Source organism: Capricornis sumatraensis, chromosome 10, assembly GCF_032405125.1.
Source record: "Capricornis sumatraensis isolate serow.1 chromosome 10, serow.2, whole genome shotgun sequence".
In the NCBI taxonomy this organism is placed as follows: Eukaryota; Metazoa; Chordata; class Mammalia; order Artiodactyla; family Bovidae; genus Capricornis; species Capricornis sumatraensis.
This window is the reverse complement of record NC_091078.1, coordinates 63,448,760-63,516,722: the sequence shown is the minus strand read 5'-3', so window position 1 is coordinate 63,516,722 and position 67,963 is coordinate 63,448,760. Positions and strand designations below refer to the sequence as shown.

At 49.1% G+C, this 67,963-nt stretch overlaps 1 protein-coding gene across 1 annotated transcript; it reads right to left on the bottom strand.

Moving 5' to 3' along the window:
* Positions 1–46,169: 46,169 nt before the first annotated feature.
* SSUH2 (ssu-2 homolog) lies at positions 46,170–67,527 on the bottom strand. The gene is made up of 12 exons (XM_068983179.1): positions 67,503–67,527; positions 60,380–60,478; positions 59,960–60,041; positions 58,318–58,447; positions 57,076–57,136; positions 55,916–56,040; positions 54,807–54,869; positions 53,111–53,196; positions 51,679–51,771; positions 51,190–51,295; positions 49,447–49,554; positions 46,170–46,316 (listed from the first exon to the last, which is right to left on the bottom strand). Exons 1-12 carry the CDS (start codon positions 67,525–67,527, stop codon positions 46,170–46,172), a joined length of 1,125 nt encoding a protein of 374 aa, XP_068839280.1.
* Positions 67,528–67,963: the final 436 nt, after the last annotated feature.

Here is a 67,963-nt window from a genome sequence, read left to right as displayed (position 1 = left end):
TAGACGGACCTTAGTCTTTTCAGGAAAAAAAAACAAAACAAAACAAAAACACATTTCCCTCTCTCCTGGGGATTAAGTGTAAAAAGACCTGAGTCTTAGTAGCTCACAGTCCAGTCAACCCTGGCCTCTCTTTCTTAAACTGCCCATCTGTTGCCCAGTGTCTGTGCCTTCACCACCCAACTTCCACTCACACCCTCTTGGCTGCAATAGTCCCATTCACGGGCTCTGCAAGCGCGATGAAGCTATGGCCACACCCTTCCCAGGTGGTCCTCTGTGTCTAGCTCCTCTCTCCAGCCACCCTGCTTCTCTTCCATGTCCACCTTTTCAAGGAGAAGCTTCCAGATGCATTCTTCCTGCCTCCCAGTTGCCTCTGAAGAACAAAGTCCTCACCCTGACATGTAAGTCCCTCCAACACTTGGCTTAACTGTCTTTCTGGTCGTAAAACCTTTCTTCTTCTAGATTTCAATTTCCTTCTTTCTCTTAAACATTCAGAAACTCCTCTGGATCAAGACCTCCCCATCTCCCCCCATCCCTTTTCTATGCTGGTTCCTTGAAGGCCAACTCCTCCCCACTGAAATTCTGTCCTAGAAGGTGCTTCTGAAACATAACCTTCTTCTCAGCCCTTCCTGTAGCACCAATGGAATATTCACTCATACATTCCCTCATTCATTCATTCACAAATATTCACTGAGCACTATAGAGTTCCAATTCCTCTGCTGAGTACAGGTGGGGATGGTGCTCACAGAAAGAACAACACCCCTGGACTTACAGTCTGTGCAGGAAATGGGCCTTGGGCAAATATGCCCACAAGCAGATTTAAAAGTACTGCTGCTATAGATGCTATAGCTTCCCAAGTGGCTCAGTGGTAAAGAATCTGCCTGCCAATGCAGGAGTCACAGGAGGCGCAGATTCCATCCCTGGGTCAGGAAGATTCCCTGGAAGAGGAAATGGCAACCCACTCCAGTATTCTTGCCTGGAGAATTCCATGGACAGAGCAGCCTGGTAGGCTACAGTTCATGAGATGGCCGAAGAGTCAGACACGACTTAGCAACTGAGCACGCGTGCACGTACACATGGATACTATAAAGGCGGTGGCGGGGAAACGTGTCTCCATAAAGCAAATGAAAGAGATTGGGCCTAATCAGGGATGTCTGGAAAGGTGCTCCTGGGAAAGCAACATGTGAATTGAGATCTGAAGAGGGAAAGGAAGATGCTAAAGCTGGATGCCTGGGTGGTGTGTGCAGAGGCCCTGCAGCTGAAGCAGCACCAGTTTATTCAGCACCTATTTATTGCTGTTGGAGACAGTGGTGACCACAGTCCATGGAAGGTGTGGCAGGTCCAGAGAGGGAGCACGGATGCTGAGGCACAAGGGGGTCATCAGCTTTGTGGGCAGCAGACAAGACCCGTCTCTGTCCTAAGAGCAACAGGAAGACTGCAAAGAGTTTTCAGCAGGGGTTGGTGATGGCTGGACAGAGAGACCACGAGATACATGAAGCCCCAGAGCGATGCCTGCCTGAGTTTGTCCTGGCGCCTCTGTCCACACTATTATGGACAGGAGTGATGCCCCCCACAGACCCTGGTGGACACCACCCAGAGCAAGCTCCTGCCTTCCCAGTGTCCACTAACGACATTGACCTTGTACTTGAAATACCCGAATCCCCTCTGACACCCCTTTCTGATGGGCACTCAGTGCAGCCCTCTCTCCCATCGCCTCTTCCTTCCATCCCCAAGGCTGTACCTCACCTTGTATGTTTTCTGCCCAGATTGACAATGGTTTCCTAGTGAGTCTTCCTGCCACAAACTCACCCTGTCCACACAGCTCAGCTAGACCTTTCAGAAACACAGCCTCGCCGTGCAGTCTCCTCTACAAAACAGGGGCACACACAGGAGAAGGTGGAAAGCTTTGTGGGCTTCCCTGGTGGCTCAGCTGGTAAAGAATCCACCTGCAATGCGGGAGACCTGGGTTCAATCCCTGCATTGGGAAGATCCCCTGGAGAAGGGAACAGCTACCCACTCCAGTGTTCTGGCCTGGAGAATTCCATGGACTGTATAGTCCATGGGGTCACAAAGAGTCGGACATGACTGAGCGAGTTTCACTCCTGGCTTTGTAGTCAAACGTCTTAATGTTCCCGGCCCCAACCCACCCTACTTCCCGCTCTCCTTTTGGAAGCCAGATGCACTCACCCCAGCTTCCCCCATCTCTGCTGGCTGCTCCGGCTGCTCGCTTTGCCCAGAGTTCCCCACACGGTGCCCTATTACTGCCCTGTCCATGGGGCTGCCAGAGCTGAACAGGATTCTGCACCAGAATTGGAAGGACATGTGCCCTAAAGTGTTATAACTCATGCATGGTTTATCCCTATGTCAGCAGGAAGAGCAGCTGTCACGCTCACCACTGCCATTCCGCAGCCTCACCCTCCATACAAGACTGCTGTAGGTGCCCTTTCCCTTCACCTGTGTTCCCCAAAACCCCTAGGCTTACAGCGATCACTGCACTGACTCTATTGTGCTATAAATGATGGTTAGAGAAAGGCTCCCCTATGTGCTTCTTCAGACAATACATACTGTCATCTTTGGTCTACAATCCTTAGAAAAACACTTAGCAACTAAATCAAAGAACAAATTGCAGAGGGCCCTGGAATGATTCATTGTTGCTAATGGCTGCTGCTGCTGCTAAGTCACTTCAGTCATGTCTGACTCTGTGTGACCCCATAGATGGCAGACCACCAGGCTCCCCCGTCCCTGGGATTCTCCAGGCGAGAACACTGGAGTGGGTTGCTGTTGCTAATGGCAGTGGGTTCCAAAAGCGCCTAAATCAAATATGGGAACTTCAGTCTGAGGCAGACATTGCTGGCTCCATTTCCTTCTTCTTGGTGGGGACAACCCATTCCCATGACATACACTCATTCTCCCAGCCTCTTTGGCAGCTGGAGGACAGGCATGTGACTTGAGCCAGGCCAGTGGGGCTTCGCCATAGGGAAGCTACTTAAGAATGCTTTCTTCCTTGAGGAAAAGAGATGCTCTGGAGGAAACAGTCCTACTTTCCTTTTCTTTTGATATAATTTCAAACTTCGAGTCTCAAAAAGAGAACAAAGAATCTGACTTCTTGAACTATGTGAGAGTGTGGCTGACACCATGCCCCATTGCGCCTGAATCTTATAGTGTGTGATTCCTACAAACAAGGACATCCTCCAACCTAGGCGTGAAATAACATCAAAAATAGGTATTAACATTCTACCTTCTCATTCTCAGACCTCGGTCACATTTCACCAGTTGTCCCAATAATGTCTTTTATAACAAAAAGATCCAGTCCAAGATGACATACAGCAGTTACTTAACTTGTCCCTTTTAGCCTTCTTCAGTTGGGAAATAATCCCATTTCTTGCCGTGACAGTTTCCATCTTAACATCTTAAATGATTAAAGGTCACTTAATGAGTAGAATGTCCATCAAATTGGGTTTGAGAATTGATAATTCTCTTATAATTAGATTCAGGTTATGCTTTTTTTTGGTAGGAAGCCCACAGGAGTGATGCTGTTTTCCTTTCGTTGCATCCTATAAGATAATACAAGATTTTTACTTGTTCCATTAGTGTTGATATTAACTTCCAACACTTGATTATACTAGATTCTTCCATTATAAAGTTACTCCTTTTCTCTTTGTACTTAATGACTATTTTGTGGGAAGATACTTCGAGACTATGTTAATATCCTTGTTCCTCATCAAAATTCCACCCACTGCTTGTCAGCATCCATTGAGGTTTCTTGAATGATTTAATTATCACTAAAACAGTTGCCAAATGCTGATTTTTTTTCTAATTCAATCATTCCTCCCATATTTATCAGTTAGCATTCTACTATAAGGAAAAGCTTTATTTTCTCCCTATTTATGTATTCATTCATCGTTCTGTCAGTTTGGAGTTGTAGATGTCTATTTTATTAAATTGCTTATTATCTATGATTCTCATTACTACTTTTGATGCTCAAATGGTCCCAAATATGGCCAACAAAAACTTTTACAAGTGGGCTGTTATACTCTTTCGACAGGTTGCCATCATGCCTCGAACATAATTTTACATTCTGGCACCACAAGGAGCTCTCAGCTCATTTTATGCTTTTCCTGCCCCAGCTTTGGATAGCTTTGGATTCAGCCGTTTCTCAGGAAGCCGTTTCTCATCTTCTTAAGTTGGGTGCTGTCAGGTGGGAGTTCCTGGCACCATCTTAGAACCGTGAGGAGACAAGCGAACGAAGTTAATAAACTGAGGGAGATGGAGCTGAGGCTTAAACAGTACCTAGATCCTTGGTTACATCATCAAGCCGGTGAACTCACATGAGACAATTTCCTTCTACTCTGTGCTGGGCTACACATTCCTTGTCTGATACCTTTCCTCACCATACAGTTTCTCATTAGTGACGTCTTGTTCACTGTAGCCAGAAACCGTGTGGCTAGTACCCAAGATGCCTCACGCTCTAGCTTGACTGACACATTTCTGAAGTCGTTACAGCCCCTGGTTCATCTGGACGTTTAGTCAAGTCTGTCAGGGGGGACACAGGCGATAGTGGCATCAGTGCTTGACTCTCTAGGTTATAGACTTTGGCTCCAAAAGCTTAGCTTCAAATCTGAGACAGTTCCATGGAAGCTGAGAGGGGGCCGATGCATGCAGACCGTTTACACTTCTCTGCCTTTAACCTGAGACCGGAGATGATGCTGCTGAAGGCAGACGTGTGCTTGCTCCTTCTTCTCAAGCACGATGTGTGTCCAGCCAGATTCTACTAGTTTCAAGCAAAATGATCTCTTGGACTGATTCCCTCGGTACTATGATGATAGAATCTGAGGGTATCAGCATAATGAGTTTCTTTGGTCTGAGTCTGGAACAGCTTTGGTTCTTGAACAACAGGAAGGATTTGGACTTGCAGACAGAAGAAATATTATCCAGGCCTCTCTCGCAAGTGAGGGAAGTCCAACGCAAACCAGTTGAAACAACAACAATGAAAAGAAAAAAACTGGAGGGAATCCACATTCTAGAATCTACTTTCTAGCTGAGAATCTGCTTCCTTTTTCCATCTCTCACCTCTGTTTTCCTCAGTGTCGACTTCATGCTCAAGCAGGTTCAGCCAGAAGCAACAAAGCTCATATTCGTCCTTGGAGCCAGTTAAGCCTAATGAAAGGGCTCCCTTTTCTGGGCTTTCTGGGAATGGCCCAACATGGGTCATGTGACTAATCCCTTGACCAATGACTATGCCCAGACAGGCAGGGAACCTTGATTAACCACCCAATCCCTGAGGGGAAAAGAAGGGATCAGCCACCCCTAAATCACATAAGTCAGGCCCTTGTAGAAAAGACAGGTCCCATTAGAACTGGAGGTGACAAAGGAAATCCTTCTGGGCAAAGAGAGGGAGGGTGGATAAAACTACAGGACCAAAGCACAGAGAAGGAGCACTTCAGGAAGTTAGCAGAGAACCAAGCCAAGGAATCTAAGGACGAGGCCATCCCAGGATTGGGGAATGCAGACTCCTGGGAGGCGTACAGCAAAGGGCCAGGGAGGAAGCCAAGTCACAGAGCTCATCTTGAAGCAATTATCGTGCTACTAAAACTCTCATTTGTCCTGGTATTTTTTTTAATTACTGGCAAGAAAAGACAAATGTTTTTAAAGGGCCAAATAAAATGGTATTCCCTAAAGGAAATGTCTGCAGGGTTTTATTGGGACCTTTTTATTTTTCTTTTCTTCCATGAAAGATGATGGAGACTTACTAAGCTGTTTTTATGGGAAAAGTTTAATAAATGTGAAGGATGTACATCCACAAGCTCAAATATGGAAAGTTTTAAAATAGAAGAGTGACACAAGCAGCTAATGATCCCAATATGCTAGACCATGCAGACTGCTGGCACAGGTTCCGGTTTTTAATCAAATATATAAATTATGAAATATTGTTGCAAAGAACCCCAAGTCTTTGCCCTACAAGGGAATAGTTTGTGCATCGTTTGACAGGAGAGCTCCACGAAGTTCATCTTCAGCTGATAAGGGGAGAGGGAACAGGAGGCGACGGGTGGGCGGACATCCTTGGCCAATGCAAGGGGACCACGTGTGCCAAAGTGGGACAGAGGAATATGCTCCCGCCAGAGTCCCAGGCCAAGGAAGACGGTGTTTATTCAATACAGTGCCTGTGTGGTCCCCTCTGCAGGAGAGGTGTCCGTGACATCTGGGCCAGGACTTGCAAACACTAAGCTTTCAGCATTTTTTCCCTCCCCAAATGCCACCCATCTGCCACCTCCACATCAAGGCTCAGCGGAAATGCTCCCTCCTCCAGGAAGCCCTGCTGGCTCCTCCAGATGTCCAGAGCCTCAGATAACTGTGTGACTGACGTGGCCCTTGACCAGACTCCATGTGTCAGACTCCAGGTTTGTCTTCAGAAAAGGCGACTCACTCACTCATTAGTTCATTCTTTGATCCATTCACTCACCACGCCTACTAAGAAACGGGCGCTGTGCTAGGCCTTAGAAATACAATAGTGGATGAAAGAGACATGGCTTCTGCACTAACAGAGTCAAAATCTATCAGAGGAGAGCCAGCAGTAATACCATTATCCACTCAGACCTGCATCCTAGCAGAATTCCAGCTTGGGCTCCTTGCCAAAGTCTCCCCAGCCTCCTAGAAAACAGGCCAGCAGTAGGCCTGACCCTCCTCACTCAGTCACCAAATAGATCCTACATGTCGGGCAGCTCAGCCTGGCTACCGACAGCACAGGGGTGGCAGCTAGGTGCCTCAATGTTAAAACCACCTCCACTGTGTGGCTTAGATAAGTCACTCCACTTTGTTCCCAAGTTTCTCCTTTATAAAATGGGGGTAGTAATAGCATTTCCTTCATAGGGCTGTTCTGAAAATTAAATGGGAGTGTGCACATTAAAAGATGTAGAACAGCTCCTGGTCCACAGTAAGTGCTCAGTAATTACCGAACTAAGTAAGTGTTGCTTGTATTACCCAACAGTGGATCCTGGAAGAAGACGGCTTAACTGAAATCTCCTCTACTCTTAGAAACAGTGTTTTTTCCTTAATTTTGTATTTTTTAAAAAAAAGTTCATCAGCAAACTTCCTTTTCTTATTTCTAATCTCTGAGACCATCTGGTAAATGCCCAAATAAGACCCGCATCCCCACTGAGAGAGCTATTTTAGCATCCCGCTATACCTGCACACACAGAGTTGTGGATGTCGACACCCCCTCCTTGCTAGTGAAGTCTGTCAACCTCTTCAAAGCCAGGCGATGCCGGCCCTGTGCTTGTGTCGTGCGTGTTTTAAGAATGGTGAGTGGCAACCATAAAAAAAATGAATGAAACAACGCCATCTGCAACAACACGGATGGACCTAGAGGTGATCATACTAAGTGAAGTAAGTCAGACAGAGAAAAGCAAATATCACATGACGTCACCTACATGTGGAATCTAAACTACGACACAATGAACTCATTTGTGAACAGAAACAGACTCACAGACACAGAGAACAGACCAGTGGGTGCCAAGGGGCAGAGGCAGGGGAGAGGGGTGGGTTGTGAGTTTGAGATTAGGAGATGCAAACTATTACATACAGAACAGATAAGCAAGGCCCTACTGTAGAGCAGAGTGAACTATACTCAATATCCTAGGATAAGCCATGATGGAACAGGATATTTTAAAAAATGCAAATGTGGGTATAACTGAGTCATTTCACTGTACAGCAGAAATTAACACAACTTTGTAAATCAACTATTTAAACATTAAAGACAAAAACATTTAAACATTAAAATTCAGTTAAACATTAAAAACAAAAACAGGAATAGTGAGTGGCTCTGCTGACCCCCAGACTCACAACGAGTTCCACAAAATCTTAAGGGAATACCTGGGAAAAGGTAGGGGAAACATTCCTCTGAAAATGCCATACATTTTTATGTCTCACCTAACTCAGTCGAGGAGTGAAAACAGCTCAGGAATTGAAGTCCCCAAAGGCCTCTGACTTAAAACATGGAGCCCAGTATTCACTGCTTGGAGAAGGAAATGGCAAGCCACTCCAGTATTTTTGCCTGGAGAATCCCATGGACAGAGGACCCTGGCGGACTATGGTCCGTGGGGTCGCAGAGAGTCGGACACGACTAAAGCAACTAAGCGCGCATTCACTGCTAACACCAGGAAGGTGGCATTCTTGAGGAAGGCCTCTCAGATGTAGTGTTTAGAAAAATTGCCTGGGGAGATTGTTAAATGTGGGTTCTGATTCAGTTCTGATCGGATGGCATCACTGATTCAATGGACATGAGTTTGAGCAAAGTTTCAGAGACAGTGAGGGACAGGGAAGTCTGGCGTGCTCCAGTCCATGGGGTCGCGAAGAATCAGACACGACTTAGCGACCGAACAACCGATTCAGTAGTTTTGGGATGCGGCCTGAGACTCTGCCCCTCTAACAAGCTCCAGGTGGCGATGCAGTTGGTCTAAGGACCACCCCTGGTGTAGCCAGGCTGGAGCATGTTAGAAAGGCTGATCTGCGGCCAGGCAACCTGACCCCATGCCTGAGAAGGGAGGAAATGGAAACCATGGAGTAGAAGCGCTGTATCAGGGTCACGCTGCAAGCTCAAGGCAGGGCCAGGACCACCACCCAGGCCTCCTGGCTTCAAAGCCAACAGCCTTCCCGGAGCTGCTCACCAGGGATGGGATTCCAGTGCCTGCGGGGACCAGGTAATGAGGCACAGCCGTGAAGCAGGCCACGTGCCAACAGCAGGGGCCAAGCTGCTTGTGTGGCTGCCTGTCACTTCCCTTTCTAACACGCCAACAAAACATACCTGTTGCTACAACTGCTCTGAAGGCAGCCAGTTTGCATCGCCCCAACCTAAGGCCAGGATTCAGCAACATGTTTCTGTAAAGGGCCAGACGGCAAGTATCCTAGGCTTTGCGGGCCACATGGCCTCTGTTGCAACGGCTCAACTGCGCCATGGTGTCGGGTGAGTAGCCACAGACAACACGGAAACAAGCAAGCACGCCGGGTGCCAATGAAACTTGACTGGAGGTAGCTGGATTTGGCCAGGGAGCCAGCGTTCACTCAGCTAATTACACAAACAGGGTCAGGGGGCGGGGGGAATGCTCTCTATTTTTACCAACTATCCCTTCTAAAAGAGGATTTTTAAAAATGCAACATGCATCTTTCTAGTGGGTAAAGTGCTGTCCTCTGTGAGTGTGCAGGGACAGAGAGCGGAGGCTAACTATCTCGTTTTCTTGGTTCTAAAGTACACATGAAATGAAAAGATGACATTCCTAGGATGGGGACTTATCTCGGGGTGACAAGTGGTCGAGTTCCGCCCTGCAGCCCCATACAAAGTTGTGAGCTGAGTGAATGGTACGAGCGGTGAACAAAAGCCCCTGGAGGACACAGCAGATCATCGTGGAGGACTCCCTCCGCTGAGGGTCTACTCTAGGCCACGGGGTTCTTCAGCTCTCATCACAGCACAGCAGGGTGTGATGAGCCCGAGTTCTAGGTGAGGGCAACCAGCGCTTTTTCGTCTAGGAGAAATTGTATGGCCAAACTTTGGTAAATGGATGGGATTCATGTGGAACCCGAGACTGAGAATTTTATATGCAATGGAATACAACTCAGCCACGAGAAAGAATGAGATGATACCAATTGTAGCGAGACGGATGCAACTAGAGATGGTCACACTAAGTGAAGGAAGTCACAGAAAGACAAACATCATATGATGGACGTCTCTCACGTGGAATCTCAAACATGGCGCAAATAAACCTATCCACAACATAGAAACAGACTCACAGACACAGAGAACAGACTTGCAGTTGCCCAGGGGGAGGATGGCTGGGAGGGAAGGACTGGGGTTTGGGGTTGGCAGACATAAATTATTATATATAGGATGGGTAAACAACACAGTCCTACTGTATGCTGCAGGGAACTACATTCAATATTCTATGATAAGCCATAATGCAAAAGAATATCTGTATGTGTATAACTAAGTCACTTTGCTGTCCAGCAGAGATCGGCACAACATTGTAAATCAACTACACTCCAATTAAAAACAGAAAATTGTAATTTACTTTCAGAAGTTACATGTCTCCCTGCCACCAACTACCCGAAACCCCCCTACTATCCCCAAAGTGGTTTCCCTACCATATATGACTGGTGTAACTTTTCTAACTGGAGGAGGAAATGACAACCCACTCTAGTATTCTTGCCTGGAGAATCCCATGGACAGAGGAGCCTGACAGGCTATAGTCCATGGGGTCACAAACAGCTGGACATGACTGAGCAAGCATGCAACTTACCTAAAGGGAATCAATTCTGTAAGAGCTGAATTATCACAAATTCCAAATGAGCACATGGGTCTGAGGGAATGAGGCATGACTATACCTATGTATTCAACGTTTTTTAAAGAAAACATTTTTTAAAAATCAAAAGATTATTAAAATAGAGGCCTGGGAGAAAATACCAAGCATTCTAGATGAAACGCCCACAGCCTGAAATGAAAACGCCTCATGCTGGAAGGACAAACAACAGTTTACGTGGCTCCAGAGACACGTCCTCTGAGCTGCCGCGAAGTCAGAACATAGCTGGCAGCCTGCCATGGCCTCAGAGGCCAGTTTTTCCTCTAACTCTGATTTCTTCTTCCATATTCAGAGTCTCAAGTGCCTTCTGATGGGTACACGCGTCTATTTCAGTTTGGTTGTTGTCAGGCTGTCCATCTGTCAGTCAGAGTGAGATCTTCCAGATTCTGCCCAAATTGAGACTGCCTTCTGTTGCCTGGCGAGGGAATCCCACAGGAGAACGCACACGTGGCCCTGAAATCCCGCCATCGGCTTCATACAGAGAGCGACGTGGGGATCCATCTCACGCTGGGGCCGGGGCACTGTCTGCAAGAAACTTCCTTCTGTTCCTAAGGCAAACCCAGTTCCAACCATTAGGACACCATGTGGTATCCTCCATGCCAGGAAACTTGCCAAGAGAAAAGGAATAGTATTTAGAATCGGTGAATCTTGTCTGTTCCATTTATAATGGAGAACCAGAGAAATTTTCTATCATTCTTTAAAATTAGATGACTCTTGTTTAAAAGGCTAAGTCATCTTCAGGCCCCTGGGCAGCGGTCTGAATGACTACATTAGAGGTGCAGGCCCCAGTGGTCTTCCTGTCAGTGGGGAAGAGGAAGAAGGTTTGTCACCCTGTCCCCACCCACGCCAGGTAACTGTGTAATGTGCGAGGGCATGCTCAGTTGCTTAGTCATGTCCAACTCTTTGCAACCCCATGGCTGTAGCTCCTCTGTCCATGGGATTCTCTAGGCAAGAATACTGGAGTAGTTGGCCATTTCCTACTCCAGGGGCTCTTTCCAACCCAGGGATCAAGCCCACATGTCCTCCATCTCCTGCACTGGCAGACATATTCTTTACGACTGTGCTACCTGGGAAGCAACTTTGTAATAGGGAAGAACAAATCTGACTCCATGTTGAATCTGTTTCTTTTAAAGCTTGTATTCTAATACTTTTGCCTCAGTTAAGAATGCTACCTATAGCCTGAAATATACAGGATAACCCATTCTCAAGGGTATAACACTTTTTCGTTCATAAAGAGGTAAAAAGCTGCAGAACAGAGAAAACATTTGTCTTGTTGGAGATTTACAGGAACATCATGACGTGTTCCTAGGTAAACAGCTGCAAGAACAAAGGATTCCAACATCAAGAAACTTGCAGCAACCAACCGTAGCCCTCCCTCGTTCTCCCTTAAAAAGAACTTTGCCGGACTTCCCTGGTGGTACAGTGAATAAGAATCCATCTGTCACTGCAGGGGACACAGGCTGAATCCCTGGTCCAGGAAGATTCCACAGGCCTCCGAGCAACTAAGCCTAGGAGCCACAGCTACTGAGCCCGAGTGCTGAAACCACAGAAGCTCCCATGCATGCAGCCTGCGCCGTGCAACGAGAGAAGCCACCACGATGAGAAGCCTGCGCACTGCAACTCGAGGGTAGTCGCCCCTTGTCGCAACTGTAGAGAAAGCCCACAAGCAGCAACGAAGATGCAGCACAACCGAAAATAGACAGCTGGAGAGATGAAAAGAGCTTTGCTGAAACCCTGCGCAGATTTTGAGACTTGGAGGACACAAGCCTCTCATCTCCTTGCATGGGCCTGCAAAAACCTTTCTCTACCTCAAACTCTTGATGTTTCAGTTTATATGAGCTCACTGTGCATCGGGCACATGAACTTGCATTCAGTTAATAACCTGAGGCCAGGCAATGTTGCAAGAAAAAGTTTAGGAAGGGGAAGCACATGACACTCCAGCACCAAAAGACCCATCAGAGGAGTCAGTCCCAGTTGTTACATAGCAAGAGGAAGTTTCTGAGGTTCCTGATGAAGAGCACACCACTCTGCACCCATCTCTCTGTGACCTGGGATCTGGGCCCCTGCCAGCAGGCTAGTGCAGGGAGGGGAAAATTCTTTTTCATTGGCTGGGGCCCACCAATCAAACTACTGAAAGAAAGATTAACAAAAGGAAAAAATCTTTTAATTGCATACCTGTGCCCAGGAGTTGACAAAGAGACAGCTCAAAGAGACAGCTAGATAAACGAGATTTCTAGTACACATTTCAGGCTCAACAAAGGAAAGGGGGTTTGGGCTTCGAGATGCAGGAGCTGGTCAAGTTACAGGAAGGTAACCAGCAAAAGTACAGTAAACTAGGGTTGTTTAGGAGGGTTTGTTAGGCAGGTTTAAGTCTAAGCTTTCTCTGTGAATGAGAGTGATAAAGAGTCCCCCGCTGATAATATAGAGACAGGGAATCATCTTTACAAATAGAAATTTCTTGTGAATCTAAATTTCCTCCTATGCCCTGTTTTTACAGGTTTTCCTGCATTTCCTGCTTCTCTATGAACTTCAGTTCATTTGGGGGTGGTGTATTCCCACAAATGTCATTAACCTAGGCTTTTTCTAGTCAGGGCCTTCTTTTTTGGGGGGTTGGTGGGGGGGGTTGGTTCTAGATAGGGGATAACAGGAAACTGGCCCAGAAGGCAGAAAGCTGGAGCTCAGTCCTGGGCTCTCCTGCTCCCTGAAGGCTTTTCTCACCTCAGTATCACCTCCAATACAGGCAGGTGATGGCCGAGAGCATCCCTCCCACCCGCCCGCGGCACTGCTGCGGACCGAGTGAGAGATGGGATGCGAATGGTCTGTGTACATTGTAGAGTACTAGTAACGCACTGCCTGCTTCTCTGATATTCTCAGAAGAAAACATTGGCTTTCTGCTAATCCGGTTTGAGAAGAACATTCTCTCGGCAGCCCCTGATGGCCTAACTCAGGCATGTGCAAACACTGTCCAAACGCTCCATGTCAGTAAAATTTATACAGCTTCCTCATACATGAAATAAAGGAAAGCAGGGCCATAAGCATGAGCAGGGGAAAGGCAGCCAGAGGCCCACCCAATCCACGTATGCGCTCAACTGACAGCAACTGACGAGGCCTCCTCACAGACCCCAGGGCTCCCAGGAAACACGGGGGCGGGGCGGGGAGGGGCTCTCGACACTAAGGCTCACCCTCGAGGCATGAGCAGAAGCCAGACCCCCCTCCTTCTGGAAGTTCCTTAAGGAAGGGCATTAGGAGAGAAGAGAAAGCAAAAGAGACCATTTATTTGACTACACCGTTCAGGTCTGAGGGCAGGAAAGGGAGGGTCACTGGGGCAGGGGACTCTGACAAGGCCAATGGTCTGAGACAAGGCTGGCAATCTGGGCCCAGGTTGCGAAGGTCACGTTCATGACTCTCCTTCAATTTCTGTCAAGCTTAGCCTCTCACTACATGCTGCAAGTGGAAACCACCACCCCAACTCTTGTCCAAACAGCCCACATGGTGATGGATGGGAGGCGAACTGAGGGAAGTTTCCACACGTTCGATTTGCTTAACCAGCCAAGCGGTTGGAGCTGCACCGTGGCCCCAGAGCAGCTGGTTTCCAGGCCAGCTTTAGGGCCCTGCAGGTAAAGGTCGGGGGCCCAGCCCACCCGAGATGCTGACATCAGGAAGGCACCCAGCCTTGAGGAGGACCTGGAGCTTCTCTGGGGGTCCCCCCTTCTGTCTGACCTACCACAGCCTCTGTCAGGAGACAACAGATCCTAGACGCAAAACACGGTGTGTCTCTGTCTTAATCACTACAAGGACTAGCTCTTTCCTGCTTTTCCCCTAAACCGACTGACTCTGTGGCTCTTAGGAAAGCAAGCTCAAAACCACTGTGTTTATTTCCTTGACTGTCATTGAAGACTGCCAGATATCCAGTGTGGAGCCGAGGAAGATTATTCTGGGCGAAATGTCAAGACTGTTCAAGTAAGCGGACCTTACTATATTGTATCAATAATACAGCTGAGAAACAGTGTTTCTGGGGACCCTCACACAGCCGGCGTTCTGCCTGCGCTGCAGGTTACTCATCTCCTCTTTGCAGATGATGACACTGGCTCAGGAAGGTTATGGAACAAGCCTCGGGTCACTTGGCAGACAGCCGGCAACCCAGGGGTGATGATAACCTGGGTGGAAGGGATTTTACTTGTGAGGAAACTGAGGCCTCGGGACCACACAGCTGGGAAGTAACAGACCTGGGACTGGCCACTCTTTTCCTGGTTCCTTGTCCTGAGGCCTTTGACCTCCTCCGTAAAAGCAGTGCTAGTAACCAGGGAAGCAAGCAGCAATTACTAAGGCTGTTTTTGCCACTATTTTTGTTGTTTTCCTTGTCAATTTTTGCCTAAGGTCAGAGAAGTTAATTGAGGTTGGCCAGCAAAGGAGGAATTGATCTGGAACAAACACTCCTATTTTTGTTTTATTGTAACTCTGCCCATATATTTTGCCTGCAGGGCAGGCAGTTTAAAGGCAAACAGAATCCCGCCACCCCAATTAGTTTCAACCACAATGGCCTGATTTCCGCAGGCTCAGAGAAACCCTGTGTGAACCAGGGTTTAACTGCAATTCAATGAACTGAGAGGCAAAGATGACCTCCATTCTCACAGAATCCACGTTAAAATATTGGCTGGCCTGGGAGACACTCGAGAAGTATAACTGGAGGTCGGACAGACAGCTCACGGCCCTAGAAGCGCTCCCCGGCTCAAGGCAGGGGCCAGGGTCCTGGCACTCTGTTCACAGACAGGGAAACTCAGGGTCCAAAACAATCTATCATGGGCTCTTCCCCAGCACTCAGGGGGAAGCCTGACTCTGCCACGTCTCAACAAGGCTCCACAAGGGGCCACTTTAGAAGAAGCTTTGCTGGTTTCAGAGCAGAAGAGAAATGTTGAAGGGAAAGTAGAGCAGGTCAGAAACCCCACGAAGAGGGCGGCGTGTTGGGGGTGGGGGGCTCTGTCCCAGGTTTGTGAGGTCTGGTGTCTAGTGCTGTCTGCTCTCTACACAGGGAATCCCTGAGGATCCACCCCAGGGTGCCCTTACTGTCCAGGCTAGCACCTGGCACTTGCCTCCCAACTGGTTTGCACCTCTGTCCCCACATGACCCATTCTTCACAGCTGGTGCTGACATGCTGCTCACAGCCGGGTGGGGCCTCCCATAGCATCCAGTCCCGTCTCTTTTCTGTGGTTGGGATAATTCAGTGCCTGCCAACCTCCCGAATCTCACCCTCCCTCACCCCGACCTTCACTCATTAGGTTCCAGCCACACAGGCCTCCCCGCGTTGCTGAGCTATAACAGTCCCGGGACCTTTGCACTTGCTGGGTACAGGGATGCTGCCTCTTCCCCAGGTCATCACACACCAGCTCCATGTTGCCATCCAGCATTGACTCAGATGCCAGCTCTACAGAGACGCTGCCCCAACCACCTGATCCATAAGGCCCCTCCCCAGTCTCTCTACGTCACATCCCTGCCTGTGACACAAGAACTTCTCTACACCGACTAAGGGAAGACCCTCCTCTGTCCAACTCAGTATGCTCGCTATTCACAGCTCACTTCTGTGACCAGACTCACTCATTCTCTGACACCAGCTGAGTGACCAACCACTGATCCCACAGGCTAAAGCCTCAGCCCCACAACACTGCACCCACCCCAGGCACCAATCGTGTGTCCCCAGTCATCACCTGTACTTCTGACCAATCAGACATAAATCAGGGTTCTCACGACCGCCTCCATGGGTTTGATAATTGGCTAGAGCAGCTCAGAGAACTCAGTAATGCTTACAGGTTTACTATAGGACACGATAAAGGATACGGATGAATAGTCAGAGGGACACAGGGTAAAGTCTGGAAGGGTCCCAAGTACAGAGTTGGAGAACATCACTCCCACCCCGCCCGACACATGGATGTGTTTACCACTCTGCGAGCGCTCCAAACCCCATGATTTAAGGATTTTTATGGAGGCTTCATCACTTGGACCTCATCCCTTATTAACTCAATTTCCAGCCCCTCTCCCTTCTTTCTAGATTGGGGGAGGGAGCTGAAAGCCCCAAGCTACTAATTTGGTCAGGATTTGGGCTTTCTGGTGACCAGCCCTATTCAAGAGCCCAACCAGGGAGGCCTCATTAGAACCAAGATTTCCTCTCACCTAGGAAATTCCAACGGTGTTAGGAATTTTGTGTCAAGAAGCAGGAGCAGAGACCAAGACACATGTATTTCGTATATGACTTAAAAATCTATTATCTTGTGTACAACATATAGGAGTGGGTCGTGTTTATTTTCTTCGTTTCTTCTTATTTTTCCACCAGAATGTAAGCTTCATGAAACAGGGGCCTTGTTCATGCTTGATCCCTCAGACTGTCAACAGTGTCCAGCACATAGTAGGCACTCAATAAATCTGGCTGAATGAATGAGGAAATGCTTGACAGAGGAATGAACAGCCTACATTTGAGTTTGCTCCTGTTCTGTGCTCCCATCCTGGCCTGAAAGCTTCTCCACAGCAGAACCATGTCTGTTTCATGCAGAGACGGTGTCTTTCTATTAACTGCATTTTCTTACTGTCTGTATTCTTGACTGTCTCTCCCAGGGCTGGTCACTCCTTAGAGATCTTAAACAGCAGGCCCTTGATATGGAAACCAATCTTATCCTGCCCCTCATCCATCACCTTTGATCAGACTCCTGCAATTTGAGACACTACTCCCCTGCCCTAAGTCACTGCCAGGCTGCGTACTGGACAAGCAAGAAGGGACCCTCCTGTAAGTCCAGAGCTCACATAAAATTCTCCAAACTACCCAGCCCTAGACAGCTCAGCTTATTCACCCTGCCTCTCCCATGCCTTCCTTTGAAAACAACAATAAAGGCCCCTGCCCACTCTCCCTCCTCTCTCTTCCTGCCTCCTGAGGACCCTGGCATTTCCCTGCATAGCCCCCCATGGCATTATGAGTCCCTCCTCTTGGGAATGAGCAACAGACTCTCTTTTCAAGGGCTGTTCTCTCCTGACCTGTTGGCCTCATGACACATAAATAGTAATAAGACCTACATCTGAATACAGTCTCCTATCCGCAAACACAGAGCCTGTGCTTAGTTGCTCAGTCATGTCTGACTCTTTGCAACCCCATGGACTATAGCCCAACAGGCACCTCTGTCCATGGGATTCTCCAGACAAGAATACTGGAGTGGGTTGCCATGCCCTCCTTCAGGGGATCTTCCCAATCCAGGGATTGGAACCAGGTCTCCCACATTGCAGGCGGATTCTTTACCACAGAGCCTACAAACCCCACACAAAGATCACACGGGGGCAGGAGTCCTGCCTACCCAGCCCACTGCTCTACCTCCAGAGCCTAGCACACTGCCCAGCACACAGCAGGAGCATAAAAAACATCAACTGAATAAATGAATAATTTGGCTGAGGGCCTACAAAGTGTCAGGATCGTCCACATCTCAGAGGATAGCACAGTGGGGGCAAGCACCGAAGCCTGGGGAAACCCTGTTCTGCCACGTCCCAGCTGTGCAGACTTGGAAAAGTTACTTATCTTCTCTGCACCTCAGTTTACCCACATAAAAAGTAGTACAAAATAATGCCCTCAGAGAATCGCTGTGAGTGTTAAATGCACTCATTTAGGCAGAGAACAGAGAGCTGCATGTGGCAGACGGTCATCACCACAGACGTAAGTACCTGCCCTTGTTTTCTCTGCCAACCAGCTCTAAGAAGGATGGATACTGTTTCTATGCTGGAAGGAAGAGACTGAAGTGAAGAAGTGGCAGGACTGTACTTTGACCACTCACCGTGTGTTAGAATCCAGGCTTCCTCCAGTCGGGATGGAGAGCTGGGCCTCCTCCCACCGTGGGGCCCACAGCCCACTCTGGCTCTTGCCCGGCCCCCTTGGGCTGCACACACAATTCATTCAGCGCAATAACCTGGGTTCCAGGAGTTCAAATTAAGCTACAATTACGCCTTTGAAATCAGGACTGTATTATGCTTGGCATAGAGCTGTCCAGTGGGACTTCAGGCCATAGCACCCCCTCCACACCAGCAAGAGTTTAAGTATTTTTATTAGTTGCCAATGATGAAAAATTGTGAGGTTCCACAGAGAATATCTAAACGTCCATATTCTGCAGGAAAAAAAAAAAAAAGAAGGGCTGCACTTATCAGAGTTCAGAGACCCACCTCTCCAACTCCACTGACCCTTTGTTCACGTTCACTCAGACTGTGACGCTCTCAAAGGCTCCTGCTTCCACCCTCTCTAATTCTCCCTTCAGACACCTCCCAAAAAAGAATTTTACCCCACTGCCCGTGGCACAAGACTCTTTAGAAGATATCAGGGTTAGCATGTCATGCCCTTGCTCTAACTTCCTGATTCTTTGTTTCTCTACAACTTCATGTCTACACTCCTCATTGGGACATTCCAGGTCTCTATGGCCCAGCCTCTGGGTACTCTTCCAACCTCATTTCTTTCTATTTCCTTCAGAGCCATCTTAAACTATAATCCTATCCTATCAGGGCAGACAGACAATGAACAAAGAAACAGATGAATGAGACTGTGGAGATATGAAAGAGCTGAACAGAGCAGTGTGATAAGCTATAACTGTGGGTCACCTAGAGGTAGAACAGTCTAGGAAGGCTTCTCAGAGGAGGTGGCCTTTGAACCAAAACTCCCATGAATAGAGTTGGTACCAATGAATCTTAAAGACGGATCTTCATCCAGCCTTCATTATGAAGGATTTCAGTCCTTCATGTATCCCTGTCTCCATATTCCTAGCAAGGCAACTTGGCTTCCCTCCAACCAAGGAGCAAAGTCTATTTCCCTATTCCTTGAATCTGGACTATCCTTGGGACCTACCTACTTTGGCCAACAGAATGCAAAGACCATTCTTTCCTGGTCCAAATGCTTGGGCATCTTTGTTGAAAATCAGTTATCATACATATGTCTATTTCGGACTCTCTTCCATTCCACTAGTCTATGTGTCTACCTTTCACCAACACAACACTGTCTTGATTGTTCTAATTTTACAGTAAGTCTTGAGACCATGAAGACCTAAGTTTCCCACCTTTGTTCTTTTCCAAAATAGTTTTGGTTGATTCTAGGTCATCCTCATTTTCACAAAAACTTTAGAATCAGTTGGTCAATTCCTACAAAAGTGCCTACTGTGATTTTGATTGGGACTATGTTGATCACTTTGGGAAAAACTGTCATCTCAACAAAAATGAGTATCTCAAACCATGATTATGGTATACCACTCTATTGAGGTCTTCTTTCATTCTCTTCTTGCAGATGACCTCCATTGTAAAAGTCTTGGCTATATTGATGAAATGTATTCCTAAATTGTTAGTGGTAATATAATTTCTAAAAACTTCATTTTCTAATTGTTTACTGCCAATACATAAAAACACAATTGACTTTGATTAGCCTTAACCGGAAGCCACATACATCTACCCTGAACATGCATTTTCACTGTTCAGCCAGAGACATGTGGAGAAAATGGAGAACGTAGGGGTTCCGCCTCCAGCTCGCTCTCCTGCCCAGGACTTCACTGTCAGTCTTCAGTAGCCCCCAGAACCAAGCTCTGACTCCCTGGCTAAAGATATGGCAGGATTTCTACTGGAATTTTAGGTATGGTTTATTGCACCATGACTGCACACTACCTTCAAGCTAAAGCCATAAACGCTGTAAACTACTCAATGCTGGGTCACTTCTTCCAAGTTTTGACCCTCTCCAAAATCTACTCACTCTGTGCACTTTACAGAGTCTTCAGGTCCTGATTTTCTATCTTATTCAGAGCTTATAGTTATCCTCTGAAGGAGGATCAGTCTGTTAGGAGCCTAGTCTCCCATCCCATAAGTGCAACTCCTTATTGATTTTAACACCTCTGATAGAACAAAAAAATTAAAAAAAAAAAGAAAAAGAAAATAACAAGTGTTGGCAAGGATGTGGAGAAATTGGAACCCCTGTGCTTTCTGGTAGGAATGTGAAACGGCACAGCCACTGCTGAAAAGTTTGGCAGTTCCCCAAAAAGTTAAGCATAGAACTATCATACCATCTAGCAATTCTCCTCCTGGGCATATAGCCAAGAGAATCAAAAGCTGAGACTCAAGGAGACACTCGTATACCAATATTGAAAGTGACGTTATTCACAACAGCCAATAGATGGAAATAACCCAGTGTCCATCAACAGATAAATGAGTAAACAAAAAGTGGTCTAGATACAATGGAGTAATTTTCAGCCATAAAAAGGAAGGAATTTCTGGTACATGCCGTTTGCTAGAGCTGTCATAACAAAGTACCACAGACTGGGTGACTTAAACAACAAAAATTTATTTTCTTCAGTTCTGGAGGCTTGAAGCCCAAGATCAACGTGTCAGTAGAGCTGATTCTTTCTGAGAGCTGTGAGGAAAGGCTTTCCTTGGCTTTTCGATGGTCTTCCCTCTGTATAAATCTGCGTCCAAATTTCCTTTTTCTGTTAGGGACACTGGTGACACTGGATCAGGTCCCCTCCAGATGACCTGATTTCGGCTGAATTACCTCTGTAAAAGCCCACTCCACAAACACGGTTACTTTCTGAGGCACTGACCGCCAGGACTTCAACATATAAATTTTCACAGATGGAGGGAGGAGGGACACAAAGCTCAGCTCTAACATACAACCACATGGACCAAACTTGAACGTAGTGAATGAGCCAGACACAAAAAGACAAGCATTACGTGATTCCACTCACATGCGGTGCCCCAGACAGTCAGATTCACAGAGACAGAAGTAGCAGAGAGGCTAACAGGGGCTGAGGGGAGGGTGAATGGGGAGTTAGTGTGGAATGGTTACACAGATTGTCTCTGGGATGATGAAAAGTTCTGTAAATGGATAGTTATGATAGTTGTACAATATTTTGAATGTACTTAATGTCACTGGGTTATATGGCTAAAATGGTACCTTTGTTATGCATGTTTTACCATAATAAAAAAAATACTTCTATACAAAATCTATAGGAAGAAATTACTACCCTATGTTTCTTTCACATCTGAAAATGCATGGAGTAGTAGACAGCATTTCTATTTTGCTTGTTTTCTGAGAAGAAATTTTAATTTTCTGTTTTTTCCCCTTTGTACCTCACTACACTGACACCAAGTGACACCATTATTTTAAGACAAGAGTGAAAAGTGAAAGTCACTCAGTTGTATCCAACTCTTTGCAACCCTGCAGACTATACAGTCCATGGCATTCTCCAGGCCAGAATACTGGAGAGGGTAGCTTTTCCCTTCTCCAGGGGACCTGCTAAACCCAGGGATTGAACCCAGGTCTCCTGCATTGCAGGAGGATTCTTTACCAGCTGAGCCATGAAGAAAGCCCAAGAATACTGGAGAGGGTAGTCTATCCCTTCTCCAGCAGATCCTCCCAACCCAGGAATCGAACTAGGGTCTCCTGTATTGCAGGTGGATTCTTTACCAACTGACCTTTCTGGGAAGCCCTTAAGACAAGAGAGAGGTTGTTAAAAGCAAAATTAGAAAGAGCAAACAGTTTCTGAACAAGTCTTTTTAAAATGAAGTTAAAAGTTAGATCTTCCATTGAAACACTGGGTCCATAGCCCAGGGGGAAATAATTTATTTAATTTCAATAGTTACTTGAACTCTCCCAGGGTGATCAGCTGGGTGTCCCTTCACCCCAGTAAGAGTCCATCTTTTGGACTGCAGACTCAGAAGAATGATTTCTCTCTGGGTCAAATGTCATTGTTACCCATTTAGAACACAAAATGTCGTGGTCCCGGGAGTTTGGCACATGAAGACAAACAATCTGTGTTTTGGACAGGATATCTGGTGTGAGGCATTTTCACTTAATATTCAAAACCACCTCGAGAGAATTATAGCAATCCTTACTGAACAGATAGGAAAACAGGCCTTGGTCTTCCTTCAGGAGCCTACACACAGCACTGGAAAATCAATGTATATTATAAACTATTTGCGGAAAAGTTGTAGCCTTTCCTCTGATGGCTCTAAAATAATTGCCTTTTCTTTCCACTGGAGAAATAAGAGGCAAAGGAGATACATATAATATATCTGTATGTATTGTAAATCTTAAATATTTGCTTCATCACCTTATAAACGATGTCACTTTAGGCAAGTTACCTCACTTTCTTACACTTAGTTTTTCTCTACTGTAAAATTAGAGAAAATATTAGAATTTGACTGGAACTTAGGAAGCATTCGATAACTATTAGCTAGTATTATTATTATAAAGGTGGTTATTCTTATGTTCTCAACAGTGTATCAAGGGCCATAAGCATATTATGATGTTTCCTCTCTTTCTACAGAGAGAGATCTATCTATCAGCACCCATCTATCTCATTAACTCAATCATCTCAGCAACTCAGCAGAACTGATTCTCTCAACCCTGTCGTATCACAGGGGAAACTGAGGTTTTGAAACATTAAGTATCTTTCCCAAAGTTTGCACAGCTTATTGGTTTAGACATTCAGGGTCAGGGTTAAGGAAAAACTGTGGCTTTGAAGACCCAGTTTCAACACTGGTTTGTGACTGTCACTGGACCTTCTCCAACCTCTGTTTCCTCACCTGGAAAATGGGAAAGACTGATCCCTCCCTCCTCTACATCCTTGCTGTGGGCACCATCCGAGACTGGCGGCTGCGACACCGGGGGTCACGATGAAAGAGTACTCAGGCCTCCTGGGAGGCCCACGTCTGTTCCATGCCAGGCAACACTCCCAGTTCCTAGTACCTTGAGTGGGACACAGTAGGCACCCAATTCAAAGAAGCCGGAAGAATGGGCAAATTAACTGTTTTGCTCCAAGCAGAAGATTCCTGAATAAATCTCCAAATCCCAGTGATCCTGCGGTCCTCAGAACAAGAGCCTGGGAGGATGATCAATCACCATGTCTGTCCCAGGTCAAGCTGTGATTCCAAAGAGGAAAAACGGATCCCAAGTTCTGGAGGTGGGGCGTCGGGGCAGAGACCCCTTTATGTGAGCAGCAGTTGTGGCAGAGGGAGGAAGGGTTGCTATCTTTGCAAAGACCCTGGGTGCTGGTGCCCTGCGTGCTCACAAGGCCCCCTCCACAGAGAGGGGAAGAGTCTCTGGATACCTCACAAACTGAAGTCCACATTGAAAGTAAGTGCCAGTTTCATTCACGACCTTATTTTGGCAGTTCAGAGCTCAGCCACCCTTTCAAAGTCCACGCTCAGGTCATGTAGAAAAGCATCCTGAGTCACTCACTGGCTGCCCTGTGGCCATCCCTGTGTTCAACTTGGGTTTTTCAACTCCTCTCAGCAGAGATTAAAGTCTCATTTAGTTTCTACTATATCCTGGAGGATGCATGTATCTGACAATGAGTCATGCCTAGAAAAATGAAGAAAACCCTCCAGAGGCAGCCATTTATTTGTTTGCAGATAAAGCTACAAAAGAACCTAATTAAGGCTTTTATTTTTCATTTAGGTTCAATTTTGAAACACTCCATTACCAAGAGCCCAAAGGAATCTGCTTTCAGAGTCCTAAGGACTTGAGCAGCTAGACCGGAAACAAAAGGAGCTGGGAGTCAAAGAAGATGCAGGCTGCCTTGCAGAGATCGGGGCAGAGGTCCTGGAGTTGAAGAAGAGCCCCCTGTCACCAGAAGAATGACTCCTGGTCACAGAGACAGTCACTCACAATATTATGACACCCACACAGCCCACGGTGCAAACTTAACTGCAAGTTATTTTTGAAAACTGTTTCAGCTGCAAGGTGCTTGGTCCATCAGGCCTCGGTCTTCTCATCCATAAATGGGGATCATAATGCTTGCCTACATCAGAGTTGTTCTCAACAGTCCAGTGATATGAGCAACAAGCAACTTTCACAGCCACTGCTGTGACAGAGGTGCTGCTATTAACCCCACTTTACCCATGAAGTAAAGGGGCTTCCCTGGTGCCTCAGATGGTAAGGAGTCTACCTGCAGCGTGGGAGACCCAGGTTCAATCCCTGGGTCAGGAAGATCCCCTGGAGAAAGCAACGGCAACCCCCTCCAGAATTCTTGCCTGGAAAACCCCATGGGCGGAGGAGCCTGGTGGGCTACAGTCCGTGGGGTTGCAAAGAGTTGGACACAACTGAGCCATTTCACTTTTCACCTTACCTGTGAAGTAAGAAGCCTTAAAGAAGGCCTCCAAGCATATGAAAGATTAAATAATTCAAGTCTCAGAAGCATGAATAGAATTCCCAATTATGTAATTTGAAACACACACACACACACATATATGTAAATTCACACACTGAGATGAGTTTAAGTCAACTATAAAGTTAGACGGTACTGTCCTCAAGAGCACCTTCACTTCTGACACTTCTGACACCAACTGCAAACTCAGGGTGGTTCCCAAAACCCTCATGCTTGCTAGAAGAGCCCACAGAACTCATGAAAACTCAGATTCACAGTTATGGTTTATCACAGGGAAAAGATACAGACTGAATTCATCCAAGAGAAGGCGTGCATAAGGCAGAGTCCATGAGAAAGGTCAAAGGTGGAGTTTCCACTGCCCACTTTGCACGGGGTCACCGACAGTTTACTCTCCTGACAGTCACATGGGACACCACGCACAGAGTGTCTCTAGCAAGAGACACTCACCCAAGCCGCAGAGTTCGGCATGTTCACTGCGGTGCCATTACACGGGCACAGCTGGCCGGCTGATCTATCGGTTCACTGATTGACTGCCCCACGGTTGGCTAATCTGCAGGTCAGCTAGTAACTGCACGACGCGAAGCTCGCACTCTGCATCACCCAGTTGGTCTTTCTGGCATAGCCAGCCCCACCCTCAATCACCCTGTTATATCCGGCTGACCCAGGCAAACAAAGATCACCTTCCGGGAGCCAAGGGCAAAGGCCAGATCTCCTTTGGGGCAAGGCTAAACTCTGTACCACATATACACACATATATTTGCTTGTACTTACACAGATAAGTATATAAATGCCTAGAAGAAAGACTAGAAGGAAACACCCACAGGGAATAGTCGGAATAGAATGAAGTGTAACCCAAATGTTTCACTGTTGTTTTTTTTTTTCTATATTTCTCTATTTTTTTTAACTCTTTTCTGGTGAGAATATAGTCACATATTACTTGTGAGAATAATTACCTTTAAAACTTCAGAGAATAAATAAAAAGAGAAAAGAAAACAAAGTCTATTGTGCCCGCCGAGCTGGCAGTCTAAGGCATCAGATCTGAACTGCCTCCTCATCCTATAAATAGGACGAAATCTGCTGACTTGATCTGGTGTGGAATGGCCTGGGCTGACTGTGTCACAGTTTGGAGTTGGGAAATCCTAATGAAATGGTGCACAGCCGGGACCCAGGAGGAAGGGGAGGGAGGAAGGTGAATCCACAAGAGAAATGACCTTCAGACAAAAGCCCACTTAACGTGCAGCAAGGCTGCATGCTAACTGGCAGCCGGGCTGGGCTGAGTCCTGGGAGGAGACAAGGGGAGTACAGTGTTTGGGATGGTGGACATGGAATTTAGATCTTGGCCTTGAAAATGGGTGAGAGAGGTAAAGGTCAGAGAGGCAGGAGCAATCATCCCCAGCTTGATGTCCTCCACCCCAAATCTGACCCAGGAACCCAGGAGGAGTCAATGTGAAAGCCCCAAGCCCCTCCTGTGTGGCACCCCATGGCACCGATCTGTCCTCCTCTCTCAGCCACACCAAAGCTCTTCCAGCTCAACACCCCAGAAGCTCCCTGATTTCACCCAACCTCACAGCACAGGTCAGGACAGGCTCTGGCCCACGTGTCCTGGTCATCTTCAGGATAAGCTCCCAGACCCCTGCTCTGTGGGGCCCAGCTGTCCCAAGCAAAGGCAAGGCCTGCAGTTTTCTTTTGAAAGGCTGTTGCATTTTCCCCTCTGAAAAGACTTCCTAACAAAACCTAGCAACAAAGAAAGGCCAGTTTTCACAGAATTACATGCATGAGAAGCATACACGAAAATCATTTTGAAAACATAATTCAAGCACCCTATGGAATCTATATGGGTCATGTTCTCTAACCTTTTTTTCCCTTTTTAGAAGAGTAGGATTCTTTGAAAGAGTTCATAGTGCTATTAGAGGCATAACAATGAAGTTATAAATACAATGTCTGTTCTATACCGGGTACCACACTAACTCAATTAATCCTCACAATTAAAAATTGCAAAGTGCTACCCCCATTTTACAGATGTGGAAAACTGAAGTTCAGAGAAGTTAAGAGGCTCAACATCACACAGACAGTGGAAGGGAAAGTCATGATACAAACCCAAGGCTGATGTGAGAATCTGTACTCTTCCCAGAAGGTCCTAAGGGTTCCTGGCTCTCTCAGCTCAGAGGCAGTTCTGGTTCCAGTTTATCACAATGAGCTGTAATTTATCAGGCTTTGTTGCCAAATTCAGCAACATCTTGAATCCCAAAATGACCTGGACTGACTTTAAGCTCACCTATTACAGGGACACGTTTTCCAAACCAAAATACAAGCCCAGAGTCTAACAGATGAATTATATTCTCCTTCAAGTGTGAAATCAATGTGGGAAGGTGTCATTGGACACCAAAGTATGATGATTCCAAGGACAGGTCAATGGTTTATGAAGAACATAGGGGAGAAATTCAGGCACTGGGATTACCCAGAAACTCCATGTTCCCATAGCATCCTGTGTGCACCTTGGGCCCACCTCTCACCAGATGCTGGTGATTGACATGCGTCTTGCCCAATGGCTTGCAACCTGGAGGACAGAGGCACCTGGGGCAACGTTGAGTTCAGTGAGGGTACTGAAAGACAGGAGAAAAAGGAAAGGAAGTCAGAGAAAGTGGGAAAAGAAGGAAAGATAAGAAAAGTAAACCAGAGAAATGTAACACCTACAGTCACTCTAGTTATAAAACCACTGAGTCCAGTCCCTGGAAAGGGTTCCAGGGGTAAACAGACTTGTAGGTAGGAGGCTCTCCCTTCCCTGCAGCTGTCACTCCTGAGGCAGCCCTTCCTGGTGACCTCAGCCAGCAGCCTAGAGACTCCAGAACCTGCTGACCAGCCCCCAGGACCACACAGGCAGTGCTGCCTGAGGATTGCCTCCCTCAGGTTCCCAGGGCCACCTGGAGACCCAGTCCTCCACAAAGGTGATGAGGACCACCAGGAGCAGGACGGGTGATCAGGCACAGAACAATCCCCATCCCTGTTTTAACACTGTGACAAGTCACTTGCACAGGGGTCGTGCGAAGACACAGACTATCTGGATCACAATCGAGCTCCCCCAAGCACCCTGTGAGTGGATCAAGAAATAGGAGCCAGATGATGGAGCCTGTAAGGTGTTGAATGGCCACCCCCTAAAAGGGCACTGACTGATGGCTTCACTGAAGCCTGACAGGGACGCACGTGTCCAATCCCACAGGTCATGCTTCTCAGCGACAGGTGAGCACAGTGTGGGGAGCACAGACCTGAGATGGGCTGCCAACTTCTAAGAGAATTAGGACCCAAAAATATCCAGACAGCCTAGAGCAACAGCATGGATCCAACAAGGCGAAACTGTAATGGGACAGATGCTTGAGAGCCCTGCACTTGGGCCCCGAGATGCAGCTGCCCAAATCCCAGAGGGGGCTCAGCACTTGACAGCCGCGGGTGTGAGGAAGTTGTGGGGTTGGCCATGTGTCAGGAGCAGGGGTGTCTGCCAAGCAGGGCTGTGACGGTGGCTGTGCGAGAGTTGGAATAAACACAGTGCCTGGCTCCTCTGCTCTAAGCAGCGCCTCCGAGGTCCCTCCACTCTCAGAAGGACGGCAAAGAGCTAGTACTCATCCAGTGGAAAATGGTGAAGACAGTGGGGCAGACGGAAGCCATGTCATATAAGCAACAGTGGAAAGAGCTACGTTTAGCCTAGAGAAGCAGCTCGGGGGGGACAGGAGAGCGGCTTTCCAATATCTGAGAGGCTTTCCAATACCTAAGGGCTGCCACAAGGGAGAGGGATTTCAGCAGGTTCCATGTGGCTCCACAGGGTGAAACTGGGCGATGGAAGTGGCATCAAGGCAGACTGGGCTGTGCAGAAGTCAGCTGCAGTCCAGCAGTTTGAGGTGTCTCCAAAGAGAATGAGCTCCCCTTCATTGGAAGTCATCAAGTACCAGCAGAATGACCACCTCTTGGGGTACTGGGAAGGGTATCAGCCAGCTAAGATGAACCCTGTGGTCCCTTTCACCTCCAAGTTAAGCCTTTCCTGGGAGACCTTAGGAGGAAAGACCTATCTCTCTAGCAGGGTGTCTCTAAGGGCCTTTTCCTTAGATTCTCTCCTAAAGGCAGGAGCCAAGCACTTTCAACAGCTGCCATCCCACTGATTCCTTTTCCTAAATTAGGCTCCCTGGGGCCTCACACCGGCTGGAGCCCAGAGACAAGGACCCTACGTGCTCCAGAAAGTAACTAAGTCCATGATATCATCAGTGACTTGTCCCAAGAACACCGAAGCCCCAGGGGCAGAGGGCCAAGGTTCCTCAAATTACCATTCTTGTGGCAGATTTTGGCCTTTTGTCCCCATGGGCTCAAGTCTCTGCAAGGCGACGCATGCCAAATGCCGCCCGAAATAGAGCTGAGAGCTGGGACACAGGCTGGCACCCAGGAAGGGGACATCCATCCAAGGACACGAAGGAGGTGGCCTCTAACATCCCTGCCCACTTCTCCCTCCACTGTTATCTGCAGTTTTCTTCGCAATCAGCCAAGCAAAGTCAGGGATGGGAGACACTCCTCCCCACCAATAGGAGGGGGACAGGAGACACCCTGAGCGGGGCAGGGCTGGCGAGTCTTGGGCCTCTGGTCAGCTCCCCCAGCGGATGAGCAAGTGCTCTCAATGTGGTAGGCATCCTGCTACAGCTGTCCATTCTATCGGTGGAAAAGGAAAGGGCTAATAAGTCAACAGATACTCTCTTGAGTCACACTGGAGGCAACTAGAGTCCAGAGAGGTTCAATGACTCGGCCAGGGTCATTCAAGGCCTCAGTTCAATTCTTAAACAGAAACGTCAGCTCCGCAAGGCCCAGAAGCACCAATGAGGCCCTTCTACTATCTAATCCACTGGCTCTCTCATCTCTGGATCCTCTTTTTTCAAGGAAGCAGAATGTGTTGGGAGTCAAAATTCCTAAATACATAGAAAATGTAAAATCACCTAAAGGAGGTGGGTGGGATCTGAAGGGCTGACAATCCCCTGAAGAGATTGGGGCTTCCAAAGACAAATTTAGCTCCTTCTCAAATTTCCATCTCGGGATGACTGTCAATCTCGGGAACATGAGAGAAAAGACGGAGATAGGTAGGGGCAGAAGAACATGAAGTCACTGCCAAACTGGGCACAAAGCCTCAGCCAAACAAACCAACTTTACAGAAATATGTGCATCTAGTAGCAATTGCATATAGTTCCAGCTAATACACTAGGAGGTATCTGTGGATGAAATAACACAATTCTAGGGTTTCCTTCCAAATAACCTAGTGGGATTAACAGAAGCAGAGGAGGTGATAAGAGATGAAATGAGACTGGCCCTGAGTTAGTAATTGCTGAGTCCAGGCACTAGATACCAGGGGCTCGTTATACTTAACATTCTCTCTACTCTTGTACGATTAAAATTTACCCTAAGATTTAAGCAGGAGACGTTGCCAATATTTTGAGCATCCCTGCTAATGTCATGGCCTAGAAAGAGAATCTGTAAAGGATGCAAATATTTTCCCCAAGGTCAATTCTGGTGTCCGTGATTACGTTAGCGCTTGTTAGTCTTTCTGGAAGGCATATGAGCACATTTCTACTGAGCAGGGCAGGGACTGAGAAAAGCATGCTCATTAAAGACACAACAAAAGAGCTATTCATCCTCACTTTTTTTCTTTCCAGGAAGCCAATAAGCTGGTTTCAGCCTCCTTCAGGGGAAGGAATTGTCTCTGCGGAAGCTCCTAGAAGGTGTGGGGGGTTTCTCATCCCTTTAATTGCTTCCTGGTGACCTCAGAGCTGGGCTATTGTGCCCTGCCTCCAGTGATGTCACCAGCGAGCCTGCTTTGGAGATTCCAGCAACCCCTCTGCAGAGCCTGGCCTATCCAAACCCAGTTGCTCAGATGCCTTCTCTAAATAGAAGGCTTGTGTGATGAAGCCTCCCATCTGCCTGCTTGAGGAAGCCACCAGGCCACACCAGTTAATCCTGAGCTAATTTTTACCTGTGTCCACCTGTCAATGTCAATTCCCACAGGTCCTGAGTAATGCAGCCACGTGGTGTGCTGACGGGACAGCCTGACTTGGAGACAGGACTGTCCATGGTCTGGGGTGAGTTCCACTGGAAGTTCAGGGATGGCTCTGGTGGTCCACAGACCCAGCATGAAAAGACCCAGGCCCACACAGCAAGAGATTTACCTCGTGCTACTCTCAATTCTCTCTCTGTCACACGGGTCACTGCAGGAGAGAGTAACCACTGACGTTCACTTCGCTGCCATTAAGTCTTTAACAGCCTTCTATTAGATTGGTGCAAAAGTAATTGCGGTTTTTGCACTGTTGAACTTTGCTGTTTGATATCAGAATACATTCCTAAATAAATGTGGTTATGTTACATATCATTTTAATGCATATTTCTCCCTTCATTTTCTTTTCATAATGACTTATTAGTTGCTATTTATGCTTCTTTTAGACTAGTGAAATGATGTCAGACAAAAAGAAAATTCAAATGGTTTTCTTATTTGAGTTCAACATGGGTCGTAAAGAAGTGGAGAAAACTTGCACCATCAACAATGCATTTGGCCCAGGACCTGCTAACGAACACACAGTGCAGCAGGCATTCAGGAAGGCCTGCACAGGAGGCGAGAGCCTTGACGGTGAGGAGCACAGCGGCTGGCCATCGGAAGTTGACAGTGACCGGCTGAGAGGATCGTCGAAGCTGGTCCTCTTACAGCTACACGAGAAACTGCTGAAGAACTCAGTGCCAACCATTCTACAGTCATTCGGCATTTGAAGCAAATTTGAAAGGTGAAAAACTTCAGTAAGTGGATGCCTCATGAAGCTGACCAAAATTCCAAAAAATTGTCTTTTGAAGTGTCACGTTCTCTTATTCTACACAACAAACTAGATGGTGACATGCAAGAAAAAGTGGATTTCATACAACCACCACGGACAACCAGCTCAGTGGTTGGACCAAGAAGCAGCTCCAAGGCACTTCCCAAAGCCAAGCTTGCACCAAACAAAGGTGATGGTCACTGTTTGGTGGCCAGCTGCCTGTCTGATCCACTACAGCTTTCTGAATCCCGGCAAAACCATTATGCTCAGCAAATTGATGAGATGCACTGAAAACTGCGATGCCTGCAGCCAGCATTGGTCAAGAGAAAGGGCCCAATTCTCCAGGACAACATTCGACTCCACGTCACACAACCAACACTTCAAAAGTTGAAGGAACTGGGCTACGAAGTTCTGCCTCATCCTCCACGTTCACCTAATCTCTTGCCAACTACCACTTCTTCAAGCATCTCGACAACCTTTTACAGGGAATGCACTTCCACAACCAGCAGGAGGCAGAAAATGCTTTCCAAGAGTTTGTCAAATCTTGGAGCACAGATTTTAATGCCACAGGAATAAGCAAACTTATTTCTCATTTGCAGAAATGTGTTGACTATAATGGTCTCTATTTTGATAAATAAAGATATGTCTGCCCAGTTACAATGATCTAAAACTCCTGGTCTGAAATTGCAATTATTTTTTCACCAAGTGAAAGTGAAAGTCTCTCAGTTGTCTCTGACTCTTTGCGACCCCAAGGACTATACAGCTCACGGAATTCTCCAGGCCAGAATACTGGAGTGGATAGCCTTTCCCTTCTCCAGGGGCTCTTCTCAATCCAGGGATCAAACCCAGGTTTCCCACACTGCAGGCAGATTCTTTACCAGCTGAGCCACAAGGGAAGCCCCAAACAAAGAACAAATCTCAGGTTTAGGGTCCTTGCAGGAAACAAGATCTAGCTAAGACTGAATGACTTTGATTTCCATCATGTCTAATTCTGCAGCCACTGCCCATGTATGGACATGACGCTGGCTTCGCATGGACAAGGAAAAGAAATGGTCAGTTCAGTTCAGTCGCTCAGTCGTGTCTGAGTCTTTGCAACCCCATGAATCTCAGCAAGCCAGGCCTCCTTGTCCATCACCAACTCCCGGAGTTCACTCAGACTCACATCCATCAAGTCAGTGATGCCATCCAGCCATCTTATCCTCTCTCGTCCCCTTCTCCTCCTGCCCCCAATCCCTCCCAGCATCAAAGTCTTTTCCAGTGAGTCAACTCTTCGCATGAGATGGCCATAGTACTGGAGTTTCAGCTTTAGCATCATTCCTTCCAAAGAAATCCCAGGGCTGATCTCCTTCAGAATGGACTGGTTGGATCTCCTTGCAGTCCAAGGGACTCTCAAGAGTCTCCTCCAACACCACAGTTCAAATGCATCGATTCTTCGGCGCTCAGCCTTCTTCACAGTCCAACTCTCACATCCATACATGACTACTTGAAAAACCATAGCCTTGACTAGACAGACCTTTGTTGGCAAAATAATGTCTCTGCTTTTCAATATGCTATCTAGGTTGGTCATAACTTTCCTTCCAAGGAGTAAGCGTCTTTTAATTTCATGGCTGCAACACCATCTGCAGTGATTTGGGAGCTCAAAAAAATAAAGTCTGACACTGTTTCCACTGTTTCCCCATCTATTTCCCATGAAGTGATGGAACCAGATGCCATGATCTTCGTTTTCTGAATGCTGAGCTTTAAGCCAACTTTTTCACTCTCCTCTTTCACTTTCATCAAGAGGCTCCTTAGTTCCTCTTCACTTTCTGCCATAAGGGTGGTGTCCTCTGCATATCTGAGGTTATTGATATTTTTCCCAGCAATCTTGATTCCAGTTTGTGCTTCTTCCAGCCCAGTGTTTCTCATGATGTACTCTGCATAGAAGTTAAATAAGCAGGGTGACAATACACAGCCTTGACGTACTCCTTTTCCTATTTGGAACCAGTCTGTTGTTCCATGTCCAGTTCGAACTGTTGCTTCCTGACCTGCATATAGGTTTCTCAAGAGGCAGGTCAGGTGGTCTGGTATTCCCATCTCTTTCAGAATTTTCCACAGTTTATTGTGATCCACCCAGTCAAAGGCTTTGGCATAGTCAATAAAGCAGAAATAGATGTTTTTCTGGAACTCTCTTGATTTTTCCATGATCCAGTGGATGTTGGCAATTTGATCTCTGGTTCCTCTGCCTTTTCTAAAACCAGCTTGAACATCTGGAAGTTCATGGTTCACATATTGCTGAAGTCTGGCTTGGAGAATTTTGAGCATTACTTTACTAGCATGTGAGATGAGTGCAACTGTGTGATAGTTTGAGCATTCTTTGGCATTGCCTTTCTTTGGGACTGGAATGAAAACTGACCTTTTCCAGCAATAGACAAATGACATTTACAGAATGCTTCCTAAGAGCCAGGCGCTCATCAGTGAATCCTCCCAACACTCAACAAGCAGAGATAATCTCACCCAGCCTATCCTGCACATAATGAAACAGACCAGAAAAGGTTAAATGACTTGCTCATATTTACACACCAACTCAGTGGTGGAGTCAGGATTCAAACCCAGGTTTGCCATCAGAGACCAAGCTCTTAATCACTAAATTTTCCTGCCTTTAATGCAATCAACCACTGATCTAGCTTAGACCTTCAGCATGTCTTTCCTCGTTGTCAGTATTATTGATACCTGATCAATCTTCCTGCTTCCTATCAACCACTCGTAGGCCCACAGGAACCAGGTTATCCACTGTTCAGTCACCAGCTTGCTCTATGTAACACTCATTCTGCCCCAGACTCACCCGTCTAAAATCTCCCAAATGGGCTTCACCACTGGATCGTAAAAACTCCCTGCATCTATTAGGGCTCATTGATAGAAAACAAGATAAAGATTCTAGGTACTTCAAGAAAGGAAGAAAGGCAAGGGCAGGGAATATATGGGAAAGACACTAAGTAGCTCACTTGTGCGAAGCATGGAGCCAAAGATATAGTAAGCACTCATGCCAAGTTTGTTGGGTGGAAAATTGAAAGACAGAATAGTGACCAAATAGGGCAAGTTACTTGGTGAACATCATTTGTTTGTAATCCAATTTGGAATTGCTTTAAAAGCCCCTAGCAGATGAGGCTGTGGGCTACACATACCTCTTACCCACTACTGCCATCTGTTTCTGAGTTGGAAGGATTCCCAGAAAACCTTCATAAAATCACAGGTAAAATAAGTAAAGCACCAGCCTAGAACCTAGAGATTTACACATTAGTCCTGGCTCCACCACTCACTGGGTGGCATTCTTAGGCTCAACACGTCTCCTTCTGCCTCAGTTTCCATGTTTGTAAGATGGTCATGCCTAGTAACTCCAAGTTCTCTGTGCTCAGAGGGAAAGCAGTGGAGTGTCATTGTGTAAACCCTGAGTAAGTCCAAACACAAGCTCTGCAAATCAACATTCTCAATCATATTTTGGAACTAATATTAAAATAAACTCTACCCAGCCATGGGAAATAACGGGGCCATGATGGCAGCTATAGGAAGAGGGCTTTGTTCGAGGGAAAGGCAGTCCTGGGCTTCCAAAGCTGCTGCTATTATTATAGCTAAGTACATTTACAGCACCAGGGCAGCAGAAGGAAGTTGACAATTTAAGATGAATGAGCTGGGACCTAGCCACCCTCCAGCTGTAACTGTACAGGAGAACATATATTTTGGATGTGTGTGTGCAGAGACATGAACACATGAGTGTGTGTACACTCAATGGAAAAGGCCCAGCAAACCTTCCAGCAGTGACTCACTCAGAGGAATGTGGAGGAAGCTGAGACTTTGAGGGGTCCTGCTGCTGCTGCTGCTAAGTCGCTTCAGTCGTGTCCGACTCTGTGCGACCCCATAGACAGCAGCCCACCAGGCTCCCCCGTCCCTGGGATTCTCCAGGCAAGAACCCTGGAGTGGGCTGCCATTTCCTTCTCCAATGCATGAAAGTGAAAAGTGAAAGTGAAGTCACTCGGTCGTGTCCGACTCTTCGCGACCCCATGGACTGCAGCCCACCAGGCTCCTCCGTCCACGGGATTTTCCAGGCAAGAGTACTGGAGTGGGGTGCCATTGCCTTCTCCATCGAGGGGTCCAGTATCTGCTTTTCATGTGGTCACTGATTTTTCATCAATGGTCGCTGCAGCCCAGGGGTCCTGCTTCCACAGCCAGGGTGTGCCTGCTCTCCCGTCAAACCCCCACCCACGAATCCTTTCTACCACACATCCTGCTGCTTCTCCTCCACGGGGACCAGCTGCCCCTCCCCGGTCTGCCGGTGGCGGCTGCCCTGAGTCCACAGGAGGCAGGTGCAGACACGCTCCTCCACGTGATCACAACACGCAGTGTTTTTTGTTCTAAGTGGATTGGCACGAACCCACCCTCAACCTGCCAAAAATCTCCTGTGTGCTTTGGGCTCAAGCCCAAGGTCATCATATCACTTTCCAGGGAGCCACGGAACTGGACCCGGAGAGAAGCAACATCTGGAAAGCAGAAAACGGACACATGTTACTCTTGGAACCAAAGCAGCTTTCACCCACCACACAACAGGCGCCAGGCTCACCTTCAAGACCAATACCAACAGACCAACAGACGCAGAACCTGGGGGAGGGGCCAGGACCTGGGGCAGGACCAGGCTAGGAGCAGGGGGGTGGGGAGAACAGGCCCTGAAGAGAGGCCTACCAAACTCCCCACAGGCACAGCTACTTTGAGATCTGCACCCTCCTGGGTGACTGGCAGGACAAACAGGGCTAGTAAAGATTCTCTGCAGGGCCTCAGTATACAGCAAGAGTCTTTTAAAAATGTATATAATGTTGCACACAAACCCTGTACTCACAATTTTGTGTTTCTGCGTTTACATCTGACATCTCCTCTGGTGTCTGATCCTGGATCAGGTGCCCTCTTTTCACTCCAGCTCCTTCGATGCTGCCGTCTCCTTGACGTGTAACCTTGAACCACTTAGAGCCTCAGTTTCCACACCAACGAAATGACTACATCCAGTAAACCTCAATCCCCCACTCTCTGTGTGTCTTATGACTCTGGCTGTTCCCAGTCTCTGTGGAAGGAGGACCATCCCATGAAGGCCAAAGGGGTCTCAGCCCCGATGACATCTCAGAGCCACTCTGGTATTCTGAGATTCCCATGTCCAAGTGACCGTGGCCACAAGGGGCAGCAGGGCTGCCAGGACACCCCTGGAGAGCTCCTGTCTGTGTCTGCTGTAACTGAACCCAGCTCTTCGCTCGTCTGAGTGCACGCGATGCAAAACTCAACCCTTTACAGACTGCCAAGAGAAACGCACTGACCCCGGGTGGGTTGGTCAGAATCTGGCAGGAAACAGCCAGGGTGATCAAAACGAGCATCATTTAGGCAATGTTTAATAGAGGGACATTTTGCAAAGGTATGGGCAGGGTGCAGAGACACCCCAGGAGATCATGTGCCTCCCTGCCATCAGCACAACCCCCCAGCACAAGGTGATGGGGATATAGGAAAACAAATAGCTTCCCCACTACCACTGCTCTCCTCCATCTCCCTGAAGCCCCGCCCAGACATAAATGGGGGCACCCCACTGGCCAAACCCAAAGCTCCCTGTTGCCCAAACCCAAAGAAAGCCAGAGGGCAAGGAGCCCATTGCAGGATGGCCTCACAGGGCGAGGGAAGTAGAGAAGAGACACTGCCCACCGCACACTGGGGGATTTCTTAATAAATTTTACTGGCGACTCATGTGTTCACAGGGAAGGCAGGCCCACATCACCCAGCACCCTGGACTTCCCTTGAGAAGCTCCCCTCCTGACTGCCTGAATCCTCAGGCCCTCTCCTCTCAGCAGTGCTGTTTCTCCCCCTCTCTCCTGCCCTTCCTCTGCCTGAGGGTCAGCTTTCAAAGCCAGTCACTCCCTCCCCAACTTCAAACCCTAACTTCACACCTCTCCCTCCTTCACTATGCAGAGCAATTTACAGAGCATCCTGCCCTCTGGTCCAAGGGGTCATCCACGTCTGACTTCCCAACCATACAGCGCCCTCCCTGAGAGGCCATCTGGCAAATCATCTTCTTGTCTCAATTCACGTTTCTGTCATTCGCACTGTGCAGTTCAAACTCATTATCAGCTGCAAAGCCTTGTTTGGGGAGCGTTGCAAGAAAAATAATTTCCCCTAATTGATCTGGATAAACATGTGTCTGTCAATACAAATCTCATCCCTTCACGGATCATTTGCTGTGTCTCCAGCTATCTGCCCCAGGGCAATGCTAAGGAGGCTGGATCCATCTTTGAGAAAGCTCTCTCTGAGCCAAGCTGGAAGAATGGAAAAAAATAAGCAGATGCTTCAAGCCAGGAGGGTTTTCATGCTGGCATGATCAGTTCTGGTCTGCACCCCTGCAAGAGTCCAGACTCCCTCGTCTCCACCGAGAGTCGCTGCCCTGGAGCCCCAGCCCACACCTGCCCATCACTGCACCACACTGGCCCCGCAGCCTGGCTTGTCTGCATTCACTCTAAGTGCGGAGGCTGCTTTCTGCCGCACCTGAGGACAGTGTGTGTCACTTAGAGGAGACTGGCCCTCTGTCTTCCTAAGCACCTCCCACCTTGGAGGCAGATCGACCATCAGTGGATGCTGCTCATGGCAGGAAAGAAGGAAAGTTGGGAGCCTGATTTTCCTCCCAGTTACTTACTGAGCTGAGGCCAGTGTAGACGGAGCACCTCCAGCCCACGCCTTGCATCCTCAGAGGGCATCTGCACCCGGGTCTTCATCAGGTTCATGGGGGACATTGAACAGGCACAAGCTTACTGTCTCTGGGGAAAGAGGTTAGCTGCGGGATGCCTCATGTCCAAGATGTGCACAAATCCTGCCCTGGTTGTTGGTTGTTTTGGTGTATAGATTCCCCAACCCCTTCTGGGAATGGCACCCAGATTTTCCTAAGGGAACCAGCTGTTCTGAGTTCTGGATCCAGGAGGTTTCCACAGGGCAGGTCCTAAGCCCTGGGTCCAGACCTCTCCAATCAGCTCATTTAATCCGCCAGCTGTCAGCTGCTCTGCTCACTTGCAGGAGGCCGGGGCCTCGCCCCGTCTCGCACACACTGAGAAGCACACCATCCACACCGGCACACCGTCCACACCGGCACACCGCACGCGCACCCAGGACTGAAAGGCAGACAGCGCGATTCTAACTTTCCTGTTATGTGACTGTGGGTGAGTGATTTAAATTCTCTGTGCCTCAACCTGCTCACCCATAAGACGGGGATAGAAAATGTCCCTCCTTATAGAAAAAAGGGAACCTTCCTACACAGTTGGTAGGAATGTAAATTGGTGCCGCCACCATGGAGAACAGTATGGAGCTTCCTCAAAAAACTAAAAATAGAGCTACCATATGATCCAGCAATCCCACTCCTAGGCTTATATCCAGAAGACAAAAATTCTAATTTAAAAAGACACATGCAGCCGATGTTCATAGCAGCACTATTTACAACAGCTAAGACACAGAAGTGTCCACTGACAGATGAATGGATATAGAAGATGTGGTGTGTATATATGTGGAATATTACTGAGCCATAAAAAGAAGGAAATAACTCCACTTGCAGCAACATGGCTGGACCTAGAGATGAGCGTACTAAGCAAAGTAGGTCAGACAGGAGAGACAAATATCACAAGATATCACTCATACTTGGAATCTTAAAAAATGATACAAATGAGCTTACTTTTAAAACAGAAATAGACGCAGACCTGGAAAACAAGCTTAACGTTTACCAAAGGGGAAAAAGCAGGGGAGGGATGAATTACAATGTAAATAACATACACACACTACTGTATACACAGGCCTACTGTATAGCACAGGGACCTCTACTGAATATCTTGTAATAAAACCTATAATGGAAAAGAACGTTAAAAAGGATAGATGTGTAACTAAATCATTTTGCTGTACACCTGAAACTAATATGACAGTGTAAATCATCTATACTCTAAAAAAATAATAATAAAGTTAGAGTTAAGATTTCAAACAAGGAGACTGCTTTTGCTAAACAACACAACACAGTTTAGGAATACCTTAAATAATCAATAATAAGTGTTGGAAGATTAAATTAATAATGTTGAAGAAAAAAAGTCCCTTCTTCCTAAGATTGCTGAGATTTAGGTCTAGCTTCCCTGTAGCTCAGATGGTAAAGAATCTGCCTGCAATGCAGGAGACCTGGGTTCGATCCCTGGGTCAGGAAGATCCTCTGGAGAAGGGACCGGCAATCCACTCCAGTATTCTTGCCTGGAGAATCCCAGGGATAGAGGAGCCTGACGGGCTACAGTTCGTGGGGTTGCAAAGAGTCGGACACGACTAGGTGACTAACCCACCCACATACTAAAGCACATGATAAACTTAGTAAAAGCTTAACAAAGATTTGTCATAATTATTCCCAGTGGCAATCAGTGAAAAGGCAAAATGGGATTGGGCGGAATCACAGCACCTGCCAAGGCCAGATGAGACGAATCCCACTGGGCTCTGTCATATGAGCGCAGTGGGATGAGACAACACTCCTGTTAATGTGACGAAGTTCTGACACTGGGCTGGGTCTCCTGCATGTTTGGCCATGAGCTCCCAAGGTAGATGCTTGGATTTCTACCAGGTCCCTGGGGACATCTGGAAAAAAAAAACAGGCAGGAAGTACAGTATCTCTCCCTCTGATTTCTTCCAGGAACCCAGGGCACCACCAAGGAGGGCAAGGATCACACTAAAGAGGTGTCCAGCATCCAGGGAGGGGCGTGAGGAGGAGCAGTGAGTGGCTGAACTACCTGCCGTCACAAGACGGGAGCCCACTGCCTGGCTCAGAAGGTGTCACCAGCAGGCCTGGGGACAGGAGTAACAAAGGCACGTGTCTCCTGTTGCGTCTACCACTGTCCTGATCACACCTACCTCCCCACCAAACCAGACACAGCATGGGCTCTGGAGCCAGACCGCCCATGCCCATGTATCCAGATACCTGAACGTGGGAACTGGATTTAACTTCTGCGGGCCCCAGTCCCTCCTTTGTCAAGTGGAGTTGGGGTTCATACGTCCCTTGCAGGACTCTCATCAGAGGACACGTCAGGAGTCAAGAACAGCATCTGACACATGGGTGGTACCCCCGAAATGTTCAGCATTATTTTGAAGACAGGGAGTCCTCAAGGCAATATCAGGGCCTGATCCACCTTTGCTTCCCTGGTCCCTTAGATCCAACAGCTAATGTGCTGACCTGCAGCCCTAACTTCCAGTCTGGCATCCCAAGCCTGCTTTCCTAACTGCCCCTACAGATTTCCATGGCCTCTTTTCGGAAGGAGAAAGCAGTTTTAACTGGAGTCAACGAATAATGGAAGATATTCTGCATCTCTGAAGAAAATTTCTGGAGCCACATCGAGTTCCCCCATAGCCTGAGGACTGCTGAGAGACCCTCACAGGGTTCTGGGGCAGGCTCACCGGTGCAGGAGAGACCCTCCGAGGTGTCATGTGTGTGCGCCTGCTGCCCCCTGGTGGACAGAGCCAAAGTGAGCAGGAAGTCTTCGAAATGATCGTGTAGGCCGTCCTTGCTATTCCTAATAGCAGGAATATCTACGCAGTGTTTTAGTTTGCAAAGCGCTTTTCCGTTCAGCATCTTATTGTCGGTTGTTGTGTTTGTGCTGGTCGCTCAGTCATGTTCGACTCTTTGCGACCCCATGGACTGTAGCCCGCCAGGTTCCTCCATCTGAGCCTTCACACAACCCGCAGGGAGGGAGGGCAGGAATTCTCCCCCACTTCACAGACAAAAAGACAGGGTTAGAGAAGGTAAGCCCACGGCAAGCTAAGGAATGAAATTTCAGGCTCAAAAATCTGATCCCAAAGCTATTCTTTTGACTCCAAAAGTCAGTGTCCTGTTCTGACCATTCATAAGAATCATCTTGGGCACTGGTTAAAACTACAGAATCTTAGCCACCAATACGCCAAACACCTAGGGCTGTGAGTGAGAATCTGCATTTTGACAAACTTTCTAGGTGATTATAAGTAGAGTCAGGTCCAGATACTGCAACTGGCTTTTGAAAATCACTGCCTGGTTATCACATAGCCTCGGACTCTGTGCTTAGACACCCTTCTAAGTCTGTGTGGGTTGCTAGAACAAAACATCATAGACGAGGTGGCTGATGAACCCAAGAAATGTACGCCTCACGGCTCTAAAGACCGGAAGTCCAAGATCAAGGTGCCAGCATACCCGTGTGCTGTGCAGGAAGGGTCTCCTTTTTAGTTCACAAACAGTCGCCTTTTGGCTTTAACTTCACACGACAAGGGAGCTCCCTGGGGTCTCTTTTAAAAGGACACTGATCCCATTCACGACAGCTCTGCCCTCACAACCTAAACACCTCCCAAAGGTCCCACTTCCAAACACCATCACATTAGAGGATTAGGATTTCAACATATGAATTCTGAGGAGACATGCAGTTTATAGCACCCTCCCTCTGCTCTGCCCCCAGCGCTAAGGGTCTAATCTCTTCCTCCCAACTTCGGCCTCTCCCTGGATCCTGTCATACTAACACCCAAGTCATCTGAGAACGCATTTGCCATGCACACTATTCCTTGACGCTCCACCCCCATAATCCTAGGGGTCAGTGTTCCCATCTCACAGCTGGAGGCCTCTGGGCCAGTACAGGTGAGCTGTAGAATCTGAACCCTGGACTGTGACCATGGAGACCACACGGTGTGGCTCTGTGCCACGCTACCCTATCTCCCCGACAGAACTCCCATCCTGTGTTCCAGCCCCCTTAAAGCCCTGCCTGATTTTCTGATCATGAGACAAAATCAAACTGTCACTAAAATGACACTGACTCATTTCGGTCTAAAAGATGAGCTGCCCACGTCCAGGTCACATCTTTCTTTGAGGCGGAAATCCCACGGCTAAATCCCATGTACTCCTACAGCATGGGGACCCGGCTAGAGGGAAGGGACCCCAAATCTGGATGTCCTTAGGATGCTCCAAAGTACAGGATTAATACCAACAGCTTAGAGAACCTCTAGACAGAACATCCCACTGTGCTGGTCTCGATGCATGCTTCACTACGAGAAATACACATTCCAAAAAGAAGCTCAGGCCAAAGGTTTAATTCTCCGACGAAAAAAAGAAACAAAAGACATAGAAAGTTCCCAGGACTGTCCCACGGTCTGTCAGAGCGGCAGCCCACCTCCCAGAACAGTAGTCAGGCGCGCCTGGCTCTGTTCTAGTATGTTCCCAGAAGCCGTAGGAAGGAGGTGAGGTGGGGGCACTGTATGGAAGGCCTTTGGGATCTCCAACCACAGCAGTCCCTCTTGACCTGTGAGCCTGGTGTATGTGTCTGGGTCCCAAAGATTTTATTTGAGGGAGAACAGGTGAAATTTTAAGAGGGAAAATAAGAAAAGGAAAAGTGGGATCCAACCTTCTCCTCGGAGTACAAAACTGAAGGCCCAGAGGGAGGTAAATGGCCTCGTCCAGGGCCACACAGCTGGTAGAGGCCAGACTGGAATCAAAACCCCATATTCTGTGTTAAATGAACTTGTGGCACCTCAATCTAGCCCGTGGGTCACGCTCACGTAATGCAATGATGGGCAAGACCCAGGGCCCGGCGGAGGCGGAGACCAGGCATAGCAGGGGCCGGCACTTGGCATGCGCCCTGGGAGACAGCGAAGACGCGATGCCGCGGGACGCAGCCTGACCTCAGGGTGAGGGGAAAATGACCCAAGGAAGCAGTGTGTGAGGGCTGAGCTGAACAGGGGAGCTGGTGGAACAGATGTCACTCACAGTCACTTTGGTGCACGAGCTCCCACTCACTAGCCACCCGGAGAGGCACTGTGACAAGCATTCAAGCACTGACTGCCCCCACAAAGGAAGAGACTTCCCTTCTAGGTACTGAGCACTACCCACACAGAGCTCTGCAGTCTGATCTGTTTCCAGTCTGCCCTCCAAAGCAAGCTGTACCAACCACCCCATCTCACAGAGGAGAAAAATGAGGTTAAAAGAACTGCCTGGTGTCACAATGCTGATAACAGGTGGAACCAGAATTTGAACCAGAATGTATACGTTCTTTCCACAATCCCTGCCTATGAAATGTAAGCAAGCAGAGACTGAACGTCCCAGCCACTGAATCTAGATGGGTCTTTCCTGCTGAGAAACATAATGCCACAGTCCTGACTTAGAAAACACAGTTCTCTCATGGCTGTCTATATCAAGGGCTGCCTGTGAATTTGAAATTGAAGTTGGCTGAAGTACAACAAGCTGATAGGTGTTGAAGGCTGGGGTTAGGGAGCTACAAAGAATGACAGGGACCAGGAGGGAGAGAGGAAAACCAGGTAGGGGAGAAAGTCCCTCCTGCCTTCTAAGGAGTGACCCTCCCAGCCTGGCAAACACAAAACACACACACATCATGCATGCACACACAACATACACCATGCACACACATGTATACACATGAACATACTCATGCACAAATCCAGGCATGCGCATCACATGCACACATCTGTACACACATGCACACATACACACATGCTTGTACCCACCACCACCGCCGCCACCTTGGCCCTTAGGCATCCTCGTCTTGTAAAGCCACCTGACTCTCACACAGATTCATTCATCTTCCTCCACTTGCAGACAGCCTCTCCTTCCATCCTGTAGTCTGAGAGCAGAGACATCAGATGTCTGGGAAACCCTCACCAAGCCCTGCATGGCTCTGGCCGCCTGGCAGAGGCCCAGCATCTGTCAGTGACTGGTAAAGAGCAGGGCTGGTGTTCTCCTTTGGCAGGTTTGTAAAGAGAAACCTAGCCACTTGCATCTGCTGTGCTTCTACAACTGAACTGCATTGGGACCAGAGCCACAGTGTGCAGTGGCCAGGGCAGGGGTTAGGGCTGCCCTCAAATTCTGCACTCTACCCTCCAATGACTTTAACTGGTCTGGGGCGAGCAGTGACAGCCAACTCAGCCCTAGGATAACAGGCAGAAAGAGCAAATTAAGTCACATCCTGGCCACAGCTAAAGTCATGAAGACAGATAACACTGCAGGGGAAAACACACAGCAGTTATCAAACAGCCAGAGGACCCAGTGACCATCTGGGATTTTGCCAGAACCACCAGAAGCAAGGATCCCTGTGGCTGCTGACTCACAGGGGCTCAATTAGAACAGTATCCCCATGACCCAGTTTATTCCAGCTAGATTTTCTCATTGGGTCTGGTTCGCATGCCAACAGCACGTATGACTACATGGCCTCAACTCTAACATATTCAAGGTTTCCTTTTCACCCTACAATGACACTTATACACAACCCACTTACATCCCACTTTTAAAGCAATTTAATGCCCAGACTGAAATATAAAAGAGAAATGAGAAGAAAACAGTGGTTTAATGCATGTATTTTGATCTGTGATGCTCAAGCACGTGGCCCAAGGAACTCCACTGAAGGCAACAGAGTTACAAGTGCGGACTTAAGGGAGAGGATCAGAAGCCATTTCAAACAAGACATACCGTAAAAATCAAATAACAGAGGTGAACACTAGATAAAAATCAGCATTGCATTAATAATTGATAAGACCTTATCGAAGTTCTCTGTGAGTGTCGGCGGGGTATCTGCCAGCCTTGTCACATGTGGCATGATGCTCCACTGTGTGAACATCCCTGAGCACTGCTGGACACCCAGCTCTCCTGGACTCCGTCCACCAATGAGAGCAACAACCAAACACCACCCCTTCATTTGTACAATGCCCCGGGGGAATGGCCCCAGACTGCCCCCTCCACATCAAGCCTGCCGGGAGCAGTCCTCTTCCAGGTGGAGGCAGGCATTGGAAGATTGACAGGGGCATCATAGCCAGGCACACGGTGCCTCACACAGCCCCTGAACCAGCACTCCAAAGGCGACCAACTGGGCATTCGGCAGGCAGGATGTGCCCTCCCCCCCCGCCAGCGTCCCTGCACAGGACAAGGTACCCAAGACATGCAACTCACCTTATTCTCAGTGGGTGGGTTGTAAATTCAGCATGTGATATAGCAACCTGCATGTATCCTCTAAAACCCTCTAAAATGTACCCATGCACAGGCACCAGAGTAGAAATGAGCATACAGACCCTTAGTCTACCCAACAAGCAGACTTGTTCTCCAGTCTTGGAGCAGATCTCTATGTCTTTAATTGGGGTGCACATGAGGGGTGCTTACCCTGAGAGCTGCCACGCTGTGAGGAAGCTCACGCTGCTTGGGGAGGCCATGTGTAGGTGTTCCAGCTGACAGTCGCCATCAACCACTGGATATCTGGGTGAGCCAGCCTTCAGATGATGTCAGCGCCCTTGCCCTTGAGCCACCCCAGCCTTGGAATCTTCCAGGTGAGGTGCCAGACATCATGGGACAGAGACAGGTCATCACGCAATAGCTGCATCTGAATTTCTGACCCACAGAATGAGGAGTAAAATTTTGTATGCATTTGCCTAAGTGGCATCAAATGGCAGCAAATTTACGTGTATCTTTCAACAATTCAAGATCACTCAGCTCCACAAAAGGCCCATGCTAGCAGACACACACCAGAACTGAGACTGACCCAGCAAAAAGCAAAATCAACCCCACCCTCGATCAGCACTTTAGTTCAGAGGCCAGAGGCAAAGCCCCTGGTTTAAGTTCTTCTCCTAAAGAAACGTGAATTCTTGAGGGTTTAATACAAGATGGATTCTGCCAAAGGGGCTCCAGAGGGACTTGTGGCTAGACAGAGGAGATGAATTCTCTGGAAGGATACGCAGGGGTTTGTGACTGTCCAGAGGGGCCAACAGTGAGTGAACTCAGAGACCTCGGCCGTCCTCCTTGGCACATGTGAGTGGCGGGCTCTGGGGGCAGCTGTGCGGCGTCAGATGATGGTGCAGCCACAGCAGTACCTCTCGGGGTAATCCACCACATACACTTGGTGGTCGGTGCCGTAGATGTAGTAGGCGTCAGTCTTTCCTCGGTACCAGTAACGGACTTCTGTGAGGGGGATCAGCTCCAGGGTCTGGCGCTGAGGAAACAATTGGCCAAAAAGAAAACCTCAGTGTTCTGTTCAAGTCACTCACCTCCTCAAGAACCCTCAGTAGCTCCCTACTGCCTGTAGGAGGAAGTTCATGCTCTGGAGTTGTCATTTTGGCCCAGACCTGCCTTCTAGATGTATCTCCTCCTAGGCTCCTTCACTCACCCGAAGCTCTGCCCCAAACTGACTTCTCACCTTTAACCATCACCTGATTCTAAGTTTCATCAAGTGAGGGCACAGGCAACCCCAGGGGAGTCTCAGGATGTAGGGAAAGTCACCAGCCCAAAACAGGGCATTTAACAGGACAATAATTTTTAGATGGTGGTGGGGAGAGAGTGAGGTGGAGAAAATTGGAGGGTAAAGTCACTGTAAACATTTTTATATTAAAACAATCATGGAGATATTAGGAAAGGGGACATTAGGGCCCCACGTATGACAGCTGTCTCCTAACTGGATTCTACTTGCTAATGTCTTAACCCTGAGCAAAATATCACCACGAGTCTTGGTCTATAGATGCCGACCCAAAAGACAATCTGGGGCGAAGATGCACAGAAGTGTTCCCTCATTATATCTCTTGAAAAAAAATGCATGTCTGCCCCTAGTTCACCTCTCCCTGCCCCAGGACCACCACACAAATGGCCTGTGCCACCTGAGATGGGGCTGTGCCATCATAGGAAGCCCAGGAGACCCAGGGTGTAGACAGAGGCCTGCCGCCAACATACTGCGTGGTCTTGGGTAGTCAGTGCCCCTTTGCCAAATGAAGGGTTCAGAAGGACTCCAATTGCCAGCCTCAGTAGTAAAAACATCCCAGGAGAACCATCTGTATCCACAAACTGCTAAAATCATGTCCTGATCCTCTTGCCCAGTCCCAAAACAGACACCTCAATATTTGTAGTGTCTCCAGAATACACCAGGGCTGCAGGAGCAAGGGTCCTAGGTACTAATCTGGGGTCCTTTCTGGATGGGGCTGCAGACCAGGCCTCACCTCCAGGTGAACAGCCACTGAGGTATGGCTGACACTCAGAGTACTGCTTACGCTGCATCGCCCCCTTGCCTGACCATCCTGCTCTGGCTCCCCAACCCCTTCACCCATTTTCCCTGGGAGCCCTTGCTTAACAAGTGATGAGCACACAGATCCTTGCCTCAGAGCTGCTTCTGCAGAGCCCAACCTAATGCAAGGTCCAGCCACACCCACTTACAGATGAGGACATGGAGGCCCATGAACAGAAGAGAGGGTTCAAAAGTCGTGACCACGCGCCAGAACCAGGGAGCAGAGCCTGACCTGGTAAGTGAACTCTCCCTGCAGCTGTTGCCAGGTGAAAAGCACCCTGAATCCCTCAGCAGATAGCCCTGCAAACCTTCCCTGGCTTTCAGAGAGTCACTTGTGTGCCTTGAATGTGGTGGATAATAACATATTTCTTAGAGTTGAAAATTTTGAGTTCTACTCCTGGGCTCTTCCACTAAGAAGCTGTGTGTCGTTACCTAAATTACTTCCACTCTCTGGGCCCCCTTTGATTTATTGGAAAAGTCGTGGTTTGAAGTAGACCAGAGGTAGCTGAGGATGCCCACAGGCTAAAATTAGCCTGGCAGCCCATTCAGTGTTCTTAGCATTTAAAAAAAATTTGTTCTCAATATTGAAAAACTGGAAGGTTTCATATAAAAATGTGGACTTGAGAAGGTCTGAAATCTCTGCCCCACAGGGTTGAGGGGAGGCCCAGCCTTCTGGATAAGGGGCCCTCCCACCCACAGTACCACCCACAGTACCACCCACCCTGCTGGCCTTTGAGTTTGCAGTGCCCCCATATCATGCTGAGGTTCATTCCAGCTCCAAGAGGGTCACTATTAAGTTAAATGCATGCTTTTCCCTCCTGCAAATAGGGTAGATGTGCAGAGAGAAGGGGAATACTCATTGCAAAGGGAATAAAAGGACACTTCCCTGGTGGTCCAGCGGTGAAGAATCCACCTTGCAGTGCAGGGGTGTGTGTGTGTGGGGGGGGGTGCCTGTTTGAGCCCTGTTTGAGGAACTAAGATCCCACATGAGGCAGAGCAACTAAGCCTCTTGCATAGTCCATGTGTGCGCTGTGCGCTCAGTCGTATCCAGCTCTTTGCGATCCCACGGACTGTAGCCCACCAGGCTCCCCTGTCCATGGAATTCTCCAGGCAAGAGTACGGGAGAGGGTTGCCGTTTCCTTCTCCATAGGCCACAACAAAAGGTCCCGCATGATGCAACTAAGATCCGACACAGCCAAATAAAATTATTTTTAATTTTTTTTAAAAGGGAAAGGAAGGAATACTGACATTTTAAGTATCGGGTTCCGGGTGGTTAAAGCAAATGATCTCATTTCTTCAAAACCCTCTGAGGTGACGGTAGCATCTCTTTTTCACAGGTAAGAAACTGAACTGCAAGGAGTTCGCAGCAGGTTTGGGACCACTTTGGTTAATGGGAGAACCAGGATCTGCACCCAAACTGTAAGACACGGACCCCGGAGAGACTCCTCACCAAGTTCAGGCGCTGGGCTTTACGGCTCGACCCCTCATCTTCCCGCCGCATTTCTTTTACACACACACCCGTCCCTTCCCGCACACCACGCTGCTTCTGGAGGCGCGGTGGGCAGCACCGCCACCTAGTGGCCAGGAGGATATAGCCGCGCAACTGCCCCGGCCCAGGCCGCCGGTCCAACACATAGGGGCCGAAGATTTGGCAAGAGCCCTGCCGGGCCGCACGCTGGGTTCCAGCCCTGCCTTCCACCCTAGATCTCGAGCTTTCCATCCCCTCTCTGAATACCAGGGGGTGAGAACCAACATCACACTGAGCCACATTCCTGCATGAAACCCTGCAAGCTTCCTGTCACTGTCTGGATAAATTAAGCCAAACCTCTCCCTGCAGTGTTCGGCTCGCCCGCCCTGTCTCTGCCCTGCGGTCACTGTGGCCCCGAGTCAGTCCCCAGAACCTCCGTGCTCCTCCCACTGGGACTCCATCCGTCCGCCCTGCCACTCGGGGCAAGGAGCCTCCCTGCAGAGGGAAGGGCCCACTCCCTCCTTTATGTCCACAGGGCAGTGCCCTGGAGCCCCAGCCCAGCCAGCACCGCACCTCCCACCAGCCCAGACCCCCTCAGCTCACCTGCTGCAGGACGCGGGCCCGGGAGGCCAGGGCGGCGCTGTGTTCTGAGATGCCGCGCCTGGAGGCCAGAGAGATCTCCCGCAGGGGGAAGTCCACAATGGGATACACCTGGGGGAGACGCAGACCGCCTGACCCGGAGCCTCAGCACCTGGAGCCTTAGAGGGCCGAGGGGAAGCATGGGCCCAGAGAGCGGAGGGCCCAGGCCAGGGGCGAGTGGGATGCGTGGGGCTTTTTAAACCTCCACAGACCCTGGATCCAACCAAAGGGGAGCACTCTGGACAGCACCCAGCAGACCTTTGCTGCTGCCTAACTCAGGTTGAGGGTGGCTGCAGGGCTTCCTAGAGCGGTGAGCCTGAAGTGAGCCTTCAGGAAAGAGAGTGACTGGGGCAAAGAAAGAAGGCTAAGGACTATAGCGCAGTCATAAAGAAGGAAACCCTGCCATTTTCAACAACATGGATGGCAAAGGGCATTATGTCAAGTGAGGTAAGTTAGCGAAAGATAAATATCCTATGATCTCACTTATATGTGGAATTAAACAAAAACAAAAAACCAAACTTCTAGATGTGGAGAACATACTGATGGTTACCAGAGATGGTAATGGGAGTCGGGGGGAGTGGGTGAAGGGGGTCAATTAGTACAAACTTCCAGCTATAAATAAGTCTTGAGGATGTAAATTACAGAGCTGTGACTACAGATAATACTGGATAGTATATTTGAAAGCTGCTGAGAGTAGCTCATAAAAGTTCTCATCACAAGAAAAAAAATTTTTCTGACTGTATGGTGATGGATGTCAAACTAGATATATTTACCAGCCAATATAAGACAGCACATACTGTAAAAAGAGAAAGGAAGGAAGAAAAGAAAAGAGAAATAAGGAAAAACTGACCCTCCCAATAAACCTCTCTGCAGATGTCCTATAAAAGCCACATTCCCTTACCCGGTGGACAGCAGGGGGCAGCAAATCTTTTCTGTAAAGGGTCAGAGTAAACACTCAGGCTTTGAAGGCCATAGGGTCTCTGTCTCAACTGCTCAACTCTGCCCTTGAAGTATAAAGGCAGGCACAGACAGCACACAAACAAATGAGCTGTGCTCCAATAAAACTTTATTTATAAAAAGCAGGGTGAGGGCCAGAGTTTGCAACCGGCAGTGTACAGACGCTCCCTAATCTGGCTGCTGGTACCTGTTGTGTCACAGCCCCTTGCTCTGGCCGGTTCACTGTCCCCAGCCCCCCTGCTCTCTGCTGCTCTTTACCGCCTCTGTCCTGCTGCTTCCTCTGCTGGACTCCTTGACCCCTGTTGTCACACCGTCCACTTGCTCCCAACACCACTCCCCACCCCAACACCTCTGCCCCTTCCTGCCTTTCTACCATACAACACTGTGAAGAAAATGCCAATATCATCTTCTTCCTCAACAACTGTGAGATCTAAGGGCAGAGATTCTGTTTTCCAGGATCCCCAAGGTCTAGCATAGTGCCTGGTATAGGAGGAAGGTCCCAAGATTTGTGCAGGGGAAGAAGGGAGGAAAAGAGGGGGAGAAAAGCAACAGGGGAAGGATGGAAGGTTGACGATGTAAAACTCAAAACAGAAGTAGCCCTGAAGGGTCCCAGCAGCTTGGGTCCTGCCTGGGAAGCTCTGCTCCTGCCCAGTCTCTGGATGAAGGCAATGCCTGCAGAACCGGAAGACCCAGGCTCACAGGGGAAGAGGGACCCAGCTCCCTTTGGGGCAGTCACAAAGCCCTCCTCACCGTTGTGTTTTCATCCTTAAAGAGGGTCTCTCCTCTGGCTTTAGCAAGCAGCTCCCCAGGGAAGTCCAGCTGGTGCTCAGACACAAACTCAAATAGGCTGTTCTTCCTGGAAGTGAGGAGGATGAGAGACGGAGCTGGGGGGTTGGGTTAAGAACATGGCCTTGGCATCAGGCAGCCCAGGGCAGGAGGGCTTGCCATGCTACCCTTGGGACTGTGGGAACACACTTTAGCCTCTCTGGGCCTCAGCAGCCTCACCTGTAAGGGGGGTAACTAGTCAGGTGCTGATCTAGCAAGGTGCCTGACGGGAGAAACCCTGAATGTGTGTGAGCTTTCCTGACGTGGGAACTCAGGACCTGGGACTCCTATCTCCCGGCAGGCGCCTGCACTGTGAGAGCCCCAACCAAGCGGACCTCCTCTGCAGACGCCACTGCAGGCCATGCCCCACCCCAGCCACCCCCACCAGGCCCCGGCACGGAGAGGCCCACGTACCACGCAATGACCAGCTGGACGAAGTGCAGCAGCTTCTTCTCGCCCTTACAGGTGGCACAGGTCTTGTTCCCCCTCCCAGAGCATGTGCTGCATCTGAGGGAGGCCCCGATGGTAACAGACATTCATGGCATCCCAGGGGCTCCAGGGCCCTTGCCCCACTTCCTTCCTCAGAAAGGTGGGCTGTGGCGGGCAAGGCTTGCTTCCATGTGCCCACCATCTAGACCTCCTGCTTCTCATAGCAGTGCTCCAACCTCCTACTAGAGACCACCCTTCTCCCCGCTCCCCAGAGCCTACACGGTTCAAGGGCTTGTGCCCCATCCCTCCTGTGACCAGTCTGAGACCTCAGCCTGGCCAACCAGTTCATTCCATCTCTCTCGCCACAGGGCTGATATAAAGACGGACACATGGGCCAGGTGGGCATATTGAGATCTACCCCAGAACTTTTGTTGGAACTATCAGGAAAGGGTCATCCTTTTCTACTGAGGTCGCCAAGCCTGGAGCTGCTGGTGGCCACCTCTGCCACCACAGGAGATAAGGTGCCTGAGAATGAGGCCAAAACAAAGGCAAGCAGAGAGGGGGACAGAGACAGATTCCTGGTGATATCACTGTAGCACCTGGACCCAGCTATACCTGAAGTCATTCCGGAAATCTGTTCCTAGTCTTTTCCACTGCATGGGCCTGAAAGTTTACTATCTTGCTACAGCCAGTTTGAATTGGAGTTGTTTTACTTTTTAAATGAAAGAAACCTGAGTTTCCTTCCAAATCTAAGAACTTCTTTACCAATCACAGGTGGCAGATCCTCCAAAGCTCACCATCTGGCTTGTTAGAAGGATGGCCTGGGCCTTGGTGAGCCCAAAGTGTCATTAACCAGTGCACCCGTTGAGAGTTTCACTCCTCGGGGTTTCTCGTTCCCTTTTAAAATTTTATAAATACATGAAAGGCCATCATTTCCAAAATGAGCAACAGCCCATTGACTGCAAAGTCCTGCGAACGGGCACTTTGTTGATCTAGCCAATCAGCTGGCCTTCCTTGACTCCTCCTCCATTTAGTCCCTGCAGTGGGTTATAAATAGGGTGTGCCCAGGCCTGGATCCTCCGAGTTAAGAGTCTCACCTTGGGTGCTTTTCTATATTCACTTCCCTTCCACATGAGCAGGAAGAGGTCTCCTCTCTTCACCTACTGCCTCCCTTCCTCCCGGAAGTGCCTCATCCCTCCCCCCACCCACCCACCCACAGGTTGCCTGACGGGCTCCATCTGGTCTGGAGAAATACTCTCTGAGGTGACAGGCACCTACAATGCCCAGAGCTCTGGGGACATGGGTGACAAGACGGATCGCGCACCCACTTGCCTTCCTGAGGGCAGGCAGTGACAAGCAAGAACACCCGTGAGAGGACACTCAGCTCCTCAGTTCTGGCTGGGGAGCCCGGTCTTACCTCCGCCTGCCAGACCCCGAGCACATCTGACACCGCCGGGCGGACTTGGCTTTGCGCTTGGCGCCACTGCAGGAGGAGCACCGAGCCTGCAGACACACACAGCCTCAGCCCTAACCCACCTCCCGGGAGCAGGCAGAGGGCGTCCTTGCTGCAGGCCGGACTGTGACCCTCCCCAAGCCACTTCCCCGCTCCCTCTCCCTGGGCCTCCGCCCCTTGTCTGTAAAAGACCCTGCCTCTCCTCCCTGTTTTTTCTGAGACATTCGCCTCTGCTGATCTTCTCTGATCCCCACGACCCCCAGGGACCATCCCAGACCAAGCAGGCATGGCCAGAAGAGGCGGGGAGACGGGCAGGCTGGCCCCTCGGGTACTGGGGGTAACAGTTCAGTCTTAGAAAAGCCCCCAGAGGTGGGCCAGGGGGCACCCCTATAGTAGGCTCAGGGAGGGCTCGGCAGCCATTCCAGGGAAAGCCTGAGGGACAGTGCGGGAGGAGGGCAGAGGGGAGGGAATGGCAAAGCCCATGGGGAGGCGGCCCCGGGGAGGAGGCCAGGGCAGGAGGGAGCCCACAGGAGACACAGGGCTGGCGCAGCCATAGCCGGACCCCGCAGGGCACAGAGCTGGCAGAGCGAGGAGCCTGCAGCAGGCGGGAGGTGGGCGGAAGGGAGGTGGGCAGGTAAAGGAAGGAAAATGCTCAGCTTAGAGCAGCAAGTGGTCAGTGTGTATCCAGAAGGCTGGGGCACAAATGGGGAGGTGGGGAGATCTGAGAACACACAAGGGGCATGGACTTCCTGCCGGGACAGCCAGTGCCTACAGGGTTCCGCCGAGAACACTGATGCCACAGGGGCCTGGATGGTGCTGAAGGGCCCACGACGGGCTGAATAGTATACATTATCCCCTCACCCCCAGATTCACATCGAGCAGAACCTCAGCATGTGGCAATCATCTTTGCAGATGTAATTAGTAACGGTGAGGCCACACTGCAGAAGGGTGGGCCCTGTGTCCAATGACCCGCGTCCTTGTGGGACGACAGAGACCCACACACGGAGAAGCGATGGAGGCAGAGGTGGGGTGAGGCAGCTATAGGCCGAGGACTGCCAGCTGCCGCCAGAAGTCTAGAGGAAGGATAAGATGGCACCTCCCTCGGGGCCTCCCAGAACTAACCCTGCCGACACCTTGATTTTGGATTTCTGGCCTCCAGAACTCTGAGAGTATAAATTTGCTGCTTTAAGCCACCCAGTTTGTGGTCCTTTATTACAGCTACCCCAGGAAACTAATCCAAGGCCCAAGTCTTGCCCCTCCAAGGCCCAAGTCTTGCCCCTCCAAGGCCCCTGGTGTCCCTTCTCAGCACTTGGTCTGCACTGTAAATGCTGGTCTGTCACTCTGTCCCACAGACAGAGGGCCCCTGCAAGGAGCACCCCAGGTCTCTGTCCTCCTGCAGCTGCACTGAGAGGTACTCAATAAATGTTTGTAGGTGGAGGAGGAAAAAAGAGGAGAATAAAAATCATGAAGCATCAAAGTGAAATAAAGTCAGTAGATACCAGCCAATCCAACGTTCCCATTTTACAGGCAGGAAAGTAGAGGCCGGGAAAGGGAGGATGACTTGACTGAGATCCCACTGTTAGTGCAGGGAGCCCCAGGCCCCAGCCCAGCACTCCACCCCCACACATCACCTACTCACCAGCAGCAATGTGTGACTCACCGTGCCAGCCCCGTGGCAGCCACTGCACCTGTAGCGTCCACGCCCGTGGCATTTGTGGCATTCCTGAGAGTAAATGCTCTTCTTGATCCAGTTTCCCAGGAACCAGCAGTTCCTGATTTCACCACCCCCACCCCCAGGATGTCAGTATCCCAAATAAAGGTACACCAGTTCAGGCCACAGTGGGAAGATGGCCATGCGCTCATGACAAGGATTCCAAAGAGCCTTGAATGCCCAGCCAAGGAGGTCACATTAGCATCTCCTTGGAGCTCCGAACAATCTGTCCTGGATGCTAAGACAGGGAGACCTGGTCTCTGACTCCCATGTCTCAACTCATACTCCCAGGCTAAACCACAACAGCCAGTATCCTTTGCCTAACAGGTGGCTAAAGGAGTCTTTGGGAACAGAAGCCATTTAAAAAAAAAAAAACGGTATTTTTGCAAAAGGCAGTAAGCTAGCTACTGGAATTCAATAACTGAATCAAAATAGCTTTTCCACCCTGGAGAACAGAATGAAACACTTTCTGGATCTCTCAAAGTCATTTTCGTCTTATGACGCTGTGAAAACTCAGAGGGTAAAATGACACGCTTGAATCAAGTTCTAAAGTGAAAACAAGGTAGGTAATTAGATGAGAACATAACATAAAACATCTCGGCTGTGTCTTTACAACACTCGCTGCCGGTCCTGATTACATTTCTGTAAAACAGCACGGATGTCGAATTCTGCTCCCCTAATGACTTCCATTTTTAAAAATCCCATGATGTTTTAATTTTATATTCGTTTCATTCAGCTATTTACCGATGGGCAAAAAATAAAAATAAAAAGGATAAAAATACTCAGATGTCCTCAGAATATGAATGCTCACTATTCAAAGCTGGTGACAATTTCATACCATCCTGTTGCTATGTGAATGCTCCCTAGTCTGCGTGGAATTTTGTATGAGACTATATCCCATAGACTGGGTTTCCTTAGAATTCTGTGCATTTGATGGGCAAGGAATGAACCACCAGCCTAGACTCTCAGTTTCCTTTTTAAAAGGATAAAGTTTGATGAAACCACGGTGCCAGAAAAACCAGCTCAGAGAGGAGTAAAGTCTCCAATAAACAAGTTACCTTGACCAGTGACGAGTGAGGGACTTGGAACCTCCTAGTGTCTTCCTGAAACATTGGGGGAACCTGGACCTTGATGTCCCAGAGCCTGGGGGAGGTTCCTCTTTGTGGCCCATCCACGGAGTGATCTGACAGAGAAAGGGGTCATTTTAAGACCAGCAGACAGCTGGGAGTACCAGCTTTCATTTACTCATCAAAGAGTCTGGACCTTCACCTGGCACCAGGTATTAGGCTCAACCCTGGGGCCAAGGGCCTGGTAGGCACAGGTCCCCTTAGAGTCTGTGGTTAAGAACCTAAGCTCTGATGTTGAACAGACCCGGCTGACTCCTGTTTCTTTGTACTTCCTGGCTGCAGAAGCCCACCCCAGCTCCTCTACCTCTCTGCCCTGCAATCCTCTCCTCTCTTAGCCCAGGGCTAGTGCGCGCTGGGAGATCAACAGACAAGGACTGGAACCGCTACCCTCACCACTCCCACCATCTCCTTTCTCGTCCTCCTCCTCCATTCAAGGAGACAGACTCAGCAACAACCACGGTACAGTGGAATATGACATGGTAATAGTGCTTTGGACCAGAGCTGAGTGAGTGAAGGGTTCTGAAAACTCAGAAGACGGACTCCCTCTGCTGGGCAGGAGGTATCAGGAGGGGAAATCTTCAAAGGCTTCCTAAAAGAGAGGACCCGTGAGCTGAGCCTTGAAGGACAGGCCATAGCGGTCAGCATGGAAAGCAGGTTGAGCACAGAGCTTCCCAGACAGACAGCCTTAAGCCTTTGGGTGCTCCAGCAGAGGGCAGGATGGCACACTGAACAAGGAGGGGGTCTAGAGACTCGGGGAGGTGCTGGGGTGGCCTGGGAGGCTGGCAGATGCCCGAGCACACTTGCTCCCTTTGCCATCTGGCCCCAGGTGGCAGCACCAGCCTGTGGCCAAAGATAAACACTAGACTTTTTCAGGATCTCCTGCGTACCACTTCTTGGACAAGAAAGTGTTTGCTAAGCTCAGCTCTGGGGAGGCTCCAGGAAGAAAGGCTATACTGTCATTTTATGGGAAATCAGGCTCAGGGCAGCCGAGCATCTTCCTCAGGGTTAGTAGCTAAGACAAGTCCTGACATTCACCACCAGCCCCGTCTGTATCTGCTCCCAGTTACACCGATATCAGACAACTCACTTACTGGTAAAGGGCTGAAAAGTCCATTCACTTATCCTGGATTCACTGAAGGTCTCCAATCGATACTGCAAAGGGAAACCAATGTGTTCACACTCATGCCCTTAGGAAGACAGAGCCTCATGCAGAAAATGAGGCTTCCCACCCCTGGGCTCATCATGCCATGCACAGCACCCAAGGGCTGCTCCAGGCAGGCTGGCAGCAGTGACTTCTCCCAGGTGGCCCAGGGCACTCCGGCAGGGGTCACTCAGTCCAAGGAAGCGTCCCCTGACCGGCGCACAACTGGGCAACCTCAGTTCCCCATTTCTTTACACATAGAAATGGTCTATCATGTAAGTTTCGGAGCAAAAACCTCCTTTTGACAGATGGAGGCTGCTGGAATCAGCCACTCCGAGCGTCCCCCTGGAGGAATTTATCTGCCTGATGTCCAGACCTTCCTTCCTTCTTGAGCCTCATCAGCAGGATCACAAAACGGAAGGGATCTTAGACATTTCCCAGCTCCTCCTTTCCCATGTGAGGAAAGGGATGCTCATCAGAGAGGTCCACTGACTTGCCTGAGGTCACACAGCCACTCAGGGACCTTTACCCCAGATCTGCTCTGGCCACTCCCTGCGAGGCCGATTTCTCTGTGACTGTGTGCCCTCTGGGGGAAAGCTACGCCAGCGACACAGGACATGTGAACTGACAGCTGACCGTGTCGAGGCAGAAGGCAGCAGGGGTGCGTCTATGGCCTCGGCACCAGACACAGGCCCAGCCTGGAGCCTCAGGCCCGGGGAGGATGAATGAAATGATCCTTGGCACAGATGAAACAGGGGAGGCAGAGGGAGCTGGGATCAGGGCAGGAGGTGGTTCTTTTATCCCTCTGGCAAACAGATTAGTTGTGTCTTAAAAAACAAGGCTTTGGAGCCAGCAAATCTGGTTTGAATCCCAGCTTGGTCACTTCTAGCTTCGTGTTTGGGGGCAAGTAACTCCACTTCTCTAAACATCCAATTCCTCCTCTTAACTGGTGACAATGGTTATCTACAGTGCAAGGCAGCTATGAGGATTTGATAAGACATATAGAATGTGCTTTCCATAATGCCCAGGGCATTCAAGCTGCTTCACGGTGACTGATACTCATGATTCCTTGTATTATCCCTCACTGCAAACCCGGGAAGTGACAGAACCAGCATCACCACCAGCCACACACACACGGCCCCCCACGATTCCTTTCCCCCGGCCTCCCCAGAGCCCGCCGGCCGCCCCTCACCCGGCACAGGTTCTGCTGCTTCAGCTCCAGGATGACGAGGTCACCGGCGGCTGCGCTGCCGTAACAGCATTGGGAGTTCACGAAGCTGAGCAGGGCTTCCCGGGCCACCTCTTCTGTCACCACGGGGACTCTGCCGGGGACCGAGCAGAGGGGCAGTAGGTGTGGGGACACCCTGCGGGCTCACCCAGGCCAGCCAGCCCCCTCCCTGTGCAGATGTTAACTGAGGGCTGGAGACTGGGGGGTCAGGGAGTTGGGGGTGCCACGGTCCCCAGCAGGGATGGAGCCCTCAGGCGTCCACCTGGGCAGGGTGTCTCCGGCATCAGGAACTGTGTGAACAGATTGCTGGGGGGAAAGCGGCACCGTCGAGAGGACAGAAATGTACTTTAGCTGGAGCGTGGAGCTGGGGAGAAGGGCTGATAGAATCTTAGAACTTGAATAAAATAAAAACAAACAAAATAAAAAGATGAATGATGTCATTTAGTAGATATGGAAAACTGAGGTCCAGAGAAGATGTCACACAGCTAGACAGAGGCAGAGTTAGGCAGACAAGCTTCCTGCTCTCGGGAGCTGTAAGCAGCGCTCAGGAGGAGACCCCAGTCGAGAACCTTCTGACAGTGGCGTCCAGGGAGCCTTCCTGTGAGCCTGCAGCAGGAGAGCAGCCCTGGGTGGAAGGCAGACGCCAAGTGGCCCTTCCTCGGCCTCCTCTCTGGAGACTCCCCTGAGGCCCAGCTGCCCTGTCCGTCCTCAGCAAAAGCCCTCCTGCCCTACCACCGCCATAGGCAGGGGCCCCTTCCTCCACTTCCCCCTCATCTTCATATTCCTCCCCATGGCAGCCCAGCTCCAGATGTGAGCCCTGCATTCACACACGCTGTGTCCCCAGCACCCCTGCCCAGGGCACAGAGAGGTCTGTGCGCCCACAGATGGTGCACAGCAGATGGAGAATGTGGGGCTGGGGCGGCTAAGACGAGTCCACGGAGGAAGTGGGTCCGTGGGCGCACAGGGCGGGTGGCCGACGAGCAGAAGGGAAGTGGTCCAGGCAGCAGTGGGGCAAGGAACCAGGAGGACACCCTGGAAGGCAGGACATAGCCGCTCTAGACTTACAACAGGCATAGCTCCTCATGGTGTCCACCCACACCTGGCTGGACAGCCGGAGCTCTGCCCTGAGTCCTCCTCACAAGGAGGGCCTGCTCCAGGGAGCCGAGCAAGGGCGGCAGACTTTTGCTAAAGGCTTAGAGAGCAAATGTTTTAGGCTTTGTGGGTCATATGGCCTCTGTGTCACCACTCAGCTCCTCTGTCACAGTGTAAAGGCAGCCACAGACACTAAGGGAAAAAATGCATGGCCGTGTACCAATAGGCAGTAGACTGGATCTGACCCAGCGGCTGTCATTCACACCCTCTCATCTAGACTGGAGTTCTCAACCCTGGCGTGGCAGCCAGACAGCTTGGAAAGCTTGGACGAGTACACATTCCCAAGTTCCATCCCTGGAGAATCTAATCGAGTGGGACTGAACTCTGAGGCACAGTCTAGGTTGAAATCTGTGGCCCCTGAGATCTCCGAGAAGGGCTCTCAGGGGACAAAGGTGACCGGGGATCGTCATGCATGACCCCGTGTGATGGCTCCCTGGGGGTCACCAGAGCTCACCTGTGTTCCAGAAATGAGGACCAGCATCTTTGTTCCTGGGGTCTCCCTGCGGTCTCTGAAGGTGGGAAAAATATCTGGTGTCCTGGAGGAGAGGGGAGGAGTCAGGGTTCAACAGTCTGGCTTCAAGGCACAGGTATTTGTGGGATGAAAGAAGGAAAAATAGGCTGAATGTGAGAAAGAACAGATGAAGAAGGAGGGTCCCAAGACCAGCATCATCCTGGGCTTAAATGGAGATGGACACGGTCATGGAACGTCCATGGACACAGGGCCTATGCCCCTGTCCTCCAGTTCCCTCCAAACAGTGACAAGGGGCTTCCCAGGGTCCCCAGGGGACAGGGGAGTTCTCCCAGGCCAGCCTATTCCACACACACCCCCTCGACAGCATCACCCCTGGAAGAGGCTGGAAGACCACACACTTACTGTCCCCTTGAAGGACCCAGTCACAGCTGGGCAGCGTCTCTAGGAGTTCTGCCGGGGGTGCCAGAGGACTGTCAGCCTCGAAACTGAGGTCTACCATACCTGAGGGAAAACAGGCAGTGCTGAGCCTCAGGGAGGAAGGGGCCATGGCAGCTCAACTGGCAGCTGACAAGTGAGGGCCAGTACATGGGGAAGAGCCTCGAGGTTTAGGCCAGTCTCACTGTGGTCCCCTCGGGCCCCCTGGGACATACACACATCTGCAGGGCAGGCAGTGATGGGGTGGGGTGATGAGTGTAGCAGCAGTAATAACGAGGAGGAGAACACAAGGCAGGGCAGCTCGGCTTGTTAGCACCTGCTCTGAGCCAGGCATCAGGACAGGTGCTTCATAAGCAGCAGCATATCCCCCGGCCCCAAGGGACAGACACTGAGTAACAGATGGGCACACTTCTACAACGCTCCGCTCATCACAAGATGGATGAGTGTTTGCTCCCCTCGAACCTGGGCAGGCTTGTGACTGCTTCACCAAGGGAACATGGGGAGCAGAGAAGAGAACCACAGCTCCTCCTGCTGGCCTCCTAGGGCCAGCCCTCTTGATGCCTGAGCTGCCAGGTAAGAAATCAGACCATCCCACTGGAGAAGCCAAGTGGAAATGCCCACAGATTACGTGGACAGGGGCCCAGTGGTATCCTGCCTTCTCCACGAACCCTGCCAAGCCACCAGGAATATGAGCAGAGCCGTTTGGGGCCCTGGAGGCCAGATCACTGCCTGCAAGGTCACTAACCCTTTAATGGACTGCATGTCTGCATACCCCCCTCCAATTCATATGTTGAAACCCACACCCTTAACGGAGCTGGGGCCTTTTGGAGGAGATAAGGTTGACATAAGGTCTTAAGGAAGGAGTTCTGTGATGGGATCAAAGTCCTAAGAAGGTTGCTCTCTGCTGTGTGAGCAACCAGTGAGAAGGCAGCTGTCTACCAGCCAGACGCCGGGTCTGAGAACTGGAAACTCAGGACAACCCATGAAGCACCTCCCACACGTGATGCCTCAACCTCACCATCCCTCCTGCAGGTGTAGAAGGCAGGACTTCTAACTCTGCTTGACATAAGCAGTGTGAGGCTCAGAGAAGTTATTCCAGTGTCCTGAGGATACACACGGCTAGGGTTAGAGAAGGACAGAGGCTCCTTGCTCCAGCTCTAGCCCACTGAGCCATCCATCAAACCCGTTCCCCAAAGCCCCCAGGCTGGGGGACAAGGATCCCTCAGCTCTGTCTTTCTAGTGGTCAGTTGACCACAGGAAGTTGACTTTAAAGGGTGAGCTGATAAGCAGTTAGTGGAAAGGGATTTTCTGCATTAAGTCACTGAAGCCCACTCGATTCAAGCTTTCAGCGGATCCACCTCATCTCCTGGATCCGTCTCTCTTTTTCCTTTTGCAGTTCTTTAGAGCCTGTTGCTCTTTATCACTACAAAACTAAAAATAATATGCTCTGTCCTTTAGAGATTAATAAAAAACAAAGGCAAGGGGAATAAGAAGATCTTGTTCAAAAGCAGAACAGCCTAGGTTATCTGGAAGTAGAGATAGACAGCAGGTAGTGAGGAAGCCTGAAATTTTGGAATTCAGGTCAAGAACAGTGAGAGAAAGAGGGGATGTAATTAAAACAAATAAAAAACCCTGGCTCAGCCACCTCCCCTGTTAGGGATGTACTTGTCCTCTGACAGTAAGAATACTTACGGATCTCTTAAAGTTCTGCCTCCTGGGCGGAAACTTTCAAAGGAAGCAGAACTAGAAGGACATTTGTAGATGCAGAGTACCTTTCTTAGCTGGAAAACTATATCTGTTGAGACCCTGGGGAAAGCCCTGGGACAGATGTGGGTATGACATAAAGTGACATCATCCCAAACCTTTGAACACCTTTGAACCTCAGAACACTGTGTCCTGAAATCCCAGGATGAGAATTCACCTGGAATTACTTGTTGAACCTTGGTTCTCAATATTATTTTGCTTCTAATGAGTTTATTAGCATTCTCAGCGACTCTAGCCACCAGGCACCCAGGGATCAGCAAACATTTTCTACCAATCAATTCAGTTCAGTTCAGCCACTCACACGTGTCCAACTCTTTGCAACCCCATGGACTGCAGCACACCAGGCTTCCCTGTCCATCACCAACTCCTGGAGCTTGCTCAGACTCATGTCCATAGCGTTGGTGATGCCATCCAACCATCTGACACTCTGTCGTCCTTTTCTCCTCCTGCCTTCAATCTTTCCCAGCATCAGGATCTTTTCCAATGAGTCAGTTCTTTACATCAGGTGGCCAAAGTATTGGAACTTTAACTTTAGCATCAGTCCTTCCAATGAATATTCAGGACTGATTTCCTTTAGGATTGACTGGTTTGATCTCCTTGCAGTCCAAGGGACTCTCAAGAGTCTTCTCCAACACCTCAGTTCAAAAGCATCAATTCTTTGATGATCAGCTTTCTTTATGGTCCAACTCTCACATCCATACATGACTACTGGAAAAACACCGTCCCTAAGCTTTGAACACCTGTTGCTGTGTCCTACAAATAACCAGGTGGTAATTTCAGACTACGGGCTGTACAGTCTGCCTCAGCCATTGTGCCCTGAAAGTAGCTACAGACAATAGACGATTGAATAAGTGTGGTTTGGTTTCAATTAAACTTCACAAAACTGGCAATGGGTGAGCTTTGATTCATGAGCCATATTATGCCCTCCCTGACCTGCCACACACTTGTGTGGCTGGATTTGAAGGGGATCAGGAAGGTGCAAGCTAGAATTTGAAACTTTCTGGGGTGGAGTCCATGCTCATTCATTGCAGTATCTATGAATCCAGTCAAAGGAATTAAAGATGAGGGGCAGGGTTGGACTGCAGCCTGAGCTGATTAGACTCAGAATCCGTGGGCACAGTGCTTAGGAATCTGGGCTCTGATATGCCACCATCTGAGCCAGGTAATACATGACACTGTCAGACACACATCCTCCCAATACTCAACCTCCCCAGCTGTGAAAGAGAGCAGGTGATATTAGGGCCCATCTAAAGAGACAATCTGGTCCCATCACTTCATGGGAAATAGATGGGGAAACAGTGGAAACAGTGTCAGACTTTATTTTTTGGGGCTCCATCCACTGCAGATGGTGATTGCAGCCATGAAATTAAAAGACACTTACTCCTTGGAAGGAAAGTTATGACCAACCTAGACAGCATATTCAAAAGCAGAGACATTACTTTGCCAACAAAGGTCCGTCTAGTCAGGGCTATGGTTTTTCCAGTGGTCATGTATGGATGTGAGAGTTGGACTGTGAAGAAAGCTGAGAGCCGAAGAATTGATGCTTTGGAACTGTGGTGTTGGAGAAGACTTTTGAGAGTCTGCAAGGAGATCCAACTGGTCTATTTTAAAGGAGATCAGTCCTGGGTGTTCATTGGAAGGACTAATGCTAAAGCTGAAACTCCAGTACTTTGGCCACCTCATGCAAAGTGTTGACTCACTGGAAAAGACCCTGATGCTGGGAGGGATTGGGGGCAGGAGGAGAAGGGGACGACAGAGGATGAGATGGCTGGATGGCATCACGGACTCGATGGACGTGAGTCTGAGTGAACTCCAGGAGTTGGTGATGGACAGGGAGGCCTGGAGTGCTGCGATTCATGGGGTTGCAAAGAGTTGGACACGACTTGAGAGGCTGAACTGAACTGAAAGAGACCATGTGTATGCAGCTCTCGGCCCCAAGCCTGGCATGGGAAACATGCTTGGTCAATGCCTTGGACCTGAGGAAGGCAGGTCTTCTTTTTTGTTTGTGCTCCTTTAAGCCAGGGGACCAGAGTGAAAATGTCAAACGTGAAAAGAAAGGCAAGGTTATCACAGCCCCACTCCCTCGGAGGGCCACCACCCACCCGGAAGCCTTGACTCTGATGGGGCATCAACACTCTCCTGGACAAAGGAGACAAGGAAATGCCACGTGGCTGCTCTGTCCTGCTAGAAACCAAACAAAGAGGCAGGAAGAAGGGAAGAATAAGAGGTGGGAAACTCAGAGCTCCATCCATCAACTGGGAGTCACCCTGACCTCTGGCAACGTGTCAGAGCTAAATTAACCTCCCCATTATGTTATAGACAAGAATAAAAACCTCCAGGCTGAAGCACGGTCTGACGCATCATTTCCTGGGCAGATCGCATCAGGCACAACAGGAATGCGGACGTCACGGGACATTGTGTGGCGCCCAGTATGGGGAGCTCTGATGGGGGCCACCAGCCTCGTCACCACTTCCGCGATGTTGGGCTCCGTTCCAAGGCGGTCGTCCAGCTGAACCACTGCCCTCTAACAATGCTGGGCCTGGTTTGGGGATGCCCCATGGTCTCTCTTGCACCTCATGACAACCACTTTTGTAGGAGGACAAGATGGGGTTCAGAGATGTGATTTGAGACAATGAGCTCACAGCAGAGACAGAAACACTACTTAGAACTCAGAGCCTGACTCCAAGCCCCACGGCCTTTCCACTCGGGTGGACATCCCACTGCTCCAGGCACACAGGTCAAGTGGTTGCCAAGAGAGCTTCACAGAGGGCTACCTAGGTCGTGTTTCTATTCACCAGACACCAGCTGTTTTTCTTTTGTATGGAAAGGAATTTTTCTTGTGGAGACAGACACAATTCATGGATAACCCCTCAAGTTTCTGTTTTTAAAATGTCACTCCTTTGAGGTCAGAGGATCAAAGGAATCCATGTCTCCCGCTCCTGATTAATCATTGTCAAAGCCCTGAAACGGGATGGAGGTGATGCTGAACGTGACTGCCAGGTGGATGCCACATCCCAGAATGCCCCTATCCACGCCTCCTTTGGTACCAAAGTATATCACTGGAGCAATGTATTTTCTCTGAAGCTGCTCCACATTATAGACACAAAAGCTACGGAGAAAAAACTTTAGTGACCAGGAAGGGTAACTCAACTGGCTAAAGGGGATACCATCTTTCACCTAAGAAGGGACATTTAAATTATAGAAGCCCCACAGCAGCCTTCCTTTCTGAAACCAGAAAAAAATTTTTTACCTAGTTTCAGATTTCATCAACTTAGTTTCTAAAAAATTTCTGAACCATCTCACACCTTGCAGTAGACCCAAAGTGCCAGCTCAAGGTTTGATTGTGTTGGAAACCAGCATATAGAGTGACCCTACAGCAGAATAAGGGGTTTTAGAATTTTAAGAGAACTAAAAAGAGTTCACCTTCCTCTTACCTTCCTTACCAAAAAGCTTGATGCCAAAAGAGAAAGAGCACAATAATAGCATTTTCCATTGAGAGCAGTTTAAAGTTCTAGGGGACATAATCCAATCATTTTCTGATCATTTACTCCATGCCTACCCTGAGCTAAGTGATATACTGGGCACTTAACATTAAAATTAATATTTTACAAATTATACAAGATGACACAATGTCTATTTTTTTCTTGGGGGAAATAATGCTCAGAGAGGTTTAGTGACTTAGGTAAAGTCACCCTGCAATTAGGCAGCACTTGGATTTGAATTCAACTCTGACATAGCCCATATCTACTACAACAAAATCCAAATATAAATGGAAAGCTAATGAGCAGTGTTTCTAAGATGAAAGATTTCAATCAACTATTAGCAGAAGCATATTACATTAATACTGCTGCTGCTGCTGCTGCTGCTGCTGCTAAGTCGCTTCAGTCGTGTCTAACTCTGTGCGACCCCAAGGACGGCAGCCCACCAAGCTCTGGATACACAATTCCAACCTATCAGAGGTGAGAGTAGGTCCTCCTCAAATACATGCTAATTATCTATGTACATTCTCTCACTTCAATATGAAAAAGGACTCCAAGAAAACATAAACTGAGCTCTCTAAGATTAGCATGCATTCACTCTATACCCCACTGAAGTTCTGAGGCTTGAAGCTCTGAGAAACCAACATTAAAGGCAGTAAAAAAAAGTGTTGGGCTTGCACAGGACCTTCAAAGTCACCAAGTTCAGTAGCTCTGAAAATGCACTACTGTCACAGGCCTCTGAGATCCAGATGAGACCTGTGGATACCCTACCCCAACCCAACACACACAGAGCACATATACATCATATTTTGCCCTCGACTTCACGCTCCTCAAATCTAAGAACTCCTGACCAATCTCCTTTTACCATTGGGAAACTGAGGCTCAAAGAGGTTAAATGACTAGGCCAAGATAGCACAGCCAACTGGCAGCAGGGCTAGTACTTGAACCCTAGCCTCCCAGTTTTTAATCTGATGCTCTACTGTGTTGCCTGTTTCAAATTTAGGATCAAACATTTCTGTTTCAAAACCCAGCACATCTCTTCTGAAAATACCACTTCCTTTTTTATTTCTTTAAATAGTTATCAGATTCCATTGAATTTCTGTCCCAGGAAGGACAAGATGGACTTCCCTCGTGGTTTAGATGATAAAGAATCTGCCTGCAATGCCGGAGGACCCAGGTTCAACCCCTGGGTCAGGAAGATCCCCTGGAGAAAGGAATGGCTACCCACTCCAGTGTTCCTGTCTGGAGAATTCCATGGACCAAGCAGCCTGGAGGGCTATAATCCATGGGGTCGCAAAGAGTCAGATATGACAGAGTGACTGGCAACCTGACTAAGGACAAGATGGGGTTACCTGGGCTGTGTTTGATGAGTGGCAATGAGCAAGCCACCTTCTTGTTAGAGGGAGATCACACATAAAAACCTTTCACTGACATTTCTTTAAAATTAACTTCATCTAAGAACTGATGCAACTGTGACTGAAATGGGAGCCCTGACATTCAGGCTCACATTTGGCTCTGGAGAATGGGGGTGGGGACCAACTTTCAATCAGAAAAAGGAAGGATAAAGAGTCTTAAGATTCAGAGAGTGTTACAGGATTAGGGAGGAAAGTTCTCACCTTGGTTTCTGCCTTCCGTTCCCACTGCCCAGGGGTACCTAATGGAAGAACAGCCCGCAGGGTGCAAGTGGGCTTTTCAGGCAAGAAGAAGGAAGGAAGGAAGGAAGGAAGGAAGGAAGGGATGCTCTAGCAACACAGACGCAGAACCAAGACAGTGCTGAGGGCAGCAGAGAGATTTCAACTCAGTGTACCCTGGAAGCGGCTCCCTTTGCCCTGCCCGGCTGTACTCACTGTCGTCACTCAGATCCCTGTCCATGGTCCAGATGTCCAGTCAAGGAAGTGTCTGCCCTCCCAGTGGGCCCAGGCCGCTGGGATCTGAGGGACCACCCTCGGCCCCTCCCAGAACAGCGGGCCCATTGTTGCCTGATTTAAATACAACAGAGGGAAACATCTGCGGGGAAGCACTGAGCCCATCAGAGCACTGCTCGGGTCTAAATGCTGCCCTTGGGGCTCCTCCTCACAAGACCCTCTACTTGCCAGGCTTGTGCCACCCATCTCCTGCACCCCCACACAGGCCGATGAGACAGGCACTTCTATGGAGCTCACTCTTCTGAGCAAGAATTCAAATCTTCATCTGTCTAGACTCTTAAGTCAGAGCTCTTGACCCCTGTGCCACATGGCTCATCTGAAGGAGGCAGGTTCCTGAGTGCTGTGTGGGCAGGATTGGGGAGGAGACACCGAAAAACGTAAAC

Excerpts from the sequence above, each read along its gene's own strand:
- SSUH2 (XM_068983179.1), bottom strand. The coding sequence starts at position 67,527 with ATGGACAGGGATCTGAGTGACGACA. Across the intron at positions 60,042-60,379 it reads CTGGGTCCTTCAAGGGGACA|GACACCAGATATTTTTCCCA; the intron begins GTAAGTGTGTGG and ends CCTCTCCTCCAG. Across the intron at positions 57,137-58,317 it reads AGCAGCAGAACCTGTGCCGG|TATCGATTGGAGACCTTCAG; the intron begins GTGAGGGGCGGC and ends TTCCCTTTGCAG.